The sequence below is a fragment of the Alnus glutinosa genome, chromosome 1 (genome assembly GCF_958979055.1).
Source record: "Alnus glutinosa chromosome 1, dhAlnGlut1.1, whole genome shotgun sequence".
NCBI lineage: Eukaryota > Viridiplantae > Streptophyta > Magnoliopsida > Fagales > Betulaceae > Alnus > Alnus glutinosa.
Genome location: NC_084886.1, coordinates 4,135,192 through 4,202,823, shown reverse-complemented (window position 1 = coordinate 4,202,823; position 67,632 = coordinate 4,135,192). Strand labels below are relative to the sequence as shown.

Genomic DNA, 67,632 nt, shown 5'->3' with positions numbered 1-67,632 from the left:
AGATGAAAAATAAAGAAAATAATATTAAATAGTATAAATATTGGGAAATGAAAGAAAGCTTAAGGTTTATATATAGTTTTTCTTCCCTATCTTTTTTGTTTAACTTTTAAAATAATTTTGTATCATATATACAACCTTAAGCAATCGAAATAATAATTTTATAAGATTAGAAGTAATCCTATCCTATGTCTAATCATTCCAAAACATGGGAATCGCATTCATTGGTAGTGACGAAACTAGGAATTTAACTAGAAGGGGCAGATTCTATTGATTTTTTTTTTATATTATTTTTTTTTTGTGGGGCAAAGCAAAAAATAAATAAATTATTTTTTTAACATTCTTAGGAGACGTAGATATGGAGAGAATGATAAATTCCATTAACCAAAGGTTACGTAAGTGTTTTTTCAATGCCGTCAGTAACTTTTAATTGACAAAGCTTTTTACTTAATTTACTGGTTTTCTTTTCTTTTTGTAAATTTGCTTTCTTGTATTCCTTTACCACCTCATATTTTGAGTCGTCGTCGTTGAATCTATAATACGAATTAGTCGTTGGGCCAGATCTGTTACTTTGGCTGCACCAATCTTTTTGACTTGCTTGTCTCCCAAGCAAAATATCCGTTCGCTCTATGATTGTCTGCAAACGTGAGAAATATCGTGAAACTTGCAACTTCCATGATATTTATCGTTTCCGGCCGACTAGTCTTTAGTTTCTTTTTGTCCATGGCTATTTCAACATGTATGTTCTATTGCTGTATTAGAATAGAAACTAAATAATTAAATTTACAATTTTTATTAATTTAAAATTTTAAAATAATTAGTGATTTAATAGTTGGTATGACTAGAAAAAACTGCCCATTACTTTTGGGTAATAATAATTAATTATATATATGGAACTCCTTACCGTCATTACTGACTTTTCCAATGCAAATTTTAAATGTTAAAATCAACCCAACATCAACCACACCTTTTCTGAGGGCCAAAAAAGTGACATTTACAATGTAAACTGAACTTGCTTTTTTGTCATCCCAAAGTGCCACTTTAAGGGTAAATAAAGGGTTACTTTTTTTTCTTTTTTCTTTTTTAGGGTTTAGGCTTTTTTTTCCTGAGAAAAAAGAGAGTTAATTTTGGTTCCAAAATGGGTATGGTACCTTCAAATTTGGGTTGGGTGATCCTTAAGGATGGGAAAAGCCAGGTGGAATGAAAAAGAAGAAGAAGATGAGAAGGGTTTGCATCATCAAATGGGACCATGATTGGAGAGGACCAGAGATAGGTCCGGTACATCCTCGTCACACCGTGGATATATTCTAAGCCCAATAGGCAAAAAGTATTTAACGTCACGTCATCAAGTACCGGCTTATATAGGGCATCAGTCAGGACTCGCATGAGAAAAAAGAGAGTTAATTTTGGTTCCAAAATGGGCATGGTACCTTCAAATTTGGGTTGGGTGATCCTTAAGGATGGGAAAAGCCAGGTGGAATGAAAAAGAAGAAGAAGATGAGAAGGGTTTGCATCATCAAATGGGACCATGATTGGAGAGGACCATAGATAGGTCCGGTACATCCTCGTCACACCGTGGATATATTCTAAGCCTAATAGGCAAAAAGTATTTAACGTCACGTCATCAAGTACCGGCTTATATAGGGCATCAGTCAGGACTCGCCAGTTTTAGTAATACATTGAGACCGATTACATGTTCTAGATAGGGCACACTATAGTCTAATGTACCATACCATTGTCATCTGTCTCCCTCTTATTGGCCCGCTTGAACATTCTCACTCCAACTTGCAACGTGCAGAATTGCTGCATGAGCTCACAGGCAAGACTTTTCTAAAGTTTTTGACGATATGCTTGAAACAAGTGGGCAAGAGCATGATATTATTGGAGGCTACTTGTATTAATATCTTTCTCACTTATGTTATGCTTAATCCGAATAGCTTGGTGGTCCAATTGAAAAGGACAATTAATGCCCTATTTACGTAGGAGTATATTAGGATGGTCTCAATACATATACATGCATTCAAAGGGACATAATCAAGATTTTTCATCGACAATATTCTAACTATAAAAGAAGGTCAAAACTTATTTTTAAAATCAAAATGGGGCATCGTCCCCAACCCTTGAAGGGTATAATTGAATTCACCCGTCTACCAACAATTTTAGATTTTTTATTTTTTTTATTTTTTTTTACCAAGTATTTCCAATTGGATGAAGTAATATACTTTTCTATTAGTATATGGAGAAACTGAAGAACAATGACCTTTGAAAATTTAGACGGTTTTGTTTATATATTTTTTAATCTTTTACACTTTCATCGATTGCTACTTTGTATTTTATTTTAAAGATAATACGTTTTAAAAAGTTATACAAAATGAAAAATGAAAAATGAATTATCTTAAATGGAGAACCCAACATAAAATCATGGCCTGTCAAATTTATGGTAATTATATTCATACTTGTTGAGGTGAATCTTATATAAACAGTGTCATAACATTTGAACATGTCAATCTTATATAAACACTCTTATAATATATTGTCCAAATTGTTAAGAATCCCAATTTGAATCATTCGCCATCGATACTCGCTCTAACGTGCATCTATTCGGGTCGTTGTGATCCAATCTATGACCCAATCCAAAACCGCAAACTGTCCTCCAAAAAAAGATCTCTTTTTATCTCTATAATTTAAATATTGGCGTGCCGCCTTCAAAGAATCAAAAGTCAGCTTTCTTCTTTCTGATTTCAATATTGGCTAAATTTTTGTCAAAGCAATACTTGAAATGTGTTGGGAGAGTTAAAGTTAAGTCAAAACAGCACGTTTCTAATTCAAGAAAAAAAAAAAAAAAATGAAATATTGGCACCAATTTATTCAATCCACGTGTGGGGATCGAAGAAAACAGATACTACCAACCCTTTGAAATTCCTCAATAATGTGACACTCGCCCTGTGAGACAAGTCATAGTCCTAAAGATACTCATTATTCCATCATGCTGTATACAAGCATATTCCAGAATGTTTTCACCAACATGATGCTCGAGAAAGCCCTATATATATATCCTCAAAAAAAGGAAAAAAAGAAGAAGAGAGAAAGCCCTATATATATATTATGATAATTGATAATTTTATTAGGATATATATAAAATTGGGTTAAAGGAATTTATTTTAATTCAGTCTAAAAATTTGTCACATGTCTCAAAAGACACATGATAGTTTTAATTTATAGATTGAATTTGAGAAAAAATTTCCCACCGAGTTTGAATAAAATTTCTATCTATTTTATTAATTATACTATGATGAATGGTGGTCCAAAAGGCTAAAGGGTTATTTATTGGCTTAATTAATTAGGATGCTTATCGACCTAACACAAAATAATGTTTGCTTTATCGTCTCTCTGTGGCATGCTTTACATACCTAAGCAGCCAACGACGTACACTGATTTATTATTTCATTTGTTCCTTTGTATTATGCTCTACGGCTTTGAGAAGCGGCAAGAAGGATTGGACCGACCACCTTTGTCATTAACGGGATGTGATGTGGAGGCTTATGCACGCAAAGGTTGCTAAAGGTAAAATTGAATAATTGTTTTTAAAAATTCAGTTTACAATATTATCGTATGTTCTTTTAACGTATGAGAATAGAGGACAAACAATAATTGTAAAGACTCATTTAATTTTTTTTTTTTTTTTTGACATGTCCATACAAGAGGAGAATGAGAGATTCAAATTAGTGACCTCCGCTTCTTGAGGGGTGATTCTCAGCCGATTGAGCCATCGGCCCCGTAGGTACAACTCAAGTCAATCAACTCAAAAACAAATGAAGAACGTTATAACAAATCAAAATATATATATATATATATATATATATATATATATATATAACTATGTTGATAGAAGAAGTGTGTGACGATTACGTTTTTTAATATATTTTGGAAGTATTTTTTATTTTTAGTTTGAAAATGCGTTTCATGTGATCAGGACAAATTTACATGAATTGTTGGGAGGTCTTTGACAACCTCAAGTTTGTCATTATATACCTATAAAAATAATATTTTCAATAGCATGACCCCGTCAAATGTTAACTTTTCAACCCCCAAAGCGAATGGTTTCATCAAATGTACACCTCTGGGCATCTCATATATATGTCGTGCATTTGCTGCGACTTTTGAATCTCTACTTTTGATACTTTTGTATACAATTATGACTTATAACTTATTATAGAATTAAGTTAAAAACTTGTCTAATTTTATTTTACATCAACACACGCGCATACACATAAAGAGGCTATATGTATTAAGGTATTTATTTATTTATTTATGTAAGTTCGAATTCTTTAACAAAAAAAAAAAAAAAAACCTTCTTTTGCCCATGTATATATCTTGAGGGGAAAATGCGGTGGATAAAATATACCCGACCGCATTCGCTATCCGTGCCTATTTATTATCTGTATATGCTGTTAGCAAAAATCATTATCCGTACATGCGGATGTAATTATTAACTGTATTCGCATTCCCTATATATATAATTAAATTCACTAAAACGATATCGTTTTGAATTTTATAAATTTAAGACCTTTATAATATGTTAGGGTTTTTTTACTATCATCTCAAAGTCATATCTCACTACATTTACTTTTTATCTTTTTTTTTTTGAGTAATCCAAATCTCAATTACTCTATTTGACAAATGACCCTTATGACCTAATAATCGTGAATTGTGTAACAAGTAAAATCTTAATTTAATTAAAATTCAAATAGTAATAACCACATTATTTAATATTGCATATTTACTTAGAAAGTAATCCAAAACGTTCATTACCTTATATATGGATAGCAGATAATAACAATATTTAATATCAGCGCGGATGTAGATAGTAATCTCATGATGCGAATATGGACACAAATACCTAAAGGTGGTAATCACATTATACGAATACGGATATCGTTAATAACCGCATTTGCATCCGCATTTTTATCCCTATATGTATGTGATATAAAGATGAAAAATAATTTTATATTTTAATTTGTTTGTTAATATGTTTATTTTAATAATAAAACATAAAACAAAAATTTGAACATACAATCATGGGTTAATATCGCCGACTTGTCTGTCTTTATCGCACAGTTGGCCGCGAATTACGTGACATTATTGCAATTGGGGGGTCTCAGACTCTCAAATACCGGAGACTGGCTTCCAGCAGCAGTAGCCAAAAAGGAAGGGCCATCCCTCACCAGCCATGCCCATGCGTAATGCAAAAGGACATAATTAATTAATTAAGATTTCCCATACAAGAGGCGAAAGCATAAATGAGAGGATTAAACCTAATTTTTAGGCCACTATATAAATATTTTAAGAAAAAAATTTCAAAACCCTCCTCCGATTCGTGTGGTCTCTTTATAAATAGATTAATTAAAATAACACAACACGTACATATGCCATTCATGAGCCTACAGCATTCAGGTAGAAATAAAAGAAATTGTCCAAAAAACAAGAAATAAATGAGTTTGATTAATTAAGTCTCTTTAATAAAAACTTAGATCAAAAAATAGGGATAACAAGTTCTCTAATTACAATATCATTATCATAGATTCGGGGAGGAATTTATTTCATCCAGATTGTGTCTACAATATGAGTGACAGTCTCTTGCGTTAATTAGCCGTGAGTTGCCGAATTGGCCTCTTACTTAACTTGGACTATGTTTGTTGTTCTAGAAGATTTCATTCCAGATTTAATGCCCTCCACTAGATGTCCATATCTGCTTGTATTGAGTATCTTTGTCGCACATTCTCTCACAATTTGCAGAACATCTCTTTTTAAACAAATGTCAAAAAGACCTAAATTCTTACTAAAAAATCACTGCCGCTCATACCTCAGCCATAACGGGATCAACTGCGAGGTGATGCATAGTGCTACGAGCGGTCAAGACATATCCGTCGCAATCTCGTACAATAATATTTGACATAACGTACATGAAGGTTTGTCTTTGTACCATTTCAAGAAATCAGTTCTCGCCACGGAATTTACCTCATAAAATCCACCCCAAATTAAGAAAAAACAATCACCATTAATTCACCAACCATCCTCTTTATAAAATTGATAGGTAAAAAGGTTAGCAAAGGAGGAGTAATTTGGAATGTTCTTGTGGCTAGCCTTTGTCTTTGTACGTTTAAAGATAGCGACTTTTTCATTTTTTTTTTCTTCGAGCATTTTGCTTTTCTGTAACTTTCCAGACGTCTCCTTTTGAGATCCTACGCGACATGCAAATAACTTTAATTCCAACCGTTTACGTTTACTAATAACGAATGGTTCAAAAACTCCCACGTCATTTAAAAATTTTGCATCTCATTTTCAACCTATTTGCCTAACTTCTCGGCTCTCGCCCACCGCCGGACACGTCTCCCTCGGTTCTTCCGTCACGTCGTCTCCGCCCTCAAGCTCCAACACCGCCACCTCTTTATTGCTGTTCTACCATGCAAGGTGGCCGGACAACTCATTTTGTCATGAGTCTTTTGCTGAAATCATCCTGTTTAAAATTAAAGTGGAATTTGAGAGGCTAATAGGTTTGAGAAAGTTGTTCCATATTTAGTGCACAAAATTAAAGTGTCTTTACTCGTGTGAGGTTGATAATTGATAACATATATCCTAGTGGCCTAGGAGGCTTAGCATGCGATGATGAGTACAAGATTGAAGGGGCGGGAGGGGTATATGGTGCTAAACTTTTATATGAGCAAGACATATGATAGGGTAAAGTTAAATTTTTTAGAGGCAATAATGAGGAAGCTTGGGTTTGAAAAGAGATAGATAGAGTTGGTTATGACCGGTATTAGGTCCGTTACCTAATTTGTATTAATTAATTAATGGCCAACCTCATACGATCTCACCATCTAGAGGAATTAGGCAATAGAATCCTTTGTTCCCTTATTTATTTATTTTATATGCCAAATGCCTTTATCTTCTCTATCAAGTGGAGCGTACGGGAGAAATTATAAGAGTAAGAAAAAACATCGAGACAGAAAGTATATAAGCTAGGACAAAACTTTATTTATTTATTTTTATTTTTTTCCAACAAGGTAAGAATACAAAAAAGGAGGTAAGGGGGCAAATTATTTCTATTGGTGGGGTAAAATTACTTACAGGTATGAGAAGTATTTGGATTTACAGCTTTAGTTGGAAAATCTAGGCTCGTATTAATTGTATACGACGATCTGAGAACCAAAGCATACTGTAGTTGTTAAAATTGTTTTCTGTCTTTTATATTCTTTTATCAAAAATAATAATAATAATAATAGTAACAAACAATTCAAACACAAACCACTCTTAAAAATATAAAAATAATTTCACTTTTATGTTACAACATAACACTTTTTCAAAAAAAATATCCCAAAATACACTAACAAATGGAGCCATAATTTCTGTCTTATAAAAGTTTTCATTTATAAAAAAATTAGGAAGAAAAATAAGCAGTAGCAAAAATAGCCAAAATGAACATTTTAGCCGGTCTTGTAGCCAAAAAAACTCTTAATCCGGTTAGCCATTGTGACTAAAGATTTGGCTAAAAAAAAAAAAAACCAATTAGATTCTATCTCCTTTACGGGGATAGTGAAAATAGATAAATAAATAATCTTTTAAATAAAATAGTAAAAGTGAATAGAATTAAAATGCTAAGTCAGATGTAGGTGCTTTAAAAAAGTGTGTAACTACGTTAAAAAAATGTTTTCTTCAATTAAATATTTGTTGAGTCGAATGTAAATGCTCTTAAAAGAGTAAAGTATGAGCTTTAAATTGTCCCTTTAGACAACTCGACCTTTGGATAATTGAGATCTTACTTTTATATATATATATATATATATATATGTATGAGAATAATAATGAGTGTTACATTTTTGAAATAACTGATAGTTTAATATGGTATTAAAGTAAAGGTTTTAAGTTTGAATTCGACTCCACAGTTTATAATATTTCAATTAAATATTTCACGTATTCACCGTTATTCCATTTAAAAAGAATATTCACTCAACATATGCTTAACAAGAACCTCGATGAGCCGTTTGATAGTCCAAATTGAACGTTGTATGTATATATTACTTATATTATTTACAAATTATGAGTTGACTCATTTAAATCGGATAAAATGTGTTCAAAGCACGGGAAAGACATGGAATAATTGTCTGTAAATTGAATTGTGAGATACCAATGTAAAGAGACAACACAGAAACGGGGGAAACATGGGCGGTCGATCTGCTTTATAGTGCAAAGGCTACCACTAATATTTAACCCATTCATGCTTATGATCAAACCGATAGCCTATCACATAACCATAAGCTGATCGGGTGGAGTCAACTTCTTCTTAATTATTCAAAATCATGGGGGGGGTTTCACAATTAATCATATCATGATAGCTGCTTACTCCTTATGTATTACTTTATTATCAATTTTTCCACTTTAATGAACAGACACCCTTCGTATCAGGGGTTGTTATCTTTTTTTCTTTTAATTTTTTTTTAATTAAAAAAAGAAAAGCTTCTTTTTCATACATTCTTTTATAATTTATTGGACCGAAATATAAGGACTTCCTTTTGCCTTTATTTATGAGTCAACTGCGATCACAGTGCCCAAAATCTTTTTAGTCTTTATCCCTGTGCAAGAAATCTTTTTCATTGCTGGATTATCATGCTCTGCTCTGTCTCCGATTGACATTGATGTGCATTTAAGAAACTCGACTGGTTATATCACTTATTTAGTTAAAAAAAAGATATATATATATATATATATATATATATATATATATATATACACACTAATTTTTTTAAATGACTTATATCCTCTCAACATTTTAGCTATGTAATTTAATTTTTTTCTTTTATTTAGTTATTTTTATCTATTTTCATTATTTCCAAAGAAGCGAGATAATTAAGATGGATTTTTCTTTTTATTAATTTAACTTATATATTGTTGAGTTACACTTACAATGCTATGCCACTAGTCAAATCATTAGCTTTAAAAAAAAAGAAAAAAAAGAAAAAAAGAAAAAGAGTTATTTTGGCCAACCGGATGTAGAGTTTTATTTTGGTATTTTTTTTACTACACGACTAGTCAAAATAATCTTTTACTGTGTTCACAAGCCCAATATGAGTGCTTTAAGGATTGTTATTATCATTATTATTATTTAAAAAAAATGCTCAAATAATTATTGATATTTCTCCTATTATCAAATTACTCATTAGAATTTGTACCATTAATAAATAATTCATTTTGTTCTCAGTCTGTTAAATTTTGAACAAGGAGCTTCCCTGATTTTTTAATGGTACCTTCAAGTAGGGTTCGGTGCTTTGCTTTTCCTCTCATCCAAGGAGGCAAGGATATATGGATAAATACTTGGCTTCCTAATTGTTTAGGAAGAGTAATACGTGTCCTATAACACATGAGAAAGACATTTTTTTTAAAAAAAAACGTGTACTTGTCATATAGTTGTTTTAATAGTTTTTTTTTTTTTTTTAAAGGGAATAACTTTTTTATATACTTAAAAAATAAATGTCATTTTTAGAAGCTGATTTGTAAAAAAAAAAAATTAAAAAAAAAAAATCAACTCAATTTATAAAAACTTTCTATCCTAAAAGAAAATAATTAAGCAATAAAAATTGATAAATAATATGATAAATAACACAAAGTGGCACATCAATTTTTAAGTAACTCATAATAAAATTTATGCTCATTCAATTTTTGTGGTTAGAAATGATGGAGTTATTACTAGAGTGCTAGTTTTGACTAGTCGGCAGTCGCCAATTGCTATGGGCGGTCTTAACAGCTACACAATTGAGTCAAACTCGTTCGAACATTGAAAATTTCCGACCGGACCAAACCAAACCAAATCAAAACAAAAGAAGAACGTCAAAACAAAAACAAAATCTTCCATTATAAATTTATAATGCAATTTTTTTAGCAGAAAAAGCACTTTGATGACACTTATATATATCCATAATCCTGTTTTTCCTGCTGAATTTCAGATCACTCCGCCACTTCACCCGTCTCTCTCGCCCCCTCTACACCCCAATACCCAAACGCAAAACTCCCCAACCAACTGCAAAATACTCTGCTCTCTCTCTCTCTCTCTCTCTCTCTCTCTCTCTATATATATATATATATATTTATATATCTTTTTCTTTCACTTTCTTTCTCAAACTCTCACGCAAAATATTCCAAAACTCACACTTCTGGTTCCAAGTTTCGCCCGCGTGGCTTTTTCGTGTTTGTTCTTTTTATGTCGCCATCGTCATGGTTGTTCACCTGCTATCCACATTTTGTACTTCAATTAAACGAAGTATAATTTTTCTCCGAATATTTTAATTTATTAGTAGCTTCGTAGAGCACGGGACTAGGGAAGAGTTTTCCACGACAGGGTCATCCTTGAACTCCTTCCATGTGCAGTAATAACTTTGCTTTCTTCAATCTCTGCAACCCCATCGTTGATCTGGAAAGTCGCCTCCTTTGTTAAACAATCAGATATTTTTTCCTCCATAAATTACTAATAGTTGCGTTTTTGGCAAATGGGTCTTCCTTGAATCTCTAAATTCGCAGTAAAAATGCCTTCCCTGAATTGCTGAGACCACTTATCATGGATCTGGAACCTGGGATTGATCAAAACCAAGTTAAGGTGAGCTGGAAGTGTCCACAAACGTGCATTAATTTCTCTGTCTCTCTCTCTCTCTCTCTCTCTCTCGGAGTTTTTGTAATCAAATTATTGTTTTTGGTTGCAGAGAGAGTCATGGAAGACAGTGCTTACTCTGGCTTATCAGAGTCTTGGCGTTGTCTATGGAGATTTGAGCATTTCACCATTATACGTATACAGAAACACGTTCGCTGAAGATATTATACACTCGGAAACCAATGAAGAAATTTATGGCGTATTCTCCTTTGTTTTCTGGACTCTCACTTTGGTTCCTTTGCTGAAATACGTGTTTATTGTGCTCAAAGCTAACGATAATGGCGAGGGTGGCACATTTGCGCTATACTCGTTGCTATGTCGACACGCTCGAGTGAGTTCACTGCCCAATTGCCAGATGGCAGACGAGGAGCTGTCGGAGTACAAGAATGGCAGAATTAGTTTGGACCCAAAGACCGGTTTTGGGTCGACGTTGAAATCTGCGTTAGAGAGGCACAGGGTTTTGCAAAGAGTTCTGCTTGTTCTGGCTTTGATTGGTACTTGCATGGTGATTGGTGATGGTGTGCTCACACCGGCTATTTCTGGTAAATTATATGAGCTCTTATTCTTCTTGGCTTTGATTTAAAGTTGGAAATTTTGAGTGTTTGTAAGTAACTGGATTGTTTTGATTGGTGCAGTTTTCTCTGCGGTTTCTGGTCTCGAGCTTTCGATGTCAAAAGAGCATCACAAATGTAAGAATTTTATTTTTTTTATGAATAATCACAAATGCAAGATTCTTGACTTTGTCTCAGTTTTTATTTGACTAAGAGTTGTTTGTTAAGTCCTGTATGTATATATGATGGTTGAATAGCTTTTCGATGATTTTCTCCTTTAATGATTTAATGGAAAATTATTTCTTGAATCTCTTTTTCATTCAAATTGGTGGATTTCAACAGAGTCAATTTTGAGTTCCTGTTGTTTCGTTCAACTCCTCCAAAATCTACTAAAACTTTAAGGCTTTAAGGCTGAACTGTTGCGCAGGTTTTTCTGAGTTTCCATTATGCAATAATTTACTGCTCTTATTATGGGTTCTATTGTTTCCATAACAATCATTATCTTTTCCTTTCTTTTCAATCTCCTGGGAATTGTTCTTACTTCTACTCTTCATTGTCACACCACCCGTTCTCTCAAGGCTAAGTACTGTGTTGTCGACCCCGCAGCCTAACTGTTGATTTAGGTTGCGAAACTATGTCCACAGAATGCTAAACTGACTGGCATGAATAGAGCAGTGTAGTGTTCTCTCTCTCTCTCTCTCTCTCTCTCTTCATTTCCTTTTCTCTTGGAATTTCTTCCCTTTCTGAAGGGAGGGGGTTTAGCCAAAGCAAAAGCCAATTAATTGTGGAAGGTTTTATATCTCATATGTATGAAATCATATCTCAATCATTACATTATAACTCGCAATCTTGCATATCTCCCTTGGGGTTTATAAGTAAGGCATAAATTTATGAATAAAAAGTTGAAAACTGGTTTGGTAGCACATTCTGAGACCTTTAATATCTCAAGCAGTGGGTCATTGCGGTGATTCAAATGGTTTGCCTTATTTTAAAGCAATTTAGGCAAGTTGCAATAGTGGAGAAAATTAATTACCTATTTCACTATTTTGAGTAAATCCCCAAAAAATACTCTTTTTAAGTGGACAGTGAGAGCGCGACAATAATTTTGGAACAAAAGAAGTTATCTTCATACCTTCTCAGGCTGCTTGCCCTAGAGATCTTTCTCATTCCTATGCTCATCCTATTTATGTCACCAAAACCTGTAAATATAAGATCTATTCTTACTATGATATAGTCACTGTTAACAATGGGGAGGAAGAAGTGCCCAAAAGATTTCATGCTTTGAAAATTAGTCCCATGCATGCCTAAACTTGTTAAAAGAATGTTGTCGGTATTGTCTCCTTGACAGCCTCTTTCAGCTTTCATATAGTGCCTGGTTGGGTTTACACTTGCGGCAGGTAGATCGCGTCCACCATGAGCTTGGTTTGGCGTAAGGTGGAATTTTAGTGGCTGGATAATCTAGGAGTAGTCAGTAGAATCCCAATACATAAAGGAGGGTTGATATGAAGTGAAGCGGACTATGTGGTGACACACCTTAGCATCAATTTTTTTTGTCAATACCTACTGAGTGCTGATATGCCAACATATTTGAAATTTGGTCATCTCTGGGCTTATAGTTGAGATTTGGTAATCTCTCGACTTGTCTAAACATCACAGCCATGGTTTGAGGTAGTGGAAAACAGGTCTTATGGGGAGATTCTGAGTTTTGGTGCTAATATTGCTGCAACCATAATATGTATTATTTCTTGTTAAAGTGTAATAAGATAGTGAATATATTTGAAACAAGCAAAAAAATAAAAGAAAAGATTCTTTCCCATTTTAAGGTATCAGTGGAAATCACCATTGAAATATCAATACACTTATGATGCAAATATCCTCCATGGTTAATAGTGGATCAATTTCAAGGTTCAAGTTGATAAGGGGACTAGTTCTTGTTGCCATACCACTAGTTACTACCACTTCTACTAGCATGGCCCCCACTTGTTGCCATACCACTAGTTGTCACGACTTCTACTAGAATGGTCCCCCAATAAATCAAGCAAGTTCCAATTTCAAGGTTCAAAAGAAGTGAATGGACCATCATTTCTTCTTTGTCAATTCAAAATCTCTGGATTCGAAAACTCAGAAGCTTGGCACATGATATAAAATGAGAGTTTTTGCTTCATTGTTGGTTTCTAACTTGCCTGATTTTTTATGTAACGGGTTGCATTGCCAGTTAAATTTTGCAGCTCTTACTTGGTCTCGTTTACTCTGAAAGACATGCCACTGTATCCATCTGTCCTCCTGAAAGTTTGATAATTTTTGCAGATATAGAAGTTCCAGTTGCATGCCTCATACTGATATGCTTGTTTGCCCTTCAACATTATGGCACCCACAGGGTTGGCTTCTTGTTTGCTCCTATAGTTTTGACATGGCTATTGTGCATTAGTGCCATTGGTATATACAATATATTTCGGTGGAATCCTCATGTATATCGAGCACTTTCTCCATATTACATGTATCAATTTTTGAGGAAAACTCAAAGAGGAGGTTGGATGTCCTTGGGTGGAATTTTGTTGTGCATAACAGGTAAGTATGGACTTCTGGTGGTTAACCTTGATTCTAGTGCTATTACAAGCAAAGTAGTTTGTTTCTTTCCCTAATACCCATTTCCACTTTTCCAGGTTCAGAAGCCATGTTTGCTGATCTTGGACATTTTTCACAATTGTCAATCAAGGTATATCATTTAACAACTCAATTTATAAACTCTACCAAGGTTTCTTTACCAAATTAACTTAGCATGGCTTATTATTTGAATGACTGGACCTTGTACAGTAGTATCTGAAATTCAATTTTATGACATTTTGCAGTGTTGTTGAGATTGGACCTTGTACAGTAGTATATAACCCCTTTTTTTAGCCCATGCTCATTATCTGATTGAGACAGTAGTGGAACCTGTCTACCAGAGAATTTTGCTTTACCAATTTTTATTAGTGGTTGAAAAAAACTGATTTAATTCAAACCCTATTGATACCTGCCATTAGCACCTTAAAGTATTTATCAGATCGTGAGTATGTAAGAAACCTATAGGTGATGATGTCTCTTCTTTTTGTCATGAATTTCCTTATATTTCTGTTACTCATTTTGTATATGTTTTATCTCTAAGATTTCATGAAAATTTCCTTGCTGAAAGCAACTTGTCAAAGTTGTGGTTAATTGTTAGGAAAAATGCAAAATCAATCCCTGTGGTTTACCTAATTTATAATTAGCTCCATGTAGTATCAAAATGAACTCAGAGATCTTTAAGGTATGCCAAACAAACAATTTACTCCCTACAGTCAAATTCCATTCATTGACACTAACAAAATCTGGTTAGTCAGTGGACGAAATTTGGCTGTAAGGAGTAAATTGTTTTTTTGCATACCTTAAGAACCTCTGAATTCATTTTGATACCCCATGGACTGATTTTACATTTTTTCTGTAATTGTTTCTAATTCTTGTAAAAATATGACCTACTGGTCTGATAGGGATATGATAGTTGGCGGTTTTCAATGTGTGCGGATTCCATCTATACATCTCCTGACACAAGATTTTTAAGCTAATGACAAAATTTGAATGAGAAAAAAGGAACCTGATTTTTTTTTCTCCCCTTGTAAACACGCATGCTTATGTTACTCAAATGCTGTCTGATTCAACCATAACATTCTTGATCTACCCAATTTTTTCCTTTATTGCTTTGTGGTAGCTTCAACCATTCAAGGAAAATGCAGTTAGTTCTTTTCCCAAGAGATAGTTCATGTTACAATTTCAAGTACATGTAGGTATCTTTTAATATGCTGATTATGCATTGTTTAGAATATATCTAATGGTTCTCAAGTGTCATATCCTAATTAATGTTAATAGCTGAATACGCTGCCCCTGTGGTTTTGTCTGCGTTTGGTGGTAACTTTTGGGGCTTTGGAGAAAAGATAGAGAGCATGAGCTTCAACTGTGACAGATGAATAAACTTTCCTTTTCTGCATTCTGGCTAATGCCATTTCGAGAACACCTGCATTTCTAATGGATATTCACATTTCTGCAGATTGCTTTCACGTCTGTGGTTTATCCAGCTTTGGTTCTTGCATACATGGGGCAAGCTGCCTATCTATCTGAACATCATTTTAGTGTGAATGACTACCATATTGGATTTTATGTGTCTGTACCCGGTAGGTACCTTCACTTGTTCTCCTTGAAGGTTGTATAATTTGGATTACAGGCAAGTTCTCAGCTAATAAGAAATATCCCATACTTATTCTTCCAGGGAAGTTAAGAATTCCTGTTCTGGTAATAGCCATACTTGCTGCAGTGGTGGGAAGCCAGGCCATCATCACTGGAACTTTCTCAATCATTAAACAATGCTCTGCTCTGAATTGCTTCCCAAAAGTGAAAATAGTCCACACATCATCCAAAATGCATGGTCAGATTTATATCCCTGAGGTCAACTGGATCTTGATGCTTTTATGCGTGGCTGTTACTATTGGTTTCAGAGACACAAAGCGCTTGGGTAATGCATCAGGTATGACGATAACTGTAAGTTGTTGAACTCAGCATTTATCCTTTTCTAGTAAAAGTTTTCCCAAAGGATTTGCTTATATGGAAATGAATTTCACCATCCCAGCATTTAGAATAAGAAATTCTGAGATTTTTCATTAATACTTTTCAAGAATTACAATCCAATGTTAACACCTATCTGTTTGTCAAAAGAGCAATTATGCTTTGCTTGGAATAAAGTTTGGTATTCCGCCTCGTCTTTTGCTGATTTCAACTGAAACCCTTATCCTAATGCTTTGCACGGAACAGGTTTGGCAGTTATCACCGTCATGTTGGTCACCACCTGCTTAATGTCTCTTGTTATCGTCCTGTGCTGGCATCGGAGTGTCTTACTTGCAATTTGCTTCGTGTTCTTTTTTGGAACAATTGAAGCTCTCTACTTCTCAGCTGCGCTCATCAAGTTCCTTGAAGGAGCCTGGGTCCCTATTGCCCTTTCATTCTTCTTCCTGATCATTATGCATGTTTGGCACTATGGCACGCTCAAGAAGTATGAGTTTGATGTGCAAAACAAGGTCTCCGTCGACTGGCTACTCAGCCTGGGTCCCAGCCTAGGCATCGTACGAGTCCACGGCATTGGCCTCATACATACTGAGCTTGTCTCTGGAATCCCGGCAATCTTTTCCCACTTTGTCACCAACCTTCCTGCCTTCCACCAGGTCCTAGTTTTTCTCTGCATCAAATATGTCCAAGTCCCACATGTTAAACCTCAGGAACGGTTTCTTATTGGGCACATTGGCCCCAGGGAGTACAGGATCTACAGATGCATCGTACGATATGGATATCGTGACGTTCACAAGGATGATGTTGAGTTTGAGAAGGATCTTGTATGTAGTATAGCAGAGTTCATACGCTTCGGGAGCCTTGGAACCAATCAACCAATTGAAGATTTAGGTGGAATAATTGAAGATATACGGAAGGATGAAGACAAAATGACCGTGGTTGGGACTTGTTCTACGCTTGCAAACAGAATTCAAATTGACGAGGACGATATGAGCAATGTAGAGTCAGTTGGCACATCAGAACTTAGAGAGATAAAGTCACCACCCATGATCCGATCAAGAAAAAGGGTAAGGTTTCAGGTGCCAGAGGGCCCAAAGATAGACACAATTGCGAGGGAGGAATTGCAGGAGCTGGTGGAAGCTAGGGAATCTGGGATAGCTTACATACTGGGGCACTCCCATATGAAAGCAAAGCAAGGATCTAGCATGCTTAAGAAGCTCGTAATAAACTATGGCTATGAATTCCTGCGGCGGAATAGCAGGGCAACCACCTATGCATTCACTCTACCACATGCGTCTACTTTGGAGGTGGGGATGGTCTACCATGTTTGATCCTGCTTCCTTAGAATCATAATTTGTCGTGTACATGTTGTAATCTTATGCAAGCAACAGTTAAAGACCACCACCTTTTTGGACGGTGAATGAAAGAACTTACACACAATTCAGTCATTTTCAAGGCACAGGTCTTAGCCACCCCAAACTTTTTCTTTTTGGCTTTGTGAAAGGTGGAACCGCCCTGAAGACATGCATGTGAAACATAACAATGGCCCAGAAGTCCTTCCTGTTGAGCAACATTCCATCCTGAATTTTCCCGTCACGGGCTTGTGGAATGATGAACTTCATAGAAACCAGATAATTGCTCTTGGTTTTCATACTGCATAACCTTTCATTATATTCTAATAGCAAGAAAGACATGAAAGCGCTTTTGAAATGGAGCATTTTAGCTTTCATTTTGCTAATAACATTTGCAGAAGGCCGAGGTTGGAACTTTTAGAAATGAAAATGCTAACTTATGTGTTTCTATGTAAAATGTTTCTTGGAAATTGTTTTTTCTATTTTTCGGTATTTGGTATAATCGAAAATCATGGTTAAACCGAAAACATTTTCGGTTGACCAAGAAAATCATTTTCCACCGTGGCTCATTTTCAGTACAAGCCAAACGCTGAAATATAATTTTAGGAAAATTATTAATTTCTTTAAAAGTACTTTTCAAACGGAAAGCATTTTATGTCTATTCGCAAAAAATGAACAAAATTATTAAGAAATTAGTAAAGCCAATTTCATAGCGAAATGAAGAGTACAATGGGACTCCTTATTACCTACTCAAACTAACATAACCATAGCCTTAGATGAAGGATTAGAAGAAAGAAAATAACTCTCCAAAAACATTCTATAAGTACCCTTTGTTAATCCATGCATTTTTGTTCTGATGCTTAAATGCGTACCAAAAACTCCGGTGCACAATCTTTGGCATCAAATACTCGAAACTTTCATACTTTTCACGCATTGTCCCGTAATTCTTGAGTAATTCTACATGAACATTAAGTGTCCATAAAAAATTGAGGTGACTTTTAAAATCACAATTTGATTAATCATACATCCAATAGTGATTTTAAAAGCCATCTCATTTTTTGATAGACACTTAATATACATGTAAAATTACTCATATTCTCCTTCAACGCAATGATAGATTAAGGAGAACATAGTAAAATTTGAAATATTGAAGAGACCTTATAAATAAGGTAATCGTGTTAAAAGGAGGTAAATGTAGTTTTCCCTTTTAATATTAAGTAAATTCTTTTTTTTACTAAAAATAAAAATAAATAAATAAAAAAGAAGAAGAAGATGTGGCCCGAATCCCTTAAGATCTTCTCTGTCAAATACCAAAAAATAAAGTCATTAAAAAATAGAAAAATAGTACAACTCTTTCTGGTGTCCTTTTGGATAACATGAATTTAATAAAAATAAATAAATAATTATCTCAAAATGTAACCTACGAAATGCAATTTTTTAAGCAAAAAAATTAAATCAATGTCATTCAGAAGAACGCTAGAATGAGCTCAGACATTTCTCTAAAAAATAACATATTCTACTACAAAAATATGACCTTTATGGATCCTTTCTTTTGGGAAATCAATTACCGAATTTTGTTCTTTAATAATGATCTAATAGATTTTCCATTGCAAAGATTATGGTGAATACATCTTGGACGGTCAAGATTTAACAACAGTAATTTCACACTAACGGTCGTCGCGAGGGATAGATATAATTTATTTCGATTCTTAAGTATTTACTTTCAACTAAAAATTCAAGAGTTAGTAGTAAAAATAGGATAAAAATAATTACTCATGAATAATTTCTTCTTTTCTTTTCTCAAATATACGAGAATTTTGAAAAAAGTAAAATCACTTAAATCTGAATCCTTTTTTTTTTTTTTTCAAATTTATACCTATTTAGCTAATATTAGTTCAGTTCTGATGTAAACTAAAGCTGAAATAAAATCATATTAATTTCAAACTGGTTTTATTTTGCATTCAATTTGTTTAGACCCAAGTTAGAACTAATTTTGGCTAATATATAAGTTATTTAAACCCTGAACCTTGTTTTAATAGGAATGTTAAAAATAAAAATAAAATAAAAATAAAAAATAAAAAATAAAAAAAAGTTGTTCTTGATAGGAATGTTAAAACTAGTTTTTTTTTTTTTTTTTTTTTTTTTTTTGGTTAACATGAAAACCACTTTAATAAGGCCTATTTAATAGTAAAAATACAACAAAATAACATATTGACAGTAAATTAATAGGATTAATTATAAGTCAAAAGGAGGAGCAGGAGATGATTGCAAATTGACTTGGCAAAAATAAGGCCCATCAATTATAATGGGCTTAGAGCCTTTAACAGCAGATGAGTTTGTTCTCATAAGTCGAACGCTCTCTTCTGGGCCAATGATAGTGTAAAAAGCCTTGAAGGCTCAAAGGTGATGGGACTCTACCCTAACAAATCAAAGGAATACGATGTTTCTTCATTGTTTCATTCGTGTGAGTGCCAGCCTCTTCATATAATTCAATAGAATCAATACGTTGAATGCTTGGGGTTTATGATCAAACTTTGATTTTTCTTAAAAAATTTCCAATCAGGTGAGCCTGGCACTTCATACTGTTCAAACACGTATTCGAACAAATACATTTGGGGCCAGGGGCGAAGCCCGGGGGGTCGAGAGGGGGACATGCCCCCCCCCCCCCCCCTCGACCCTCCAAATTTTCCCTTATCCTTTATAGATATTTTTTCAAATACTTTAACCGCCCATCCTCAATCACTCGCCAAGGGCATGCATGTAGTAAAGCATTTCTAAAACTACGAGGACTCTGATTCATCTTTCAAGTTTTCACCCTTTCAAAATTTTAAGTTTTTAAAACTTTTACGTTAACCCGCTTGACTCTTCTAAGAAGGGAGATGAACAAAACACCCCGTTTCATTTTTTATTTTTTGAGCCACTGCTTGAGGTTCAGAAAAGACTGCAATTTGATCAATAAATTATAGTTTATTCCTGATCGATCCCCTTCCGACCTTATCCTTAAATATAAGTGAGGTGTTGATATCTTAAGGTTGGGTGAAGTTGTGGTATAGCAACGTGTACCCGATTATATTTCTTTTTTTTTTATTTTGTTTTGGTTTCTCCTAAAGCCAAGAAAAGAATCCACGTAATCATCAAAACATTCTCAACTTTGTTGCGTGTCACACATGATTGCGCTTTGCTTCAACCAGAAACCTTTTGACTATGAAAACGTTTTTTCTGAACTAAACTAAAGCTTAACACCTTAACACTAAAAATTAAAAATACTACTTTAATCTGCAAGTTTAAGGTAATGGGTTTAGATCCAATAATATTACATCAGTCGTTTATTCCTGTCACTATTATTTGATTTAGTAAATCTTTCAACAATAATCAAGAAAATCAAATGATTTGACATAAAAAGGAAGAAAAAAAAATTTGTTTGTTAATAAAAGTTTAGGAAATTGTTTATTAAAGCGATTGCGTTGTATTTTTGTGGAAGAATACAGTGGATGCACTGTAACTTGAGAAAATGCCCCATCTATTGCTTTTTGGTTTAGTGGCTCGTCCTTTTCCTTTCATCTACAGGTAGCCGTAGCTCAAAAGGAATATGATATTCTCTATTTTTTTAAATTAAATGGGTATTATTTATTTCAAATTGAATGGCTGAGATTTAAAATTGATGTATTTAATAGTGTTTATAAAATTAATGTTAACATATCTTTTAAAATATTAAATAATATAAAATTATATACATTATTAAATACATTAATTTTTAATCTTGACCATAAAATAAATAATATATATTTCATCTAAAATGAAAAGACGATTGTAATCCATAGCTCAAAGGGGCAGTGAGATTTGCTATGATAAGTCGCCAATATATCCTTTTCTCCACTTTCCAAACACAAGTATTATATTAGTTTCCTAAACAAGTGGACGATCACTGCCCTTCACAACCCGGCCCCCATCCGCATGTCAAATTAGCCGACCAGGGAATCCGCACTTGAGATTTATTAGATAAAATAAAGTCAATGGGACAAATTTGGGGTGGTGGAGGTGCCACCTTTCTTTTTTTCTTTTTTCTTTTTTCTTTTTAATATATTTTATAAATTAATTTTTTTAGTTTTTTTTTTTGGTTTTAGATTTTTATTTTTATTTTTTAATAAAAGAAGATGCATTTGTGTCACATTCTAATTGAGTATGACGTGACTGTATTGTTATAAATTTAATAAAATAGTATATTTGATAACCATTTTAACCATACTTTGTCCAAAAACTTAACGAAATGTCACGCTAAGACATCTTAAAATCCAACCAGCGTCCCATTTGCAACATCATTCTGTCACATTAGCATTATTAAAAATAATGATAATAATAATAATAATGAGAGATGTCCCCACCCACAAGAGGTGGAATCTCTCCTGCTCTATATTTTCTTAAAAAATAAAATAAAATAAAAGCATTTTATTTTTTATTTTAAATAATGTTGATTTGGCATAATGATGCGGCACGGGAAACACATGACAGATGTTGAGAGAGGCTTTTGATGTGATGGGCAATTAAGTTTTGAACAAAACATAAACATAAACGGAAGGATTGCGTTAATTTGACAACCCTATGTACCACGTGTGAGTTTTGTCATGTGTATGAGAAGCAATGGCATTGTTCGTATATCGTGGAACCTGTTTTATTTTCACTTGGATACCTTCACCAACATTGAATAATATATCAAATAAATATGACTCACCATTCACTACTTTGTTCATTTGTTCAAGAGATTGACTTAATGGCCAATCTTATTTAAGGTCTAATTAAGTTAGTAGAAAGATTTAAGTGTTGTAATTATTGGACATGGTAATATCATTTGTATGTGAGGTGTGAATAAAAAAATTAAAAAAAAAAAAAGTAAAGGAATTGCCGGACAACCCTTTGAGGTGGTAGGTTACTATATGACTCGAGAAAAGTACTAATCACATTTGCACTATTACTTTAAAATGACTAATCAAGTTACAATTTAGAACTTCATATAATCACTTATAAAACTCAATCTTGCTCACCCATGAAGAAAAAAAAAATCTCACCTACTAAATAATCAATATTAGACAAATCATTTACGAAAATATTTTCATAATCCTCCAATTCAATATGGACAATCCACTCACCCAATTTGAGACTAACTTTATGAGTAATTACAATTTTTCCCGCAAATCACTGACGTATTCGTTAAGGCCCATGTCATACAATGCCTTAACACCACATCATGTTATTAGTTTACTCTAATATCATTTGTAACCATCCAAAAAAAAATGTTAGTCAAACATGCATTATCACTAAAAATAAATAGTCAAGTTATAATTATAACTCCTTAAAAATTTATAAAGTCCAGTCTTATGTAGTAAGAAACCAATATGAGACTTAACACTTATGAACATCTTTATAATCCACCCACTTAATATAGACAATCTACTCATCAAATGTGAAACAAACTTTTTAAGACGTCCCAACCACCCTATTTGAGTGACCGACCACAATTTTACCATTTGAGGGCGGTGGTCAGCCATCTCATAGGTATGGTTGGGATGGGCCAAGTACACAGAAAATGGTGGTCGAACTACCCCAGTCACTCCTACGGGATGATCAACCACCCTAACCGACCCCAATTACACTTTAATGATGGCCAGCCCTCCCAACCACCCTTCAAAGGGTGAGCAGTGGTCGGCTACCCCTTCAAAGATTGGGTGATGGTTGACCACCCCCTTGAATATGTTAGCCCACCCTATCCACGCTCTTGGGATAGCCAAACACTCCTCCTTTTAAAGGTTGAGGGGGTGGTCAGCCTATCCCAACATCACTTTTAGATGACCGACTACTTTTTTGGAGGTGGGGGAAAGGTTGAGCACCCATTAATTTTTTTTTAGTTTTTTATTGCTTAGATGGTTTTTTAAATTATTTATTTTAAATTAACTGTCTGAATTTATAAATTTGGAAAATCTCAATCCAATTATGTAGAACACTGAAAAGAATATTCCTACATAGCCATGCCCATTCATCAATTTGGCACAATAGGTTGGCTTGCACACGATATTTAATGGCAGTATGGCACAAAGTTCCCCAGCTCCTCATTCGGAAGTATCACGGACTTTCGACTATATTCATTATTTAAATTTGCTTGTCCAACCTAAGTATCAAAGTTCCCCAGCTACATAGTACTTTTATCTCATTCTGGCTAAGAAAATGCTACATAGTTTATACTTTTATCTCATTCTGGCTAAGAAAAATGCTATACTTACGTCCGAAGGCCTGCATCCATTTTTTACTTCCTGACTTGACATTTTCACCTTATAATTTTTATTTTTATTTTCAACCAACGCTCTCCCTCTCTTTCTGGTTCTTCTTCTTCTTCTCTCTTTTCGGTCAGCAAATGAGGCTCAGGACGATGGGATCTGGACGTTCAGCGACTGCATCTCAAGATTTGGAGAGCCGGCCGTCCTCGCCTCGGCCATAATGGTCGAATCCTAGTCGGGATCTAGCCCTTCCCTAGCCAAAACGGCTAGATCCTGGCCAGCTGGCCCGGATTTGGCACTTCCCCGGCCAGAACAGCTGGATCTGCCATTCTGGCCGAGGAAGAGCTAGAACGGTTGCTTTGGACCTCGGGGTGGGTAGTTCGGGGTGGAAAATGAAAAGAAAAAAAAAATGACGTGGTAATGCCACGTCAAGGTGTAAGGATTTGGGTGTGGAGAGTTGGGTGTGAGTGTAGCAGCCCTCTTCCGCTAATGTTATAGGATTCATAAGTCTTTAGATCAGCATTTGTTTAAAAAATAAAATAAAATTAAACACCGATGAGCACAACTACATCATAACAAAAAGATGGAGATAAGATGTGATGTTGTATTTAACATTTTTTTTTTAATAGTGTTATATGTTACACTCTTATCTCATTGAACTGATACATTAATACCTATCAAATTTTGTTAAAAAACAAAAAAACAAAATAAAATTTGTTAAACACTGTGACTTCAATGAAGTGAAACGAGAATAAGATGGATGGGTTGGAAGAGAGGTGTAGTATATAATTTTTTTTTTTTGTTGGTCAAATATTATTTAACCTCATGAACTAATAGCTGTTTGTGATGTAGCACCATGATCTGACAACTCACATGATATGATCCTCTAAATTACCAATTTGATATGATTTAGCTCCCTCTGTCAATCTTGACCATTAACTTAGATGAAAAATCATATTTGACCACAATATTTCGAAAATGCCCTTAGTTTGACCATTAAAAATCAAAATTACCCGTTGTATTTATTAACTAGTAGAAAAATAATATTTTTTAAAAAAAAATCTAAGGATAAAAGCAAAATTATTACTTGTGGTTGACCGAAATTACAAATTGTTCTTAGTTGAATAAAAAATAATTTAGAAGTCTTCTGGATAGACCAAAATAATAATATAGTCTTTGCAGTTAAATCCCGTCAAAACACTTGAATGATTTTATTAGTGTACCACGTGTCATCACCAATAGAATGATGACACATGTCATTATTTTTGTTTTTTTAAAAAATGAATAAATTAAAATTTAAAATATATAAAAATTTAAAACTTAACAAATTAATTTTTGAGATAAATGTAAAATCAATATTTTTGGTTGACCTAAATTACAAATAACTTATTAAGGTATAAAAAATAATTCCGATATAATCGGGGTAAGCCAAAATAATAATTTAATTTCTGTAATCAAATTCAATTGAAATACTTGACGGATTCCGTTAGTGTGTCATAATATTACCAATAGAATAATAACACGTGACACTATTAATAAATAAATAAAAAAATCTGTGGAGCGTTGTGTTTGGTAGAGAAGCGTGACCATTGAAGAACGAAATATATTATATATACATATCAAACTGTGCAAGATACGTTTGGAACATTCTATTAGGTATGTTGTATGTGAGTCCCACCCATAGCTTCTGGATAAGGACGAACCCCTATTGCTCTATTGACTCTATTCTCAACCCCGGTAAACGCGGCGAAAAGATTAACCTGGGACCCACGGGCCGGTCTTTCTCTCGATGAATGGTTAGAGTTTATCCAAACATTTGTCTCTCACCTGATAACCACGTGTCGTGAGCAGTGGCTCACCGTCATGGCTGTCGGGGTTCTCTGAGTTGGACGCCGCGAGTGGGCCTACGCAGTAGGAGCGTCGAGTCGAGGAACGCGAAAGTGGTACACGTGTTTAACGCTGTCCGCACTGGGGAAGGTCGTTGGGACGAGGAAAATGGTAGGAGAGAGTTGTAGGAAGACGATTTTTTTATCCACGTTTTTTTGGGGGAGTGTCGATAGAAAACACGACGCTCTGTTCCATCGAATCACTCCAATGCCACTACTAGCAGTGACTTTTTCTTTTAGCCTGAAATTTCATTATATTAATAAATAATGAAATAATGAGGTTTACATTTTTAAACTTCAACCGATAAATTATGGTTAATTTCGCAATATTTTGATAAATGTTTTTTGGCTGTTAAAATAGGTTAAAGAGGACAAGATTAAAAGTAATCCATTTGTTTCATGAGGTAATAAACATTATCAAATAAATCTTTTTCATTCACTTTTGTTAAATTTTTTAACAGTGCTATTGTGCCATTGTCAAATGACAACACTAGTCATGTTTAAGAAAAAATTTGAACAAATTATATGTTCAAGATCAACTTTGATGCAGTTATTCGAGACCATTTCTCGGTTCCACATATTGGCGTGCACGTGATTCTAACGATGGTGAAGCTTTCGCTAGTCTCATGGCTACACAATTGGCACGATCTATGAACCTTACATTTTTCATCATAGAGAGCGATTATCTTATGCTCATCCTAGCTCTTAAGCAAACCCCCCCCCCCCCCCCCTTAGAGTATTTATAACAGACTCTTCATATAGTTCATAATTGTTAAATATAACTATTTTGAGCCATTTTAGCCTTCAAACAAATACTTCAAAATAAAGAATATTCATTCATTTTGCTACATGAACTTTCATCATAATGACTTTGTCTTGACCGCTGCTTTTATGATCACTACTTCCACCTCAATCATTTTTAAAAAAACAAAAACAAAAATTACTTAGAACACCATATGCCAATTAACATGAAATAAATAATTATAAAAAATAACATTACTAGTTGAAAATGAATGTGGCCATCAGACAAAATAGTGGCATTAATTATAAGTCAGATAGCCAAGTCTTTTTATTCAAATTGTGTGGTGATAATCCCTGAATCCAAACTCATTAAATGAACAAATTCTATTTAGGAAAAAAATAAAAATCTACAACATTGACTAATGTTAAAATTCATATTTTTATTCAATAATTATTACACAATGTTGTGAAAATCTGAACTATCCATTGGATTAGTTATTGTTAGTACAGTTTTTGGTATGATGACGTATCGCCTTGTGATTCACTCATTTTTCTTACTCTGCAAAATAATAATAATCAACTGTCGGGGGTGCCGACCAATCCTGTTCTGACACCCAAGTCAGCAGACAATTCCATAGAGAATTTAATATAATTGAGATAATAAAGCTAGATTATACCTGGATGTCTGTGGGTATTTACAGTGAGGGTGAGAATCAAGTTTCTCTTGAAAACATGGGGAGTTGATCCACTGATCGTGGGTTTCCAATGTCCAGAACGTGGGGTCTCCACACATCCAGTTAATGGGTCTTCCCGTATCCAAATGCATGTTCAAATTGTGCTCCTTCGTGGGTTAGGAACGTGCACCTCCATGTTCCGGATCATGGGGTGCCTATGTATTCAAAATGTGGACCTTGACGTCTCGGGATACCTTCGGGTATCTCGAGGGCTTGATCTATCCACGAGCTCTTTGCGGATTTTTTTTCGAGTGGGCTTGGATCTATCATGCAGTCTGGCCTTCTTAGTGAATTGATGGGCCCGTTTAAGGGACCCTAAAGCTGGCTCTCCCTGGGACCGTGAATAGTGAATGGGCCTGACAGTCCATGTCGGGCCTATTCACTAATTATTGAGAATATTTTCCAACATATCGGCCTCCTTGGATCAGTCAAACTGACTGGGCCCATAATTTGGTTATGGACTTACTTAGGCTTTGAGGATAATAATATACCCAACAGTTATTATAAAAAAAATAATAAAAAATAAAATAAAATTAAAATTAAAAGCTAGTTATGACTGTCATATTAGCATTGTGAAATAAAAATATGGTATATAGAGTAATGCGACATATTACACTAGTACACCCATATTCCCCGACCATCACACACACACACACACACATATATATATATATATATATATATATATATATATATGTTTTAACAATGGCTTATCCAATGCCTAATATGCATTGTGATTGTCATGTCAGCCTAATGAGATGAGTAGAGACGAAACCAACCCTAGCTCAAAGGGTTTCAGTCCCTCTGAAAATTTAAAAAATGTTACACAAATTTGATTTTTTTTTTCCTTTCTATTTTTATGAAATGGAGCTCTAAAACTAATTTTTATCCTTTTTTTTGTACTTGAGTATTGTATGTAGCATTACTATTGGTACATAACATTTCTTTTGGAATAATGCCACACTTTACACATATTTATTACATTTATATCATATCAACTAATATGACATATTTTAAAAAACTTGCAATATTAATTACTTAAAACAATAAATATAAAAACCAATTAAAAAAGTTATTTATATATATATATATATATATATATATATATATATATATATGACGTGTGTGTGTGTGTGAAGTTTATCATTACTTTTTCTTATGCAACATAACATTACTATAACAAGTTATTTACACTATTTGATTCCAGAGATCCGGACAAGCTTTGGGAAAAAAAAAAAAATTGCGGGAAAATTTAAAAAAGAAAAGAAAATAATAAAAAGATCGAGGCCTTGGTAACCACACCGTGAGAATGGTCTTTTTCAAAATGTAAGCCACGTGGGTGCCATAATCAGCTCAGCTCAAAGACTGTTTGTGCATTCCATGTCAGACTTGGAGCAAAACCGGTGGGTCAGAACTCAGAACTCAGAACTGAGAAAGGCATGGCCAACGGTAATAATTTGGGGGAAATACGGTGGATGGTCTCCTTTACAATTGACAGCTGCGGTGGGCGGTGTCCTGTCTGGATCCCCCTCCTCTTGGCCCGAGTAAAGAGCCCTATCGCTCACATTTTGATCGATCTGATCTTTACCCTGCTGTCATTTACTACGATACAGCTCATCTTATCCACTTGTAAAACACTATTCTCCCACTTTTATCAGCCGCCCATCAATCCTATATTCAATGACCTTCCGGATATTCCCTTTTTATACCAAACTTAGGGGCTGCCAAAATAAAAGATTTCCAAATAGGTAAAGTATCGAATTATTATTATTTTATTAAAAAAAGATAACAACTTTCTTTCAAGTGAGTGGAAGAAACTTTATTTTTAACTCCATTTTATTAAAATTGTCATATATTTATTGGACCGAAGTGGTAGTACTTATCAGTCATATGACTAATCCAAAAATTGATGGACTTTGTCACATTAATCTAGTGAAATTGAAATGTAGTATGTAGCATTATTAAAAAGAAATAAGCTATACATCCTCTTCTTATCCTTCTCCCATTTTCCAACTTTTGAAAATTGCTGTTAAATATGTGAGGTACATATGATAGATTCACATGGATTCCACGGATGCAGTGATTATTTTTTGATCTTCAAAAGTGTGAGGATAGAGAAAGATACGAAGAGAAAATTAATAGTTTCTCTTATTTTAATAGAGCATGTAATCATATTAGTTTTGGACATGTCAATTTAATAGATTAGTTTAAATAAAACATTCTTATTATTATCCTTTTTTTAAAAAAAAAAAAAAAAAAAACCACCTTAAAACTTTTGCTTTTTGAGGTTACTTTCAAGCACGCACCCAGCAAATTCTTGGAAAATTAAGGTGGGGGCAAGGATAAAGTGAGTAACGTGTTCAAATGAATGAGTTTGAAAGATTTGTTGAGGGATGAAAACGTTGAGTTTTATATATATAATAGTATCTAATTGTGGTATTGCATTGTACGGCATCAATTGGTCATTAAATAATTATCTTGATGAGACACCACGGGAATGCAATCAACTTTTAGAAAGAAGAAAAAAGAAAGCATTAAAAAAAAAAAATAATAAATAAATTCATAGCATAATTCATATTGGTTATTTTAGTCGGTCAGTGTTGTTTTGTTATTGTTCTAGGTTTTTAAGTTTATGTTATGCTGTTACCCTTATAGTTTGCCATGGTATATTTTAGATTTAAACTGGACTGTTGTCCATCTGTGTAGGTAGCTGCTCTCCAAGTCAGGATTCAGTTCTAAACTTTATTTTTATGAGTCTTTGTATTCCTAATTACCGTCTCTGGCCCTTTGGGTCTCATATTATAAAGAAAGTTTTTCATTTTTTCCAAAAAAAAAAAAAAAAAAAAAAAAAACAAAAAACAAAAACAAAGCCCACAAATATCTTTTATTGATTTTTTTTTTTTTTTTAAAAAAAAAAATTTTAAAGGCATCCCTTTAAATCTTAGTGAATCTTCATTAAATTGTTATTCTTAAGAATTAAAAAGATTTCGTTTCCTATACTAAAAGACTAAAAATAATGACTCAACTCCATTAATTTAAATGAATAAGGACAACACAATTGGAATATGATCCTCTCTTCATTTTACGTATAGTATCTATTTAAAATGAAAAATCGTGATTTATTTAAAAATTTAAATAATGTAAAACAAGTTTACCATTAAATGCATCAACTTTAAATTATAACCATAAAATTGATAGTAAAGGATCCCATTTCAACACAATTATCAAAACATTAATTGAAACAAACAAGACAAACATAATTGTAACAACATTAAATTAGTTTAGGGCCATAGGGTTTTTTTTTTTCTCGAGTCTTACTTTTGTTTGTCAATATTATTTTCCCGGGGAGAAAGGAAATTTATATTATTTTAGGCATGGCCTAAATTTTATTTTTTTAAGTAAAACATTTTTTTTTTTCAAAATTTTTGTTTGGCCCATGAGCTCAATCGGCCATTGATTGCAATGTGATATTAGCATTGGTAAGAATCATTCTTATAGTTAAAGACACCTTTTCATAATAAGAATCCGATATTACCTTAAATTATTTAAATCCCATAATATTCATACAAAAGAGCAAATTATAGGATTGTGAATCCCTTAAGAAGAAAAAAAACAACTATTTTTTTAATAAAATTGCAAGTTGCAATATTGGAGGTACTATTGTCATAGTCATTGATGTGACATAATAATTTGTCTACACATATTTAATCTTTCATTTTTGAAAAGTTGTTTGAATAATCAAATTTGAAGTATACAATTCAATGAATCATCAGTGGCCTGCGCATAATCTAGCAAGAATCTTCGTATCGTGCACTTAGAAGTTAAGAATAAAAATAAGATATTCCCACACTTTCATTCACTACGGGTGCGTTTGAGATTGCGATTTTGTAGATAAAAAGTGCAATCTTAAACTAAATCGCAGTAAATGAACCTTTTGGAAACTGTGTTTTTAAAAAATTGTGATTTGAAAACGTAGAAAAGTGCTTATTCAAATCGCAGGCAATGATGTGCTTTTTTGAAAACGCAGTATTTTAAAAGGCTAACCTGTGATTTTAAATGTCAAACTGCGTTTTTAAAATCGTACATTTTAAGATCGTTATTTTAAAATCGCACTTTTTGAAATTGTAAATCCAAACGGACCCTATATAGATAAAGATGCATCCATTCCAATTAGGTCTCGATTAGAATAATATAAAATAAAATAAAAAAATAAAATAAAGAATAAAAAACTTGGCAGGGCCTAATCTTGCTTGTCCCAATTTGACCTCAAGGTTGTTGAGTATTAAATTACATAAACATATTAAGAAATTCATTAAAAATATTAAAAAAAAGAAGTTATTGGAGGATAATGCTATTCAATTACTAGGTATTAGGTATCCAACAACCGCGAGTTCTTTCCTTTTTTTCTTCCTCATAGAGATGAACAAATGCAACCTCACCTACATTCGGCTTTACATTTTCTGGCCAGCTTTCTATTAAAGATGCCTCAGGCTGGGCCCCTTTTAGGAAAAACAAAGCTTATCTTCTACATTTTGGCAGAAACTTTAACATAATTTAACCCCAAAAGTTAGTGGCATCAAACCCAATATATTGGGTATGTGTTGCTTGCTTTGACCCAATAGTATTTGAACAGAGTTTTAAGGGTTTTTATTTTATTTTATTTTATTTTTAATTCGGTTTATTAAATTGATGTGCTGTTAAAAAAAGTATTTAAAAATTTCATGTATTTTAAGAAATATACGTGAGAATGAATCACAAGCATTTTAAATACGTGTTAATTTAATAAGCTAGTTTTGATAAACAAAAAACTTGGACCCAATTCTAAATAAGACTTTGTTTTAAAACATTTAAGTCAGAAGAACAGATTGTGTACTAAATTGGCATTTTTCCTTAGAGCATATGATTTTCATATGTATTTTTAATAGATTAACGGATCATGTAATTCTTATACGTATTTTAAAAGAAAAATGTATGGAGTATTGTAGCTTTTTCTAAGATTTTCTTACAATCTCGCGTGACAGTTGATGAAAGAGCGTTGTTAGCACTACTGCAACTTTTATTATAAAATTATTTACAAATTGACGTGGCAATTTGATTAAGCAAAAAAATTGACTTATTGACTTAATTAATTAGTGATTTAGTTGCCAACCATTTACTTTTAATCATTTGACTAACTATGGACTGTCATATCAGTTTGTAAGAAAATTTTAATAAAAGCTGTAGTATTCCAATTTTTTTTTTTTTTTTGATAAAATTTTCTTACAAATTGGGTTGTATGAAAATTCTTCCAATCAAGCCTCTAAAAGTGTCTAGCCATTTTAGGACACGTGTGGGTCATACATATAATAATTGATTTTTAAAATGAAAGGATAAGAGAAGGTTATAAAAAAACAAGAAAATAATTTTTTTAATAGCACGTGTTTCTCACGTGCTTTTTTAATAGTATCAATAATAATAATGAAATATTTATTTTTCATATGTTTAACGAATGCATAACACTTTTAAGGACTGAGTTAAAGAAATTCCTAAAACCCCGTTAATAGGAAATTTGTATCCTTTTTTGCTGGCAAAATAATTTTTTTTTAAAAAATAATTTTAAATTGTTAAAATACGAAAGAATTTAATTTATTTATAAGGGGTAGCTTAATCGACTAGGGATCCCCTCCTCCTCTTCCTTTGTACTCTTGTAGACATAATAAAAAAATAAAAAAAAAATAAAAAAAAAATAAAAAGGAAAGAATTTAATTTGGAAAAAAAAAAGTTGTCCAATCCAGATAATACCTCCTTCTGATACTTTCCGAGAAGCACCGGATAAAGAAAAGGGCACCAGCGTCCTTTCAAACAGTTGACAAATCGGATAAGGAAAAAAAAGAAGGGATATTCTGGTAATTTTCAAAACAGAGTTGAAAATTGGAAACGCAATCCAAAGCCCAAAGAGAAGGTGTAATAAAAAGCGAAACTGAGTAGAGCTTATCCTAGGCCTTTATATTATATTATCCCGTTCTCTAATCTCTCTCTCCCCCGAAATATAATAAAACTCTCATTTTTCACATTGCGATCTTCTTTCGTTCCAAACCCCACAGCCATCGTTCGGCCGAAAAGTCGCCGGTTTTTTCAACCCGCTCAACCGTCTCCGATCGCTTGTTTTTCTGAGGCTTGGATTATTGACCCCTGAAGCTCGTGTTTTCTCTTTTTCTCTGATCTACGGTTGACTTGGTACGAGTTTCCTCGAATTTTCCATAACGCCTCGTTTGGTTGCTGAGAAAATGTTGGAAAATAAAAAGAAATGGAACGTTCTGATCTCGGCGTTTAATCGGAAATTACACAAATATGTGTATGTGTATGTATGTATGTATATTTGTATATACACGAGAGTTAAAGAGTTTTACGTCGACGTTCTGTTTTCTTGACAACCAAACGGGGGGTTAGAGTGATTTTTCCGTGTGATTCTTTAAAAAGATTTCACATACATATGTTAATATATTTGTGTGTGCGGATGTGTGTATGGATATATGTTTGGTTACTTGGAGTTTTGTGGTATAATTTCGATGGTTTTGGCAGGAAACTATTCGATTTGGGCGTCGTAAAGGCTTGGACAACATCGGATTGAATTTGTTTCAGGTAAGGTCCTTGGATTTTCAATATCATAACGTAGTTCTGGGGTGTTTTCTGCTACGTTGAGATCTAGAAGGTTTTTTCCTTAGTGGATAGTTCTCATCGTAAACTGTGTTCTGTCCGCGTGTATTATTTGTTTTTGCTCTACTATTTTGGTTTATAAATTGTCAGAGTTCTCTACTGGTCTCCGAGGCTCTGTTTGTTTGGACGGAAAATACTTTTCGGGAAAACTATACTTGCCTAAAGATAACTTCAGAAAAGCCTTAGAAGATTCTTTCCCCCCTTCCATGGATTTTTGTTTTTTAATTTTTTATTATTAAGGTAATTTTTTCAAGAAGGTGAATTTTAGATTTCTTCAATTATAATCCTTGTCATCGTGCAGAGGTGGTGGAAAGGTGAAAATTCTGGTTCATTATTTTGTTTGGGGGGGCTGGGTGGGAGCTACGTTAATGTCCAGCAACTCCCTCAGGATTGCTTGTCTAAGCATGCTATTATGTTGTTTTGTCTGGAATGATTGTGGTTGATAACAGGAATTCTGAGTTTTTATTATTTTTGTAGAAAATTGTATACTGTATCAATAGTAGATCGTGATGCTTCAGACCATGGTAATTTTTTAAAAAAATTAGATTTTTGGATCATATTCAATAGACTGGAATATAAGCTAGCTTCAATTTCTTTAAGCATTGTTGTAGAAATTAGATTCTATCAGGTCACCACCATGATGATAAATTCGCCTGGAGTTGACTCCCAAAAATATAGCCATCGATACCCATGTACAGGCTCAAGGTCGATTTGGATTGGGTTAAAGCTTGAGGTTGAAAAGGTTGGGCTTAGCGTGGTTGGCCTCCAAGCCGACCAGCTTGTCTTGTCGCAGCCCTACCAATGAATTTGGAATGTCACAAATAATTTAGAAATTGTATGTTAATTTGAAAAATGTTTACAGGAGTGACGTCAAAATCATATAATGTGTCTGAACTCGATCTCAACTTCCTTGATGACTGGGAAAGGGAAGTGTGACCCCTTGATAAATTTGAGATCAATTTTTTCTTTCATACCCCTTGATAAATTTGAGATCTAATCAAGTGAATTGAAAGTGTGACCCATTATTAGAGCATGTAAATTCAGGAGAAATAGAATTGCAGTTAGTTAGGAAATCACTTGAAGGAATTACAGATTAGGTGTATCATCTTATTATGATGTTCATATACAGGTAGTGTATTAAATTCAAGGGAACACTTCTTAAGCTGGATGGTACCTTGTGAATTGGTTTAAAACATCTGGACAGATGGTGGGGAGGAAAATGGGAAGGAGGAAGGAAATCACCTGAAAGAGCTAGAGGCTTCTTTTGGTGTCACATGCCATATCTGCTCACTACTTCGTGGCTTTAGCATGTGTATGAAAATTACGATTCGGCTGACGATCATATGGTCAGGGCCATCTCTCTCTGACTTTATTTTTAACAAGATATTTCAGGCATTATGGCTTCTAATTTTATTCATGAGTTCTCAATATGATATTGCACTTTTATTGTGCTGAGTTGTGTATGGTGCTGGTAAATATGGTTAAATGCCATTCTGATTTTCTGAACATTGCCTTGCTAGACTCATGTTGAGAATTGTTTTTTTCCAAACATTCTACTTTTATTTTGCCTTTTTTTTCTTCTGTTTATTTGTTTTTCAAGTAATTCTTGAAGTACATTGGTGGATTGTGCTTGTTTGGATTTATTGTAGTAAGAGGAATTATGAAAATTATCTGTTGAGTATGGTTATGCTGATACTACATTTGTGCAATCAAATTACAGACGTTCTAATTCGTTTTATATGCCTATATGATATACTTGGATGAATTTAAAATTTCTATATGTGGATTGTGAAGTTGTATTGTCAACAACTTAGTGATGTGGGAAATCCATTATTTTTCTCTAGGTTTTTGGATACCTCTGCTGAAAGGATTCCGTTAGGAAGTGTTCTGTATGATTAAATAGGACGGATTCTCTGAATATTCGTTCATGGCATCAAGATCCTATATAAACTTTTTGGACTTAGCTTCTGGAGATCTATTGGATGTTCCTCATACCCCCCGAGTTCTTCCTCGGGTGATGACTGCTTCAGGTGTCATCTCCGACTTGGATGGTTATGGCAGTAATGATGGGGATTCAGATGTTTGTCTTGAGAGGAAAATTATAGTGGCAAATATGCTACCTTTGCATGCCAAAAGAGATACAGAAACTGACAAATGGTGCTTCAGCTTGGACAAGGATTCACTTTTATTACAATTGAAAGATGGTTTCTCTCCCGAGACGGGGGTACTTTATGTTGGTTCTCTTAAGGTTGAAATAGATGCTAGTGAACAAGATGAGGTTGCACAAAACCTACTGGAGGATTTCAATTGTGTGCCTACATTTCTACCCCATGACCTCCAGAAAAAGTTTTATCTTGGGTTCTGTAAACAACAACTTTGGCCTCTTTTTCATTATATGCTACCCATGTGCCCAGATCATGGTGATCGCTTTGACCGCTTGCTTTGGCAGGCCTATGTTTCTGCAAACAAAATATTTGCAGACAAGGTTATGGAAATACTTAATCCTGAGGATGATTCTGTTTGGGTTCATGATTATCACTTAATGGTTCTCCCAACATTTTTGAGGAAGCGGTATAATCGAGTCAGGCTTGGATTCTTTCTCCACAGCCCATTTCCATCATCAGAGATATACCGAACTTTGCCGGTTCGGGATGAAATTTTGAGGGGACTGCTAAACTGTGACCTAATTGGTTTCCAAACATTTGATTATGCACGTCACTTCCTCTCTTGCTGCAGTAGAATGTTGGGCCTGGACTATGAATCAAAGCGTGGACACATTGGACTTGATTATTTTGGCCGCACAGTTTATATCAAAATTCTTCCTGTAGGTGTACATATGGGTCGGCTTGAATCTGTGCTGAATCTTCCCTTGACATCCGCCAAAATTAAAGAAATTCAAGAACAGTTTAAGGGGAAAAAGGTGATTCTTGGTGTTGATGACATGGACATATTTAAAGGCATCAGTCTGAAACTTCTAGCTGTAGAACAACTATTGCAGCAGCGTCCGGAGCTGCAGGGCAAGATTGTTCTGGTTCAAATAGTGAATCCTGCAAGGGGCTCAGGGAAAGATGTCCAGGAAGCAAAGAGAGAAACATATTTAACTGCCGAAAGGATTAATGAGGTTTATGGTTCTCCTAATTATGAGCCAGTGATTCTAATTGATCGTCATGTTCCCCGTTTTGAGAAGTCTGCCTATTATGCTGTAGCAGAATGTTGTATAGTGAATGCTGTGAGGGATGGTATGAACTTGGTGCCTTACAAGTATATTGTTTGTAGGCAGGGTACTCCATATATGGATGAAGCTATGGGTAGAAAGTCCGATTCTGGTCGGACAAGCATGCTTGTTGTGTCTGAATTCATTGGCTGCTCACCTTCTTTAAGTGGAGCAATCAGGGTTAACCCTTGGGACATTGATGCTGTGGCTGATGCCTTGGAATCTGCCATCATCATGCGCGATTCCGAGAAGCAATTGCGGCATGAGAAACACTATAAGTATGTGAGCTCTCATGATGTAGCTTATTGGGCTCGCAGCTTTATGCAGGACTTAGAGAGAGCATGCCAAGATCATTACAGTAAACGATGCTGGGGGATTGGCTTGGGTCTGGGATTTAGAGTTGTTTCCTTATCACCTGGATTTAGGAAGTTGTCCATTGATCACATTGTCTCAGCATACAGAAGAACCAACAGAAGAGCAATATTTCTGGACTATGATGGTACTGTTGTTCCCCAAACTTCTATTATTAAAACTCCCAGCGCTGAAGTAATCTCTGTTCTGAATGTTCTATGCAAAGATCCCAAGAACATTGTATTTATTGTGAGTGGGAGGGGGCGGAGTTCTCTGAGTGAGTGGTTTGCTCCGTGTGAGATGCTGGGAATTGCAGCTGAACATGGGTACTTCCTGAGGTATGTTATTAATGTGCTTTGAAGTCAGTCCAGATGGACTTGGACTCTTGAATTGCTTTTCTAAAGAAACTGAGGTTCTTTTGCTCTTCTCTTGTTGCAGGTGGAATCGATCCTCTGTATGGGAAACAAGTCCAGTTTCTGCCGATCTTGATTGGAAAAATATTGTGGAACCTGTGATGAGATTGTATACAGAAGCAACTGATGGCTCTAGCATAGAGGTTAAAGAGAGTGCTCTGGTATGGCACCATCACGATGCAGACCCTGACTTTGGATCTTGCCAAGCCAAGGAGTTGTTAGATCATCTGGAAAGTGTACTTGCTAATGAACCCGCAATTGTTAACAGAGGCCAGCATATTGTCGAAGTCAAGCCCCAGGTATGTTTGCTTCCTGCCCTTTTTCTTGGTTTTTCTACACATGTATCTGAAGTGGAATTTCTCATAAAGCCTTGTTACACGCACAGGGAGTGAGCAAAGGGTTGGTTGCTGAAAAGGTTCTTCTAAGAATGGTCAATGATGGGAACCCACCGGATTTTGTGATGTGCATTGGAGATGATAGATCTGATGAAGATATGTTTGAGAGCATATTAAGCACAGTCTCCAGCCCATCCTTGCCTGCACCTCCGGAGATCTTTGCTTGCACCGTTGGGCGAAAACCAAGCAAGGCCAAGTATTATCTTGATGATGCTTCTGACGTTGTGAAAATGCTTCAAGGACTTGCGACTTCTTCAAGTCCAAGACCTCGGTCTCTTGCTCATATCCAGGTTTCTTTTGAGAGTTCTGTTTGAGTTTGAGCGGCCGGAGTGCCTGGCACAGATATGCGAGTTCCATATACTTAAAACCATTGTTTTGCTCGGAGGGATCTCTTCTAAAAGTTTTGGTAAAAATCTGATGCAATGATGCAGTTCTGATCCTTTGTGAGCACCTCCTGAACCCTTTGACTTTGCTAGAAGTTGATTTTGGTTGGCTTGCCAGGATCATGGAGAACTTGACAGTAATTTGTCGTTCGTTGTATATGGTGACGTCTTGTATCTACGCCAGTTGCCCTCGGGATTAGATTTCAGATGTCTATAATGGCTGTTTTTATTGATAGGGCACCATTACGTTGTATAGTTAACACTTCTTTGGTCACAATACGTAATGTCAGTTTGATCTGAAGATATACGACTCCCATTCTTTCTTCCTCCTTTCTTCCTTTTTTTTTTCTTTTTTCCTCCCACTTTTTTCCTAAGCCCTTCTAATAATGATTAATCTAATCATACCATCTCCTGGTGTAGGGTGATCTAAATAATCTGATTTAAGTGGCACTGAATGACCGTGTCTTGTAAATAATTGGGATAAATGCAAAAAATCAATCCATGTGGTTGGTCTAAATTATAAATCGTTATTTACAATATAAAAAATAATTTAGAAGTTTTCGTGAATAATAATTTAGTTCTTGCAGTCAAATTTTTTTAAATATGATTTTGTTAGTGTGTCGTGTCAGCACCAATGTAATGATGACAAATGTTACTCTTAATAAAGTAATATATTAATACATTAAACATATAAATATAAGAATAAAAAAAAAGAAAAAGAAAAAAAAAAAAAAGGTGTGGCCACTGCCCAAACTCCTTTTTTTTTTTTCAAAATAATAATTTGGAGAAACTTCACAAAAAAGTATCGAATTATAGGCCGTTTTGACGGAATGGCACTAAACTTCAAAAACTGTTGAACCCGGGTATTCAATTATCCGAAACTATCACTTTAGGGTATTCCGTCTGGTTTCGGCGTTAAAACCAAACAGAATCCCAATCACGTGACCTCCACGTGACTTTTTCATCCCTTTCTACCCGTTTTGCCCCTCTAAAAAATAAAAACGATGCCGTTCTCTCATTGTTCACGAAGCTTCCACCTCGTTGTCTCTGACATGCTCTCAGACATGAACAGTGGTCCGGTGGTTCTATGGAATCCTTCGGTGATTCGGGTGCTGTTTTGTGCTGCTAGTTGATTATGTGCGGTGTACGATTCTTTCTGGAGCTACAAGATTGTGGAAGGAGCAGAGATCAAACTTATACCCTCGCTAGCTGCAAACAATGTGGTTTCATTTTGCATTCCAAACATTCCAGAAGCAGTACACAAAACCAAACCCGCAGATTCATTTTGGGAATTTCCTTTGTCAAAAAGGTCATTGTCAGAAGCCTTTCCACTTTGCTTATCAAGATTTCCATAAGTACCAGCTAAAACATCTTCTGACAAATTCTTTCCATGACATCCATGAACCACCTAGTTTTGACTTGAGCTTCCTTCTTGAATATTGAAGAAGTTTTTCTTCTTTTTTGACAATGATGCTATCTGACCTTCCCTTTAACATTTCATCATTCTTTAATTAAGTGTTGTCACATGTTTTACTATGGGTTGAACGATTTAACTTTTTTGAGCGTGATCTTCTGGACGGCCATTTGATGGTCAAGAATTCCAAACCAGGACTTCTATTAGAGAACAATCCACCCAATGTCAGTGCATGCTGAACTTGCATAGACGAAGAGTTCTTTCTGACCTTGACATAATACTGTAGATTGATAGCCAGTTTTGAGATCCAGTCTTCTCCACATTCATCATGCTCTTCATCATCAATTGCAAGATCTATCAAGTTAAGATCTCCCTGGGATGCGGTATCTAATGGAACCTCATTATAACTAAATGGTCTACCAATTTCCTTTGCAATGAACGTGGCATGTGCCTTCATCTTCTGATACTTTCAATTCCTTTGTTTTAACTTCCAAAAACAGAGTATAACAAAGTATAACCCACTTAGTTCATGAACATGGTTGGTGAATGGCTTTTTTCCTTTTCTTCTTTTTTGATGTTCATCTTCACTGTGTTTTGGCTGATGTAAGGGACACATGAGGAGAGGACTGGAGAAGGTGGGTGAGCTTCAAGGACAGTGAGTTGAGTTTGGTCTACTTGCAGAGGTTGAAGATGGACTCGGCTTGGGAGCGAAGCTCGTTGGATGAGGACATCATGTGCGATATTAGGGGCTCGAAGGGGGCCAAGCCAGTTTCGCGAAATGCTGCGAGTTGGGCCTACTGGAGCTAAGTCGCTCTCTCTTCTCTTTGTTTGTCTCTCTCTCTCACAAGAAGGAACCGAGGAGAGCATGGAGACGTTGACGACGAGTACGTCGATTTTGGAGGGAGAAGTTCCCAACCTAGCCAACAGCTTTGCCACGCTGTTCTCGTTGTCGACGATGACGCAGTCGGGCTAGCAGTCAATCGGAGGGGATGGATAGTAGCTTGGCGGCCGTTTTGTTGGTCAAGGAAAATGGTTTTTTGGAACAGTGAATGCGAACACGTGTCAATGATCTTAGGGTACCAAAGATGACGTCGTTTTTGTTTTTATTTTTAGAGGGGCAAAACGGGTAGAAAGGGATGAAAAAGTTACGTGGAGGTCACGTGATTGGGATTCTGTTTGGTTTTAACGCCGAAATCAGACGGAATATCCTAAAGTGATGGTTTCGGATAATTGAATACCCGGGTTCGACAGTTTTTTAAGTTTAGTGTTCTTCCGTCAAAACGGCATATAGTTCGATACCCTTTTGTGAAGTTTTCCCTAATAATTTAATTCGATCTTTTAAAACTGACATTATTATTATTATTAAGCTCTCTTAAAAAGTCATTTTTTTTTTAAACGACATTTTGATTTTCTCATGGCAAGATGGTAATTGGAAGTAAATTATAAATTATTCACTTTAGGTTGAAGGTCAAGTAATTTAGTAAAAACAATACAGTTAGAGTTGCAATACAATTTTGGAGAATGCACAGAAAGTAGGTTACTTCAACCTTATTGGATTCAATGACAAAATTCACCTCTAGTGATGTTATGGGTATTATATAGCATTAATAGTTACGTCAATTATTAAACAATTAAATTTGTTTATCAAATTTTGTTTATTTTTTATTTTTACAATAATTTCTTAGAACTCCGTGCCTGAATTTCAAAAAATTCGAGCAGAGAATAAGAGAGGAGATCCCGAACATTCCAAGTGTATGACCTACCTGCCCAAGCACCTAGGGACCTTGGGTCACAAATTCAAAGAAATTTTAATTTGACAATCTAATTTTTATTTGGTCAGGTTAATTTTATAAGTAGGTAGGCTTTCATAAATATTTGTTTAAATTTTTTTAAATTCGAATAAATAATTTTAAAAAATCTTAATCGGAATGATTGGACGGGAGATTATTGAGGAAGGAATCCCATAAAGAGAGAAAAGAGAATAGGATGGGGCTATCACGTATCAACGTCAAAAGGTTCTCTTTGGAATATGTCAAAACAAAGAGGAGGAGACATAAAAGGAAGGTGTTCCATCAACGAGTAGTTTAGTATTATAGCCTTCAAATTTTTTCCATGAAATCATAATCATAGACCTTCTACCATACATACATCATACATGTCAGGCTACAATGTATAATGATCTGCAGGCCAAAATGGGAAAAATGAAAAGGATGTTTTCACCCAATTAATGTGTCGGCGACTTCCCAATACAGTTAAATCGTGAATCGCATCATCATTTTTACTTTTTTACATTATAATACCATATATATATATATATATGGTAAAATAAAATGTACTGCATAATTCTTCAACTTGCAGAGTGAAGACAAACTAGCTAGTTTTATTGCTGAAGTAGCAATTTGTTCTCTTTATTTCAACAGAAAAAAAGAAAAAAAGAAAAAAAGAAAAAAAGAAAAAGAAAAGTAAATTGGCCCAGTTTTGAAGCTAAAATGGCAAATTTCTGCGTATTTACATAAGGGGAATTGGGACAAAGTGTGAAGGTGGTCTGTCATGGAGGATCCATGCATGGGCCATTCACATTGGCGCCGCTGTTTGATGATGTTGCGTGATTAAAGAGCCAGCTTGCTCTGTCCCATCCTGGCGTCACCACTATCATGGCTTATGACTAGGCCTGTCATTATCTTCAAAACAGAACGACTGGCTGCCGGTGCTGGGTCACCCCCCCCACCCCCCCCCCCCCCCCCCCCCCCAATTTTGATCCCCTGCAATCCCTACCATAGTTCCATATAAGCGGAGGAGATTGGGATTAGAATTTTTAACTTAGAACAGTTACGATCTTTTGCCCTAAAAGTGTAGAGAATTGTAGGGATTGTGAAAAGTTCTCTATTGGCTTTCTGTCTGAGCAAAGGGATCTTCTGCATGTCCTTACAGTCCACCTGATTGCCAAGGATTGAGGGAAATTGTTGGCCCAAAGCAATCCCTTTTTGTTAGTGCAAGTCTGCAACCCTCTCTCTCTCTCTCTCTTTTATTATATAATTTGGACTTGTCTTTTACACAAATTCAAGAGATGAGTTGTTTACTGTTAGGAAATTTATCCTGTTTTCAATTTCCTTTGAGATGCGAAAATAAAAAGATAATAAAATTAAATTAATCACACATGACATTAAGATTTAATTGGTTTCTTGGCAGAGGTTATTCAGAAAAAAATCACTCAAAACCCAAAATCCTAATAAACTCAAATTTTACTGTCTTACAAAGAATAATAACAAAAGAAAACTATATTTTTTTCTCGACGTGCTTTAGCACACTAAGCTACGAGAGAACAAAAAAATTCTTTTGCTCTTGGTGTGTATCACAATATGTTGGGCACCACTCATTTTATGAGGACCGAAACCAACTACACTTCAACTTGGAGAAGAAAACCCAATGCAAGTCATTATTGAATTTCATGTAGGGCAAAACAAAGAGAAATGCTAGGGGTACTTAAACTTTTACAAAGAGAACTTTACATACTGATGTGGCACATACTTAAAGACAAAAATGCCCTTGTAACAAAATCCATTATTTCAAGACCACTCGTGGCCAGACGACTCGCCGGATGGAAGACCCCCTTGATCCGTGGCTAGACGACTCGCCGGACCGAAGACCATCTTGTTTCGTAGCCAAACGTCTCGCCGGACTGCCGGTTCGGAGTTTTCGGCTTGCTCCGTGATTTCTCCATCACGGCCAGTGGCGCTGGGCGTCATCCAGCCACGCTAGATCCCGGCCAGATCGGTGGGATCCGGCCCATCCCCGGTTGGATCTCGGCCGGGATTTGGCTATTCGCCAACCAAAAGTGTGGTCGAGGTTTCGGCTTGCTCCGTGATTTCTCCAATCACGACCAATGGCGCTAGCCGTCATCCAGCCACGCCCGGATCCCGGCCAGACTACCGGGATCCGGCCCATCCTCGGCTAGAACGGTCGGATCTCGGCCGGGATCTGGCTCTTCACCGACCAAGAGCGTGGTCGAGCCCTAGATTGTTTAGGATGCTGTGTTTTTTTCCGGTGGGTCTGTGATGCTGGGTTTCCGGTGGGTCAGGGTGCTGGGTTTCCGGTGGTCGGGGTCGGAGACGTGGTGGCCGGTGGTCTAATGGTTTCCGAGGGTGGGTTGAACAGGAGATGAAGGGGTATTTTTGTCTATGTATTAAAATTTGTTTTAACTTGATTTAATTATTAATCTGATGTGGAGCCTCAAGAAAGGCTCCACGTCAGTTTGTAAGCTTCCATTTGTAAAAGTTTAAGTACACCTAGTATTTCTCAAAAACAAATCAAAGCCTTTCCTTCTTAAAGAAAGACTAACACTTGGCCACACCTACTTGAACAATTCAAGTCACATTTATTTGTCAAACGTGAGGTAAAGTATGGACAGAAATTTCCTATCAATTGGTTTGTAGGAAATATTTTACAGTCCACATGTAAAAGTGACATGTATCATTTAAGCATGTGAGAATCACATGTTTTTTTTTTTTATTATTATTAAAATAACATGTACTTCTTACATGCCAAATAATATATGTCAATCTTATTGTCTTAGATATAGTAGGTTTGTAAGAAATTTATGTCCGTAAAATATTAGGGGACAAATCTTACGATCGCCATTGAACAATTTTTGCTGGATAGTGGCAAAAAAGAAAAAGGAAAAAAAAAAAAAAGTAGTTTTGCTGGACCACACACCTATTCGTATACAAGAGCACTAGTGTCTGGTGGAGTGTTGGCTAGGATTGAATTATTTGTCCAAATTGTTAGTAATTTATACTGTTAATGTGAAAGAATTTATTTGAAATTTATTTGTTCAAGTAAGTGATTCTATAGTCCAAAATTTATTTTGACAAGTAAATCTCATATGAGTTCTTTCGCATTACATGTTCAAATTGTTCATTATCCGCTAGAAATAAGCAGAACTACCTTAATGGGAGGGAGTCTCCAGCCATCCCAAATTTCTTTAAAAAAGCTTCCAAAATATATGTTTTATGAGCATCTTTCTTATCTTCCCTATAAAGTTTAATTTTCACCCTAAATTTTGTTTTTTCTTTTTTTTTAAAAAAAAAGAAGTTTTGTCCGCACTCTCTTCAAGTTCTAATTCTGCCCTTGCGGCTGGCTATGCCCTCATTGGCCACTGCACTCGTTGCCCTTTTCACCAGCAGCCTGATAATTTCTAGATGGCAATTTGCTGGCTGCTTATCTTTTTGGAATGAATAGTATACAAGTGTATTGGTTATATATATATAACCAAATACAAATACAGAATATTCATAGAAATACAAAAAAATAATTTTTACCCTTATATCATATTATAATAGCTTTACAAACCAAAAAATACACCCCAAAACAATCATTTTCTTGTACCTTATATTTTTTTTTGAGTAATGCTACATATCATCCATTTGTCTTCCTTTTGTCCCCCAAAATTGATGTGCCTCTTAAAATTACCATGGATCAAAATACAATAATGATCTATCATAAATTCAATGGTGATTTTAAGAGCCACATCAATTTTAGGGGGACAAAAAAAAAACAAATGGATGATATGTAGCATTACTCTATTTTTTGTTCCTAAGCAAGCTAAAAATCATTGCAATAAACATAAACATTGCATTAGATCGAAGGGAGTAGATACAAAGGCAATAAACACAAAAGAGGGCCTACTACATTATTACTCTTTCCTTCAAACAAAAAAACAAAAAAAACATTATTATTACTTTTGCCTTGAAACATTATGGTGTGTTTGTGAATTGAATTTTTTGAAATCAAAATTTTATTATAATTCATTGCATGAATTTCAAGTTTGATTTTGTGAGATAAAATTTTAAAAAGTTAAATATAATTTTTTTTTTTTAAAAAAAAAAAATAGAGAAAAATAGGGAAGAACCTTGATTGAACCCTGTTGTCATTTCTTGTAAAATGTCTTAGACTTTTGCTGCGAACATCAATTCAGCCGTCGGAAGCCATTTGTCTTCAAACCAATTGATCTTCCAATTGAGGGAGACCTTCCCACTCCTGTTAACTCGCACTTATCATATAGAGTAATGATATTGTCATATAAATTTATCATGCTCATTTAAAGTGGATTGATACGACGGATTTTAAATTTTTTTAAATTTTTTTTTTAAAAATAATTAACATAAAAGGTCATTTAAAAACACATATTTTAATGCGTGTATATATATATATATATATATATATATATATATGAATGTAAAGAATAACATTGATCTATAACATAACATGAGCTGTATACGAAGGATCAAAACCCTTTATAATTATTTATTTAAATTTGAGAAAATTTGAGCAGGTGATTGTGAAATACTACTTGTGAGATCCACTTAATCAAATAAAAATTGGGCTATCCAACCTCTTATCTGATCAAATAAATCTTATAAGTAATTTCTCACGATCACCTATTCAAATTTTCTAAGAAATAACTGTAGAAAATTATAATCGGTATGCCATTCGGCAAGGGGCATGGGAAGAAAAATGTGACGATTGAAGGCGGTGCCAATAAATGAGCAAAAAGGAGAAACCAGTGCCCAACAAAAGCTCCTGTTTGGAAAGCACAGCGAGAATATAGGTACGGAATAAATGTGAGATTGCTGGGTTTTTTTTTTTCTTTTTTTTTTACATGTCTACAGTAAACACAGCATACGATTATCTCTCATTCTCACCCTCACTCGCTAATTAAACACTGTCCCCACTGGGTGGCACTCGATCGCCTCCTCTCTTTGCTTTTTTGCGCTTCTTTTCCTCTCTCTTTTGCCTTGTCTCTTTCATCTTTCCCATCTTTCACTCTCACGCTCAAAGCGCAAAGCGCAGTGCTTTTTGCTCATACACACTGAAGAGTGAAGAGCATCTCTCTCGCTCCATATCAGTCCCACTTCTGCTTGTGCATTAGGGTTTCTGGCGATGCTGAAAGCTTAAATCTTGTAGTTCTGAGCTGTTCCTGGGGTTCATTTTGAGCACAGAAGTAATGGGCAAGAATGTACTATTTCTGGGTCTCGCTCTCTTGCTTATTTTTGGAGGTGTCTCGGCAGCTTCTACTACTCCTGCAAGTGAGTGAGCCTATTTTTGTATGTGTTTTTCTATGTGTGAGTGAGCTGAAGAATGCTTGCTTTTTATTTGATCTGACTGTCACTGTGCTATGTATCTTCTTCGTTTCTTTTTCTTGTTTGGTACAGAGATTGTTAATGGGTTTTTCTCAAATGCCGTATCTGTGTTTATGAAATGGTTGTGGTCACTCAAATCAACCACCAAAACAGGTATAGATCTCTGGTGGCAGCTACATTCTCTTTTGTTCTCTATTCTGGGTTTTTGTTTTCGATGGAACGGTTTATGGAGATGTAGTCTGAAATGGTGGGGTTCCTGGGATTTGTGTGTGCAGCAATTCCTGGCCGTCCGATGATGAAGTTTGAGAGTGGGTTTACTGTGGAGACGGTGTTTGATGGAAGCAAGCTTGGAATTGAGCCTTACTCAGTTGAGGTGTTGCCCAGTGGAGAGCTTTTGATTCTGGACTCTGCTAATAGTAATCTCTATAGAATATCTGCGTCTCTTTCTCTCTGTAAGTGGGTGGCTTGGAAATATTGCTTGGTTCATCTTGTTTCATTGGATTCATTTGTATTTTTGTTGGAAATTGTTGTTTTGGGTGTGTTTTTCTGTTAAGTTTCTGCCTCTGAAAATTTTATGGGTTTAATTGGTTTGTTTAACATTAGCCACAAAAGCTCTGCTTAATCTTTTTACTGGATTTGGGTTGTTGATTTATTCGGTTATGGTCTCTTATCATTTATAGATTTGAAGGTCAAAATTAATGTCTATGATGTAAAACACATAGGCGGTCAATTAGCTTTCTTTGGCAGAGGAATGCTCCACTTTATAAGTTGCAATGTGCATAATGTGCCTTCAAGCTAAGTTCCTATAGCATGCCCACTCAACCTTCTATTCAATTTGTTTTTCCTATACCTTTCTGAAGTCGGTTGTCTCAAGTAGTGGTTTAATAACGTGAGGCTTCTGTATTTATAATTGTTCTTCAACCTGCTATATCATTATCGATATAAACTGTAATTTACTGTGAATACAATACTCGCACAAGTCTATATCTCTGTCTAATCGAGTAAACGAAGAAATACCTCCTTCCATCATCGTGGATTATTGAAAAGTATCTTCTGATAAAATTGGACCTAAAATATGCTTCATTTACTATATTACACGTTCTACTCTCGTAATTCCTATACTAGACTGTCAGACTGAGCCTTAATGTATAAAGTTGTACTGCAATTCTCCCAGATTCGACCATTCTGATATCTTAAGAAGATGAACTGTTGTCTAAGCAAATGGGCATCTGGGTTGTTTCATTTTGTTAACACTTAAATTGTGTTAGATCTAAGACATTAAGACAATGCGTGTCCTGTAGTTAAAATACTGACTCCACTCATATACTTTTTCTGATATGACTGACCTTTGTATGTGCACACTTTTTCTTTACTTATAACTACTCTTAAATACATTGGAAAACTGCAGATAGCAGACCAAAGCTGGTTGCAGGATCCCCTGAAGGTTATTCTGGACATGTAGATGGGAAACCCAGAGAGGTGAGGATGAACCAGCCAAAGGGGCTTACAGTTGATGACAGAGGAAACATTTATATCGCAGACACTATGAATATGGCTATCAGGAAGATAAGTGATACTGGTAAATGATATAGCCTATATGTGTCTTGATTTTGTCCAATCATAGCAATCAGTTTTTATCTTTTTCTTATTATCGTTAGAGAAATATTAAAAAATTACTATAAAGTTAAGAATAATATTGGTATTGTACTTGGGAATTTATATTTGTCCTAATGTGGTTGGAATTTCTGCTTGCAGGGGTTACAACGATTGCAGGAGGAAAATTGGGCCGTGGAGGGGGTCATGTTGATGGACCAAGTGAAGATGCAAAATTTTCTAATGACTTTGATGTGGTTTACATTGGTAGCAGTTGCTCCCTTCTTGTCATAGACAGAGGAAACCAGGCTATCAGGGAGATCCAACTCCACTTCGATGATTGTGCTTATCAATATGGAAATGGTTTTCCTCTTGGTAAGCTTATTTAACCAAATTTTATCCTTTTAGTATTTTTCTACACTACAGATCAGAATGTACTCTTTTTCATCATTACAGGAATTGCAATGCTTGTGGGGGCTGGCTTCTTTGGTTACATGCTGGCATTGCTGCAACGTAGAGTGGGTACAATTGTGTCTTCCCAGAATGTAAGTACTTTTTCTTGTCTTCTATTTACTTGTAATGTCTTGGCTTCTGCACTCTATAAAATGAATACGTTCTCATTTGATCGTATGAAATTGATGTTTGGTTTTGTTATTATCCACTGAAATTATTTTAGGCCACTTTGACATCTCATTCAAGAGAGACTCATCCAGTAATTCTTTTGCGTCCGCTGTGTTTAGAATTGAAAAATTAGTTCCAGAAATAGTTTCGAGTCTACTCTCACATTTTGTATTGAAGGGAAAAAAATGTTACTTAAAAACAAATTGTATTTGGTATTTTTGTTGACACATGAAACATGCGTTCACCTTTTATCTGATGCTTTTGAAGGATCAAAATGCAACAAAGATGATCATCCCGCCAAGTCCATATCAGAAGCCTCTAAAGTCAGTCAGGCCACCATTAATCCCAACAGAAGATGAACTGGAGAAGCACGAAGAAGGCTTCTTTGGATCCATCGGAAAGCTTCTTGTCAACACAGGGGCATCAGTAGCGGAGATTCTGGGAGGAATCTTTCCTGGGTTTAGAAAGAAGCCACTAAGCCATCAATATCAAAGCCATCATCAGCAACTAAAGCAGTCAAATGGTTGGCCCATGCAGGAGAGCTTTGTGATACCTGATGAAGATGAGCCTCCTTCAATTGACACCAGAACCCCCACTCCACGTAAAACCTACGCTTTTATGTCCAAGGATGCAGACAAGATGCACCAATTGCGGCAAAGCCGAGTTTTTTCTAATGGGTGGGATAGCGATCTTCAGCAGCAGAAACAGCAGCATCATCATAGGTATCATTCATCCATCCCACACACTTACTATGAGCAGAGCTGTGAGAAAACCAATGAGATTGTTTTTGGGGCAGTTCAAGAGCAGGATGGAAAACGTGAAGCTACGGTGATAAAGCCGGTTGTTGATTATGGAGATCCCATGTCTGATCATCATCACAGCATTCGTGCTCGAAGTAATTCTATGGGCTATCCGGGCTATCGCCATGGCTATTCATCGTATACATAAAAGAGATCTCATAGTTTTGACCTTGTTCCATCTGAATATTAGCCCTTCGAAATTTAGGTTATAGCCTTATAAGTTACAGGTTGCTGTTGGGAGCTTTGCAAGTGGGAGATTTATTTACTCAGTCTGGCCAAGATATTGAAGGCCGTTGTTTGATATCACTTTTTATGATATTGCTGTCCAAGTTTTTAGAAGGTGACGTGGCAAGCCAGAGGTTTTTATTTATTTTTTATTTTTATTTCCTTTGAGCAAATACAACAAAAGACAAGGGTTATATAGGGAGATTCTTCCCACTATTGATCTTAATAGAAGATAAAATGGGACAAGTATTAAGAATGCTTCCAAACACAGGTTGATAGTGGCTTACTTGGTGAGGTGGTGCGCACGAAAGTTTACACTTGAAACTTTTATAGCATTCCAAACTTGAAAATGTTGAAGCTTCGATTGCATGTTGGAGATGATTGGAGCAAAGGTCCAATCGAAGAAAAGATTGTGTTGATTGATAGTCAAAAATAGTAACCAAAGAGTTACCTTCAAGTCTCAAGAATCAAGTTGTTGTAGCAGTGGTTGATGGCAAGATCAACACCAGTTAGAGCTGACATAGCTTCACCCTTATTCACATCGATTAAGGATAATTTCTTTGTAAAAGGGCAGAGTGTTTAGACACCGAGTAAACATGATGTCTGTTTTTGTAACATCATGCCAGGCTTTAAATTAGATATTACATGGCATGGGCATTAAAAAGTTAACAGAAGCCTAACAAGGGGATCTATTTGATTAGGAGTGAAATCTTAGGGAGTAAATTGACAAAATTTAAACTTATAGAGAGCAATTTGATAAAAAGTAGTACCTCAAAGACCTCTAAGGCATGGAACTCACCGTGATGACCCAAAACCTTCCCACTGGGTCTAATGACATGGAGGCCGTGGGAAGGTATATCCCAAAACTAGAGTGGAGTCTATCACATAAAATATTTTTTTGCTTTTCAACTTGATACGTATATCTTCCATCTCACCATACAAAACATGCTTTACCTGCGTAAATTTTGTATTATAAATTTTTTACTAATAAGTTTATGTACTTAACGAGTTGCCACTTGATAAATTAAAATTCCGCCACCCATGCATAAATATGAAAGAGAAATGTTAGATATTATAAATTTATTCAACATTTATGTAACAAGGTTGACGTAACACTTTTAATTAATTATTGGATTAATCCTTATTAAATAATAAAAAAAAAAAATCGATTGACTTAGAGTGCTACGTCAACATTGTTTAACAATTGCAAGATAAAAATATAATATTTAGCATTACTCTTCATAAAAACATATCCGTGACAACAAGTTAATGTTGTCACGATGAGTTTGGCATGAAAGGCTTGCCCGCCCCACAACAATTAAGAGAAAGATCTCAAAGCATTCACGACTCAAACAAATTTTAATTAAAGAATCACCTTTCTGTTTAGCTACCCATTTTTACAATGCACTTACATCATAATCTTAATTTAAAGAATCTACTTTCACTATTTTATTTTATATATATCACTTTCACTATTTCCAAAGAGAAGATAAAATCAAATTATTATTTTTTTTTATTAGTTTTTACGTATGCATTGTTAAACTAAAGTACTTAACAAATCTATTAAGCACTATAACATCTAACCATTTTTTTTTTAATAGCTAAAATGAGTCAAATGACTAGTCCGATGAAAATGCTAATCATGCTTCGTAGCAAAAGCAGCTCCCATCACGTCATTTGAGAGTGGAAGAAGCATTTTAGGTCACCCACATGTCACTTGAGGCAGTGAAAGAAGCAAAAGCAGCTCCCATCAGGGCCATCACGTCATTTGAGATTGGAAGAAGCATTTAAGTCACCCACTTGTCACTTGGGGCAGTGAAAAGACAGGCACATCGACTGGCTTCAATGAGCTGCCATTTTGTTGGACAGTAGCCCTGTCACCCCCAAGGATTTTTCATTACATGCATCTCTTTGTGGTACCAGCGACACGGGGCCGATTTAGAATCCAATAGCTTATCAGCTTTATCAAGATGTATATAAGGATTGAGAGTCTACTCAGAAAAAAAAAAAAAAAAAAAAAAGGATTGATAGTATTTCTTGCTTTGCCTGGAGCAAAAGCTACTCATCTTTTGACCTAGTCTGTAAGCTGCACATGCATCCCACATTCCACAACAAACAAGAGCAACCACTGCCCCCAAACAGGGCAAGAGATGAGGCCCAGGACATTTTTTGCCTAAATAATTGATTCTACTAAATTCACAAATTGGCTGAAAAAGATGCATCACACCAAAATCCATACTTATAGCTTTATATTTCCATCCCACAATTTAGTCAGTAATCTGACATTCTACAGTTGATTAATCAGATCAGATATCTGATGAGAAACCCCCATACAAAACCAAGAAATATCATGCCCAAAGAGAGAACCAAGGAATTAAAGGGAGATAGGTACTGCCAGCAATAGTCAATAACAAGTCATAGAACTACATATCACATAGAATTTGCCCTTTGATTACTTGCTTCTCCGCTTAACCAAACCTGAAGTGGCGGCTAGCAAAGACCCCTCCATTGGGATTGTTTCTTTAGATGGCTCTGCAAAACCCATGATGTTAGCCTGTATCATAGCATCTATTGTTCCATGGCAGTCAGACAAAACATGACTTCCCTCCTTACTATCATCATCTTGGTTGAGTTTGTCAGTCATGCTTAACAAATCCAGGCTTCCATCAAAGGTTATCAAATCCTTCAATTGTTCAGCATACATGTCTGACTTTGTTATACTATTACTACTTATGTCATCAGAATCAATTAAAGATACAGATTCCTTACGCGGGATTGTAGATTTTGCTTTGATAATCCTATACAAAAGAGTAAGATGAGAGATGCTCAACCAAAAGAGTCTCCTCAATAGTGCGTAATGTGCGGAGCTAGCAACTGCGCTTTTGATGTCGCAGCAGAGTATCAGTACTGGTTTCTCCAGAAGGATTAGGCAATGCTTCCATATCTCGCTGAAACAGAGGGGGCTCGAGCCTGCCTGTCTAAAAAGTTCAGTTAGAAAAAGGTGTAAGCAATTGTTTGTTCTATCGATATTAGAAAGATGCGAAGATACTTACACACACGAGGGTTGATATAAGAGCGAACAGCAATCCCAACAATAAATCCAAGTAAACAGGAAAGTCCCAATCCCAGAACCCAAATTGAAATTGCTCCTGTTGCTGGAAAAAATGAATAAATGAAATTTCATTTTCTTATAACTAAATTAGAACCAATATAAAACACTACTAATACAAACAGGGGGGTCGTGGGAAGCAAAGAGATAAGTAATGAAGAGAAGACAGAGAGGCACAGCAGAAACTCAACCCAAAAGCAAGAACCCCAAATCTGTGACTGGAAAATACATATCAAGCAGCCAAACAAAATATCATAAAGAGTTACACACAGTGTATTAGAAAGGTAGTCAGTGTGTCGCTGGGCTTGATGGCAAATGGCAAAAGAAACCCATGCTTCCCACATGCTTAGGGCTAAATTATTATCTTAAGAAAAAAAACCCTGGCTTTTCTGAATAAATAAATTGGAACAAAAAGGTGTTCTGAAAATTGTCTCTCTCTCAAAGAGTTCTTCTTGTAATTGAGCTATTTACCAGCATAAATGTTACTCGACATATTTATGCAAGCAAAAAGAAAAACAAAAGTAATAGAAAACATTCTAACCGAGTCTTGAAAAAGGAAATGTAATACATTAATATAAGGGTAAAGTGAACGGACAATATAATCACATGAACTGACTTTGCTCCTTTGGAACCACAAGGTCACATAACCCCCTCCCCCCCAACAAAATAAAATAAAATTAGATCATATATGCAAAATGTGCATCTCATGCACATATAGCAGTACAAACATAACATGTAATAATTTTCAAAAACTCACCAACTTTAGAACTACTGGCACAATCCTCGGCCTTGAGACTAATTTGGCGGACCAATTGATTCCCATGATCTGAAATCAGTAAGGCGCATATTTCGGGAACAAAAGATATCTCAAAATCATTCGAGAATGACGCATTATGTGCAGGTCCATCCTCGCGGCCTGGCTTCTCTGAGTATCCTCCAGCAATTGTTGTCACACCTAAACAAGAAGTCGTTAACAAAGCAGAGTCCTTTAGCTATGACATACCCATAAAGAAGACACACCACTGCTATAAATAAATTTTGCAACATCAAATCCTAAAAGGAGAGCATTAGTTCCATCCTTGGGCAGAACAACACTGAGAAGTGTGTCAATGCCAACTTACGCTACACAAACAGGATGTGCAGAGTACCCACCAATCACAAAATGCACTCCATGGTCATGATTTTAATTGAATGTTCCAAGTGTGCAATAACACCTACAATCTATCACCCAACTTCCATTTGGATGGAAAAGGCAAAATCGAACGAGAAGATATACCACTATAACTCCCAATCTACATCAACATTTTTTACCTCTCCCAAATGCCTCAACCAATTACGTAGGTACATATTCGATTACCTACATGCATATGTAGATAATTTTTTTTTCTTCTCCTTTTCAGGCTCATTGAAGGCCCGTTGGCCATCAGACCTATAGGCTACGCAATGAAAACACACTTTTGTCAAAACCATTAACAAACAATTCAAAATACAAAACATTTTTCAAATGTAAACCCCATCATCAAAACACTTCTCAGCTTTATATCACATCAAAACACTTTTCAAAACCATTATCATAAGTAGTTTTCCTCCACCCCTCAATCCCAGAAATCTTGTACAAGGACAAGAGGTTTTATCAGCTTAGCTAGTTAACACCCAATCACCCACCCTATGGAACCATATAAATACATACACAAGCATATCTATTTATATAGATAAGGTAATGCAACTCTTCGCACCTATTTATCACATTCATGTCACATCGGCCGACATGTCGTGTTTCGAGTGGCTTTCACAGGAGAAGCCATTTAAAACAAGTATGTTAGCTGGTCTGATATATGTGTGATAAATTAGAGTGAAAAGTAGCATTACAACTTATATAAATATATACAAATTTGCATATATTTATATAGTTTTGTACGTGCCATTGAATTCCGCTTTTAATTTATCATTATATGGTAACGCGATGCCTCTGTATCACCATTTAAATTATCATGAATAAATAATAAAAAAAAAATTAAAAAAAAAAAAAAAAAAAAAAAAACAGCAGCAACAACAACGATTTAAATACGTGTGAAGAGAGACACATAGAGTTGGAACCTGAGTCGCTAATCTTTCGAATGACAAGGGTTTTCTCCTTAGTTTTCTTAGTATACTTGGTATCAGCAACATAGACATTCCCTTTCAGATCAACCGCAAAGCTCCCGGGCTTATTGAACCGTGCCGAACCCGATTCCCCGTCCGAATACTCATGAACCCCGTCTCCGGATAACCGTTTCACCGCACTCTCTGCGATTACTCCATCAAACTAATACGAAATAATAATTTTTGAAAGAAAAAAAAATAAAACTAGACAAGGGATTTCAGTACCTTGGGATATGGGAAAAGATACAGTGTAGATTACACTACCGGCGGAATCAAGGACCACGAAATCAGACGAACCGAATCGAGGAAGGGCCGAGTGTGGATTTATGTTTAGCTTGTGGCCGTCGATCACCGTGGTCACTGTGTACCCATCCTCAAGAACGATCCCGGCTAAAACTGAAAATATGCCAAAGTTTTAGGTGCAAAATGGTACTAGCAATCAAACCCTTTTTCTTTCTGAAATTTAAAGCTGTGCGATGTAGATAAAGTCATAAGATAATTAAGATTAGGATTATTAGTTACCGTGAAGTGAAGGGAGGTTGAAGAGGAGGAAGAGAGCGAGCAGAGAGGCCATGTTCGCGCAGATGAAGAGTGTTCTACTTGCAGTGCACGCAAAAGCTTTACCTTTACCTTTACCTTTACCCTTTGATGTAGAGAAATGGTGGAAGATGAGGGAGTGAAATCTCCTCAAATAAAAATATTAGGAGTGATGCTACTATATTTGTGAAATCTTCACCGTCGATGCCCATCAGCCTTTGATCGGCTCTTATTTAAAAATTAATGATACTATTATATCATTAAGAGAGGCATAATAGATAATATATAACCTTTCTCTTATGGAAAAATACAATTTAGCTTATCAGAACATTTTTAATAGTTTCGTCAAAATATTTTTTAGTTATTTTGGTGAGCTAATTTAATAAAAATACTAAAAAATCACTCTCAGCAGCCTCACCATTTTAACCAAAAAGTTTTGATGAGTTAAATTACTCATCAATTCTAATGAGTAAGAGCATTCCTAGTAGTCTCATCAAATTTTACTAATCAAAGTAGCTAAAAATTTTACTACTAGGAATGCTCTTACTCATCAATTCTAATGAGTAAGAGCATTCCTAGTAGTCTCATCAAATTTTACTAATCAAAGTAGCTAAAAATCACTTTTCTCTATTTTGGTAAGCCACTTTTTAAAAATTCTCCCAGGAGCCTCACCATTTTAACTATTTACTACCACTATTCAATTTAAATAATATTTTTTAATATTTATTTATTCTTTCTCTATTTAATCTTTTTACAAATAATTACTCATGTCCATGAAATAAGAATATTATCATGTGAGAGAGATAGGAGAAGAAAATGAGAAGAAAAAGGAAAAAAAAAAAAAAAAAGATCATGTGAGAGAGAAATGTGAAACAAAATTGGTGAGTGGGTTTGTGAGTGAATATTACTCATCAGAATTGGTGAGTAATTTCACTCATCAAAACTTTTTGGTTAAAATGGTGAGATTGTTGTGAGTGGTTTTTTTAGTGCTTTCATCAAATTGGCTCACTAAAATAATTAAAAAGCTGTTTCGATGAGGCTATTAGAAATGCTCTAAATTCACTCATTAACTTACTCACCAATTTTGTTTCATCTTTCTCTCTCACGTGATTAGCACACTTTTTTCCTTTTTTCTCTCATTTTATTCTCTCATCTCCCATCTATCTCACATGATAATGTCTTTATTTCATGGATACGAAGGATTCTTTGTAAAAAGATTAAATAGAAAAATAATAAAGAAATATGAAAAAATATTATTTAAATTGAATAGTAATAATAAATAGTTAAAATTGTGAGGCTATTGGGAAATTTTTTTAAAAGTGGCTCACCATAATAGAGAAAAGTAATTTTTATCTATTTTAGTAAGTAAAATTTTATAAGGCTACTATGAATGCTCTCAAACTACCACTTTTTTTTAGATGACTCTCTAAACTACAAAGTTTTACATCTTGGCCTCCCAAACTACCAAAACCTTTGAAAAATGTCTATTTTGACGAAATATTCCTATAATACCCCTATCACGTGTCATTTTTTAATTAAAAAATACAAAAAAAAAAAAAAAATAATTAAAAAAAAATCAAAAAAAAAAATGAAAATTTTAAAAACATTAAAAAAAAATAATTTTTTTTAAAAATAAATAAACTAAAATTTTATTTCTTAAAAAAAAAAAAAAGAAAGAAAGATAGGTGTTTGGGATGGCATTATTTCCCAACCGCGACTCAATCTTCCCGACACCTCTCCAGTCACCGTCCATTTGCAATGCTGTGATGACCGATTTTATAGCCCGACTTAACGAGTTCCAATTGGCAATCATCAGCTTGCTAATTTCGACCGAGTTTAAGCTCGCCCCACTCTGGAAAATATCCTCAACCTGAAAGAAAAGCTTGTGATCCTTGAACCCCATGTAGCTATTGCCCAACATTTTAAATACCAAAAAATTACAAAGAAGAAAATAGATATGAACATCAACGAACAAGCTCACGCCTGTTGATTTATTTGTTAGAAACTAATTAAGGTATTTCACAACGATGATAGACTTGATCGTTGTTTGTAACAAAACAAAATTCAAATTTGAATCATTCATAACATTCAAAAGATCAATATCATAGACATTGAAGGATAGGAAATTAGCTATGTCCACGTTCGAAGAGGCGATGACGAGTTCGCCGTGCTGCAGGCGTGCATCGTGCCCAACGATGATGCCAAAAAGAAGTAGAACATCATTCAATTGATCGCAATATTTTTTTAAAAAATACAAAAATAAAATAAAATTTTAGTTTTTCTTTAGTTTTTTTTTATTTATTTTTTTGTTGAATTTTTAATTAAAAAATGATACATGATAGGGGTATTATGGGGATATCTCGCCAAAATTGATATTTTTCAAAGGAAAATGCTATACTTACACCCAAACTCCTACAATATTTTTTCACAACCTGATGTGTAATTTCCACATCAGATTTTTTTTTTCTTTTCTAAAATGAAAACTCTCTCTCTCTCTCTCTCTCTCTCTTGTTCTTCTCTCCTCTCGCTCTTCTCTCTCTCATTCTTCTTCTTTTTTCTTCCAGTCGGCAACTGCAAACGGAGACGGTGACGGAGAGAGCCGGGGCTGGACGGGATCTTGTCGTTCCCCGGCCGTTTAGGCCGGGGATCCGGTCCTTCCCGGCCAGAACGGCCGGATCCTGGCCGGTTGGCCGGGATTCGGCCCTTTCCCGGCCAGAACGGCCGGATCCTAGCTGACTGGCCGGGATCTGGCTGTTCCCCGGCCAGAACGGCCCGGGATCTGGCCCTTTCCCGGCCGGCTGGCCGGGATCCAGTCGTTCCCCGGCCGGATCGGCCGGAATCCGGCTATTCTAGCCGGAGAAGGGCTAGATCGAGTGGCCGAAGGTGGGAGGTGAGGGAAGATGGAGGGGGGTGGGAGAGGAGAGAAGATGGAGGGAGGAGGTGGAGAGGAAAAAGAAAACGAAAAAAAAAAAAAAAAATGTCTGATGTGGAATGCCACATCAGGTTGTGGAGATTTGGTTGTAAGTGTAGCAGCCCTCTTTTTCAAAGGTTTTGGTAGTTTAGAGAGCCAAAATGCAAGCCTTAATAGTTTGAGGGGGTCATCCGAATAAAGTGTGGTAGTTTAAGGGGTTAAATTATATTTTTTTATTTATCTTTTATAGCATCCACCCCAAAAAAAGAAAATTATTTATAAATCAATATATTTTGACACTATTTTATTTTTCTTTCTAAAAAAAAGCTAAAATATGAAATTTCAAAATAAAATCAAATCAAATAGAGATAGGACAAAGATTTCTTCTAAATTGGCCTAGTCTATGAAATAAATATGTATCCCTTAGTATGTGGAAATACGTATTTTTTTAATAGCATGTGTGATATATGTGCTTTTTTAATAAAATTTATTCCAACCATGTCCTTGTTATTAAAAATATATATGTATTTTTCACATACTCAATAAACACATTCCATATTTATAGATTGGGTTTGATGAACTTCTCCAATCCAATTTGTAGACAAATTTTGTCCATCAATATATATATATATATATATAGAGAGAGAGAGAGAGAGATAACTGCTATTTGTCATTCTTATGCCCTTCTCCTAATCAGCTTTTTTAAAAATCAAGCATTTGATATTTATGATTCATAACCTAAATCAACCACCTGTATGGGTCATAAAAATCCAATAGTTGATTTTAAAAAAGTTGGATAGAAGAAATACAGGAAATGACATTTAGATTTTTCTCATATATATAATTCAAACAACCACCCGATTTTGACATGTTTCATTCAAACTAATTAAATTGTAAATTGCACCGATGTTTTCTTCCAACTTTAAAAAATAAAAATAAATAAATAAAATGTCAATGTACTATTGTGTTCTTAAAAAGACAAAAAAGCCATTAACAATTTTTCAGAAAGACTGAAAATATTCCTATAAATTAAAAAAAAAAAAAAAAAAAATGGTGTGAAGACCCACAGCACTAGGGTCTGGTGATCAAGTGGTCATTAAGAGCTGCAGCTCATTCGGTTCGTATTTCGTATTTCTTGAAGCCCATAAGGAGGAGATTGCTTAAGTTGTTGATGGATCATGTGTTTACAATTCGTTTTGCTCAAACAGACAACAGCTGAAGACCGTTTCCATAACAGAAAACATATAGATTGCTCTGTTTACTGTTTAGGCCGTTAGATGCCAATTGTTGATCAGATAAACATATAGGAAAATCTTTTCCTGAGACCATAATATAACGTGTTGAAACATTACTTAATTTAAAAGTTCAAGCTTACGGGCTTGAGTCTATATATATATATATTAACTGCTAGTTTTCTTTATATAAGCTCCGTAACTCATATTTTAAAGCACTATCTATTGTTTATGCTTGGTGACCCACGATATTGTCGATTGTTGTGGGTCTTGTGACCCTGTTGAAGACCTACGGCAATGCCGTGGATCTTGTGACTCACGACAGTTGTTGTAAGTTATTATTATTATTTTTATAGTTTGAAGGAACATTGATGCGATTTATAACTTAATAGACATTGACAATCGAATAATAATTTTAGGAATATATATAAACATTTTATTTGTTTGGGTTTGATCCATAATCCGAATTAGGTTTATCGTTTTACAAACTGCATTGCTAATATAGGCCCCAAAAACGAAACTGTAGGTACAACTAGTTTGTGAATATTCGATCATCACACCGTAAATATTGGATAGGTTTTATCCCTCGGTATTGAGGCCTCAAATTTTCATTATATGTTAGTTAAAATTTACATTTCTTTAAACAAATCTAGCTATTCACTTTTTTCAAATAACTGGCTCTCACTTTATATTTTAGCGACCTACTATCACTATTCAATTTAAATATGAATATAAATTTATTATAAATAACATGTACTTCTCATATATTTTTTTAATAGTTTAAATGACACATTATTTTTAGAGACTTGATTGTAGAAATCTTTTGTCGTTATTGCATATTGCCAAGCTCTGTTTCTTAATATATTTTATGGGATATTTATTGTATTTGATTTAAAAAATGTTTTGGTGTGATATAAAATTGAAAAATATTTTATATTTTATATTTCTACAAAAAGATAAAAATAAAAAGTTGTAACAAAGGAATCCACGCTTTGGTAACTTTCGTATGTTAAAAATGCTTTATGCCATATTGCAACGATACCTTAAATTCCACTTCTGTAACTGCTAATTATGTGAGAGCAGAACATAAAGAGTTTTTTTTTTTTTTTTTGTGAGAAGTGATATTTCTTTCATTCATACAACGAACCTCAAAGGTCCAATTACACCGTTTAAGGAATACATGACTCCCTAAACATAAAATCAGAACTAAATTCTGATTTATGAGCAAACTACCTAAAAAACACCAAAATATTACAAGAACATACATTGGAAGTCCCTCTAAACAAATAAGCACCACTACTAAAAATAATAGAGGGCTGATCTACGCTATAAAGCGAAGAAGAACAAGTCCAATAATATCCAAGCATCTACAAGGCAGTCTGCAGATCTTAACTAACAAAGAAACAGAAAATTACATCTAAGGAACAAAACCAAAAAAAACCAACTGAAAAACCACTAAACAAAGACCCAGTGAGGGGAAGGGGAGCTGCCAGCCGGAAACACCAGATTCTCCAAAAAACCGCCGTCAGACGTGGGAGAGGGAGGCGGGAGAGTGGCGCGTGGCCATCACGCACCGGGGAGAACCCAGGCGCGTGAACGCCACGCGCCGATGAAGAGGAGGCGGTGAGAGACACGCCGAACGTCGGAGGACTCGGAGAACGCCGGTGAAACCAATGGTGAGGCCTGTTGTGTGCAATAAAAGCGAGAGAAACGTAGATCTAAATCCGAAAATTTCGACCCAAAACCGTTCCAAACATCACACAAAACACGGTGAAATCAGCCCCAAAACCAGAAGAACTCTGCCTGCACAAAGAGAACAATAGAAAAAAACCAAAGAAACAAACCAACAACCTCCTCCGGCTCAAAAAATCGGGAAGAACAAAACCTCCAAAAGCCCGAAAAGCTTGGAGAAAATGACCATTCACCCCTGGAAACAAGCCCACGGGGGAACAAAAGCTACCCTAGCCCTAAAGACTAAGGGGAGTCATGAGCACCCGGAGAAGAAGGCAAGAAACCTTCACCTCCGAGCGAAACAACACTCACCGGAGGGTCTCTCTCTTTGTTGGTGAGTTGGGGGAGAGAGAATTTTTTTCCCCCGAGATAGAACATAAAGAGTGTTACTTCATTTTAGAATTACACTTAACCTTTCTGAATTTACTATCCAGTTTGGTTAACGAATCATACTGAAATACTATTGAAATTGTAATGTCCCATCAGCAAGTGAAAATAACAACAATACCCACCAAAATATATAATTTTTTCAATTAAAAAAAAAACCAAAAAGGGTTACAAAATTTAGATAAAAAATGGCGCGGTTTAGTTTTGGTTTCGTTTTTCCTGATTTTTATTTTTTTATTTTTGCCTTTTTATTTATTTATTTTCCTTATTTTTTATAGGCATTTTTGTATTTTTAAGGTCAAAGGAGACAAATGGGACATTATAATTTCAATGGTAGATAAGTAGATTACATTAACCAAATTGAAAAAATATTACAAATTGTTTGGTAAATTGACGGGATAAGTGTAATTTTCACCTTCATTTTATATGGTTTTGGCCTAATAATAATAATGTATTTCCATATAACTCTATCTATACGATTACTTGGATTAAGCTTGAGTCTAGTTTTAATATATAGTTTTTTTTTACATGTCCATACAAGAAGGAGGAGAAGGGATTCGAACTAGTGAACTCCGCTTTATGAGCCGTGGTTCCCAGCCGATTGAGCTACTATTTGGGGACAAGTCTAGTTTTAATTGAAATTAAATTTGTTAAGTTAAAATACGATATACGTGCCTCTTATCTCCTCTTATTTGACACGTATCTTAATCTCAATTATAGACTTCTAACTAGAATTATACTCAAGCCAAACGTTAATTTTCTTTTGTCTTTTTTTTTTTTGGTTTTTCTCCCCCTCACCCACAAAATTGATTTGAATAAACTACTAAACTTTCTCATGTTATGGAATATGATCATTTCGATGACGGAACCTAAAACACGTGCGTTTCGCGTGATTTACTTAAGCATTTATTCCCTTTATGCCTCTCAGAGCTCTAAAAAAAATTAACTAAAAACAAAAACCATGCCACCTTCAAAACGCCACGTTTGAATAAAAAACCACACTCTACGTTGTTGTCGTCTTCTTCCCGCGTTTTCTCGCATAGTCAGCCCAGTTAAAGATCAAGGCCATTGTGGATCTTGCTGGACATTCAACACCACTGGAGCTGTTGAGGCAGCCTACTCTCGGGCATTTGGGAAGGGAATCTCTCTCTTAGAGCAGCAGCTTGTGGACTGTGCGATGGAATGAGTGCTTAGCTGAATCAGTTGCCTGGGATTCCCTTACGTGTTTTGCTACCCTCACTATAATGGTTGGGTATCTCAACAAATATGGTCTTTGTTTTTTGTTTTTTAAACAAAATAGGTTAGTGATACTAGTCTAGCTACCACACGTATCACCAAGGCAATTCCCAAATATCATGCAGCCTCTCAACATGACATATATGCTACATATCATGCACACTCAGCCAAAGACACCTATGCAATCACCACAAATCATGATGTAGAATCCAGTGCCACTAATGATCAGATCATCACAGAAATGCTTCATCGTTGTGAACTCCGTCACTGCCTCTTAGTATGAAGTTCATGAAAACAAGATCTTAAACCACAGCATTCATTGTTGTATCTCTTCTTCATTCACACAAAAAGTCTTTCACTCTCTTTCGTGTACAAAAAAAAAATATACCGTCATCACATCTCTCTTTAAGACGAACTCCTCCAGTACCCACCCGCAAAAAACCGGTCCCACATTTCCTTCTCCAAATCGACAGCGTCTGTTCCCCCATCACCCATGTCCTCATCCTCGTCTTTAGGGTTGACAATTTTGACACGACCCGACAACCCAACACGAACACGACACGAAATTAGCGGGTTTGGGTCTACCTTAAACGGGTTTGGGTCATAAACGAGTCTACCTGTTTATCTTGGTTTGGCGGGTTGGGTCGCGGGTCACCCGCGGGTGATCCGCCAGACACGATTAACTTCTTCTCTTTTCTTTTTTTTCTTATTTCTTTTTTGGGTTAAAAAAAAAAAAGAAGGGAGAATGGCCTAATGGGAAATTGTCAAATTGGGGGGAATGATTTGAAAAGTGAAAAGTTGAAAACAACAGATTCAAAACTCAAAAGAATCAAAACAGTGAAAACACAAACAAATATATATATATATATATATATATATATATATATATATATATATATATTCTTAGATTCTTAAATTCTTAAATTCTTAAATAATATCACAAGTTTCTTAAACTCTTAGCTTGTTAGTAAGTAGTAACTTAATATATATATATTCATAATCACTTACTAATTTTATGTTTATTTTATCTCTTTTTATGTAGAATTTTATAGCATTTGATGGAGTCGATCCTGATGCACAAAAGACTCAACTGAAACTTTATTTGGATGAACCCAAGTATTTGGAGAAGAACACGACATTTGACATCCTTTTATTTTGAAAATGAAATGAATTTCGTTATCCTGAAGTAGCTGCCATGGCTCGTGATGTTTTGAGTATTCTTATTTCTATTATTGCTTCAGAATCCACTTTTAGTATTGGTGGACGTGTGATTGATCAATATAAGAGTTCACTCAAGCATGATATTGTTGAGGCATTGGTTTGCATTAGAAATTAGTTATATGGAGAGCAAGGTAATATAAGTTATTTGCATATTTAATTTATTCATTTACTTGTATTTTTTCATCTTATTTTAATGAAATTAATTTCTTTTATCTTTTGATATAGAACAAACTTCAATGAAGGTGGATAACAAAAAAGAGGATGTTTTGACATTGGATAGTAGCAATTCCTGTGAGATCCCCTATTATTTCTTTTGTTCTTATGTTATTGTTTGTATTTTAGCATGTGAGGCAGAATGGTACAATCTGTTAGATCGATATTGAATTGTAGAAAGTAAATGATGTTAGTTGACATCTTAAACTTTTTCACCTCCCAATGTAATTATTTTATTTTTTTTCCTTTAAGTATTGGAGTTGAATGACAAAGATGAGCATGTCAAACTAACCTGCGTTGGACTCAATCTGATGGACAATGAGCATATGTAGGTCATTCAAGAAATCAAGACTCAAGAGTGGACAATTATAATGCAGTTTGTTGTATTTGTAAATTTGTAATTATGATGTATTTTTTTTTTATTTGATTAGACAATTAAACATAGGGATTTGATTCATACACAACACTATCACAACAACTATACAACAACTCCTCATATGAGGGTGGGTCCCAGTGTGTGGGGTCCACCCTCATGTGAGGGGTTGTTGTGTGGTTGTTGTGTTGGTGTTGTAAATTTAACATTTTCCTTAAACATATTAAGTGATTTGGTGCTAGCCTACTAGGAGACTAGGAGTAGGAGTTTAGAGATGAATTGCTAAAATTATTATTATTTCATTTAAATACCAACAAAAAAGCCCCCCAAAAAATAATAATATATATATATTTTAATTTTTTTTTAAGCTAAACGGGTCAAACTGGTCGTGTCGACCCGATTCGACCCATTATGTTAAACGGGTCTCATGGGTCGTGTCGGGTGACCCGTGAAATTATCGTGTCGTGTCTGGGTTTAGGCTAAACGGGTCGCGGGTCTTAACGGGTCGTGTCAGGTGACCCGTTTTTCCAGCCCTACTCGTCTTCACAACCACTTGGCCTCTTCATCTCTGCCTCCAACTCCGCGCACGTGGGCCCAACAACGACACTCCCAGGCCTGTACGGCAACAAGCCCGTCGTCATATGCTTCTGATTCTTGTTCTTGATCAAACGATGACGTTTTCTCTATTTCCAGGCCTTTATGCAAAGGCCCGCCGGGACCTTGTAGACGGCCAGGACGAGGAGGTTCATGATGCTGCACGGACAACACCAGCATACCGCAGCGCATTCTGTTGAAAGCCGAGACACAGAGACGAGACTGAGCGACTGATAATGAGGAGACTTTGAGGAAGAGCTGATGAAAGCTCACTGGTTCTGTGGCTTGACGGAAGATCCAGGAAAAATGACGTGGGCTGTTGCCAACGAGAAAATAAGAGCATGGAGTGAAGAAAGAAGAGAAGAAAGAAGACAGAGAAGGAAAAATGACATGGGCTGCTGCCAAAGTAAAGTTTTGTTTTGTTTTGTTTTTTGGTGAAGAGAAAGGAGATGGTAAGTATCAGACTTGGTGTTTGAAGGAAGACCGGGTGAGAAAAGGGTTGACAGTTGCAGAAAGGAGAGACAACATTGGGTTAAATGAATGGATAAAGTTTGCATATGTTAGAAGGAGGGATGACAGTAGATTCGATGACATAAACAGGAAACAGAAGAGAAAGGGTGACAGTTGATGAGAAGAAGAGAAGGATAACTGAAGAGAAGTTAGACTTTTGTCTGTTGAAGGCAGAAAACAGAAAACAGAGAAGCTTCAGGAAAGAAAGAACGACCATGAATCATGCTGTTGGTTGTGTCTGATAGAGCAGTTTGAGTTTGCCATCAAGAAACATGATAGTTTTCCTGTATGCTGTGGTTTGGTTTCGTTGTGAGTCAGGTACATAAACAGAGCAGGAGAGAGAAAACGCGGGAAGAAGACGACGACGACGAAGAATGTAATTTTTTATTCAAATGGGGCGTTTTGAAGGTGGCATGGTTTTTGTTTTTAGTTAATTTTTTTGAGAGCTCTGAAGGGTATAAAGGGAAGAAATACTTAAGTAAATCACGTGAAACGCGCGTGTTTTGGGTTCCGTCATCGATTTAGAACGGAGGGTGACGGAATACCCTACATTGAATAGTTTTGATAAATTCATACACTCAATTAAACGTTTTGCAACATTAGTACCCTTAAGTGAAAAAACGCATTAGTTTGATACCCTTTTGTAAAGTTTCTCCTATATTTAGTGATATATGTGATTTTACATGTACAACATTTTGTAGTAGCGGTCATAACGGTCGTCCATATGCTATTACATGAAAATAATAAATTTATGAACTAAACTATTTAATACCTATTATCTAAAAAAAGGAAATTCATAATTTGTATGGTATTACCCTTTTTTTTTTTTTTTTTTTTTACTTGAAAGAATTGAGCAAATTTCTGCAACGATTGCTTTTGTTAAACGGAAAATGACTCAACTTACCGCGGGTGAGGTAGATCTCTCCACAGACGAATAGAATTAAGTCCTGGCCCATGACAAAAACGGAGACGACCTGTCACACGCTCCAATCCTCCATTGAATGCAATCAGCACCCACGGTGACCTAATCAGCTCCCAATACCGGGTAACACGATCAACACTCGCATGGAATTGTAGTGCCGGAAATGTTTTCTTTCATTTCACAAAGACACAGAAGGAGCACTCATCGTTATTAAGTGGAAGGAACACCAGCCCATCGAAACAGAGTCGTACTCTCAGATCCAAATCTCTTCTCGCTCTCTATCAGATCCCTCTGATTGTATCTTCTTGGATCTCTGGTTTCGAATTCGGACCGTCTATTTCAGCTGACGAATTCGACACCACCGTTGATTGATCGCGTACCGGGTTCGGTTCGGTTTTTCGTTTGGATCTGACTGAGCTCTCTCGGAGCTTCGCCACGGACCCAATCATGAATCCCTTCTCATCCGGAACGCGCCTGA

The 67,632-nt window shown here is 35.3% G+C and overlaps 5 protein-coding genes across 14 annotated transcripts in view; 4 read left to right on the top strand and 1 right to left on the bottom strand.

The window, feature by feature from the left end:
• Window positions 1-10,132: 10,132 nt before the first annotated feature.
• LOC133867078 (potassium transporter 6) lies at window positions 10,133-17,261 on the top strand. The gene is made up of 8 exons (XM_062303762.1): window positions 10,133-10,642; window positions 10,746-11,235; window positions 11,329-11,382; window positions 13,552-13,812; window positions 13,908-13,960; window positions 15,305-15,428; window positions 15,524-15,778; window positions 16,063-17,261. The coding sequence occupies exons 1-8, from the start codon at window positions 10,604-10,606 to the stop codon at window positions 17,142-17,144; spliced, it is 2,358 nt and encodes a 785-aa protein (XP_062159746.1). The 5' UTR covers window positions 10,133-10,603; the 3' UTR covers window positions 17,145-17,261.
• Window positions 17,262-32,771: 15,510 nt separating this feature from the next.
• On the top strand, window positions 32,772-38,545 carry LOC133867064 (probable alpha,alpha-trehalose-phosphate synthase [UDP-forming] 10). 2 transcript variants are annotated; one of them, XM_062303753.1, is made up of 6 exons: window positions 32,772-33,008; window positions 33,354-33,413; window positions 34,618-34,834; window positions 35,333-37,391; window positions 37,492-37,765; window positions 37,852-38,545. In XM_062303753.1, the coding sequence occupies exons 4-6, from the start codon at window positions 35,416-35,418 to the stop codon at window positions 38,173-38,175; spliced, it is 2,574 nt and encodes an 857-aa protein (XP_062159737.1). In that variant the 5' UTR covers window positions 32,772-33,008; window positions 33,354-33,413; window positions 34,618-34,834; window positions 35,333-35,415; the 3' UTR covers window positions 38,176-38,545. The 2 variants fall into 2 exon arrangements, with proteins under 2 accessions (XP_062159737.1, XP_062159729.1); XM_062303745.1 differs by lacking the exon at window positions 34,618-34,834.
• Window positions 38,546-46,351: 7,806 nt separating this feature from the next.
• LOC133867049 (uncharacterized) lies at window positions 46,352-50,150 on the top strand. Of its 2 annotated transcripts, XM_062303734.1 has the most exons (8): window positions 46,352-46,743; window positions 46,870-46,950; window positions 47,073-47,249; window positions 48,206-48,376; window positions 48,553-48,765; window positions 48,847-48,935; window positions 49,279-49,733; window positions 49,808-50,150. In XM_062303734.1, the coding sequence occupies exons 1-8, from the start codon at window positions 46,662-46,664 to the stop codon at window positions 49,830-49,832; spliced, it is 1,293 nt and encodes a 430-aa protein (XP_062159718.1). In that variant the 5' UTR covers window positions 46,352-46,661; the 3' UTR covers window positions 49,833-50,150. The 2 variants fall into 2 exon arrangements, with proteins under 2 accessions (XP_062159718.1, XP_062159711.1); XM_062303727.1 differs by having other exon boundaries at window positions 46,355-46,743; window positions 49,279-50,150.
• Window positions 50,151-52,239: 2,089 nt separating this feature from the next.
• Window positions 52,240-55,974, bottom strand: LOC133867008 (uncharacterized). Of its 6 annotated transcripts, none has more exons than XM_062303682.1 (6): window positions 55,810-55,974; window positions 55,513-55,683; window positions 55,243-55,431; window positions 53,903-54,100; window positions 53,090-53,191; window positions 52,240-53,006 (listed from the first exon to the last, which is right to left on the bottom strand). In XM_062303682.1, the coding sequence occupies exons 1-6, from the start codon at window positions 55,859-55,861 to the stop codon at window positions 52,489-52,491; spliced, it is 1,230 nt and encodes a 409-aa protein (XP_062159666.1). In that variant the 5' UTR covers window positions 55,862-55,974; the 3' UTR covers window positions 52,240-52,488. The 6 variants fall into 6 exon arrangements, with proteins under 6 accessions (XP_062159666.1, XP_062159673.1, XP_062159680.1 ...); XM_062303689.1 differs by having other exon boundaries at window positions 53,090-53,185; XM_062303696.1 differs by having other exon boundaries at window positions 52,763-53,010.
• An 11,255-nt stretch (window positions 55,975-67,229) lies between these two features.
• Window positions 67,230-67,632, top strand: part of LOC133866990 (AP-1 complex subunit gamma-2-like) — a 19,537-nt gene continuing 19,134 nt past the window's right edge. For 2 of the 3 annotated variants that reach the window (XR_009899965.1, XM_062303663.1), the window contains exon 1: window positions 67,231-67,632. This exon is cut by the window's right edge and continues 1 nt beyond it. Coding sequence is in view for 2 of the 3 variants with exons in the window: in XM_062303663.1 (XP_062159647.1) it covers window positions 67,602-67,632 (31 nt within the window). In the remaining variant the exon portion in view is untranslated. The other variant, XM_062303675.1, reaches the window with a different exon arrangement.

Coding starts and splice junctions, on each gene's coding strand:
- LOC133867049 (XM_062303727.1), top strand. CDS start 46,662: ATGGGCAAGAATGTACTATTTCTGGGTCTCGCTCTCTTGCTTATTTTT. Junction 46,744..46,869: donor AGCTTCTACTACTCCTGCAA/GTGAGTGAGCCT, acceptor TGTTTGGTACAG/AGATTGTTAATGGGTTTTTC. Junction 48,766..48,846: donor TGGAAATGGTTTTCCTCTTG/GTAAGCTTATTT, acceptor TCATCATTACAG/GAATTGCAATGCTTGTGGGG.
- LOC133867008 (XM_062303682.1), bottom strand. CDS start 55,861: ATGGCCTCTCTGCTCGCTCTCTTCCTCCTCTTCAACCTCCCTTCACTT. Junction 55,432..55,512: donor ATCTTTTCCCATATCCCAAG/GTACTGAAATCC, acceptor GAGTAATCGCAG/AGAGTGCGGTGAAACGGTTA. Junction 54,101..55,242: donor TCGAAAGATTAGCGACTCAG/GTTCCAACTCTA, acceptor CTTCTTGTTTAG/GTGTGACAACAATTGCTGGA.
- LOC133867064 (XM_062303745.1), top strand. CDS start 35,416: ATGGCATCAAGATCCTATATAAACTTTTTGGACTTAGCTTCTGGAGAT. Junction 37,392..37,491: donor GAACATGGGTACTTCCTGAG/GTATGTTATTAA, acceptor CTCTTGTTGCAG/GTGGAATCGATCCTCTGTAT. Junction 37,766..37,851: donor TTGTCGAAGTCAAGCCCCAG/GTATGTTTGCTT, acceptor TTACACGCACAG/GGAGTGAGCAAAGGGTTGGT.
- LOC133867078 (XM_062303762.1), top strand. CDS start 10,604: ATGGATCTGGAACCTGGGATTGATCAAAACCAAGTTAAG. Junction 11,236..11,328: donor GCTCACACCGGCTATTTCTG/GTAAATTATATG, acceptor TGATTGGTGCAG/TTTTCTCTGCGGTTTCTGGT. Junction 15,779..16,062: donor GCGCTTGGGTAATGCATCAG/GTATGACGATAA, acceptor TGCACGGAACAG/GTTTGGCAGTTATCACCGTC.